This window comes from Lolium rigidum, chromosome 6 (genome assembly GCF_022539505.1).
Source record: "Lolium rigidum isolate FL_2022 chromosome 6, APGP_CSIRO_Lrig_0.1, whole genome shotgun sequence".
NCBI lineage: Eukaryota > Viridiplantae > Streptophyta > Magnoliopsida > Poales > Poaceae > Lolium > Lolium rigidum.
Genome location: NC_061513.1, coordinates 93832872 through 93903663, shown reverse-complemented (window position 1 = coordinate 93903663; position 70792 = coordinate 93832872). Strand labels below are relative to the sequence as shown.

Sequence of the window (70792 nt, the reverse complement as noted above, 5' to 3'; positions counted from 1 at the left end):
GAAGAAGAGGAAGGTGAAGATGAAGGTGCCGAGGATGTGCTGCCGGAAGCTCCCGAGGCCAATGCTGCTCCCCCTGAAGCCCCGCTGTTTAAACATTTACTTGCGATAACAAGTTTACCTGCTCTCGCTTGCTTCATAACAAAACTCGTTAAATTCTACCCCGGTATGCCGGGAGTTTATGATGTAAGATAAAACTTATCCTCTTGGTTGTGGTACAACTTTATGCCGGTGTCTTGCATACCGGTAACTTATTAAGCTATGTTGGTTTGCTAACTTAGCACTTTGCTTATCGTTCCGATTTTGTCTTGCACTGCAATGATTCCGAAATTGTTTCCGCATCCAATTCGATGCACACTTGGCTCTTTTGCTTTGGCTCTGCCTACCTTCTCTGGGCGTTTTTGGCGTATGAGCACAAAGTTCTTTTACCAAGCAAGCACTTTCTTGAACTTAGAAATAACTCGAAATTTTTGCAAAAAACCGGTACAACCGGGGTTAGTTAAATTTTTCCGGATTATTCTTTCCCGCTCTCTCTCTCTTCGCAGTTCATGTGCTTATCCCCTACCGGGTTATCTTGCTTGCCATGAAGCCGGGTTGCGGACAGCAGCAGAGTCGAAGACTCCGGTAGGGTTTAGCACACTACTAAACCGGAAAGAAAAACGTTCAATAAGCAACCGGTAAACTGAAAAAATAAACATGTTACATGCAACTTTAGTAGGGGTAGTCCCCGAGACTCATTCGAGGTTCCGACATCTTTTATTCATAGCAAATAAGGTACAAAAAGGAACTTCTTACACCACAACTTCAAGAGTAGAAAGGACGCAATAGAGCTACATTCCACGGACGCTTGGTCTCCTCTCCGGACCTGTCCGCCTTTCCTTTCTTCCATTCCTGTGCATCAATCAGGTAATAGGCATCATTGTGGAGAGCCTTGCTCACAATGAAGGGTCCTTCCCATGGGGGTGGGGGAGTTTGTGCCGGCCTTCAGTGCGCTGCACTAGGCGTAGCACTAGGTCTCCTTCCCGGAACACCCTCGGGTTAACCTTCCAGCTATGATAGCGTCTGAGGTTTTGCTGGTAAATGGCTGTTCTTGCCAAAGCTAACTCTCTTGCTTCTTCTAGCAAGTCCACATCGTTTTCTCGGGCCTCTTTTACCTCTTCTTCGGTATAGAGTTGCACCCTTGGCGAATCATGGAGAATGTCGGTTGGTATGACCGCTTCTGCTCCATAAACCATAAAGAATGGAGTGTATCCAGTAGACCGGTTTGGAGTTGTTCTTATACTCCACAGCACTGACGGTAGCTCATCGAGCCAACACCCCGGCGATTTTTCCACCGCATCGATGAGTCTTGGTTTGATACCGGAAAGTACCAAAGCGTTCATTCTTTCAACTTGGCCATTGCCTTGTGGGTGTGCCACTGAGCACAAATCCAACCGGATGTCGTTGTCCTCACAAAATCTTTTGAACTCACCTTGAGCAAAGTTTGTGCCATTGTCCGTGATAATGCTATGTGGGTAGCCATACCGCAAAATAACATCTTTTAAGAACTTCACCGCTGTGCGCCCATCACATTTTGCAATGGGTTTCACTTCTAGCCACTTGGTGAATTTATCCACCATAACCAAGATGTGGGTCATGTTTCCCCTTGCGGTTTTGAATGGGCCAACCATGTCTAGGCACCAAACGGCAAACGGCCAAGTTAGCGGTATGGTCTTTAAACCGGATGCTGGGGTATGATTTTGCTTGGCGTACCTCTGGCACCCATTGCATTTTCTTACCAGATCCTCTGCGTTTTCCAAAGCCTTGGGCCAATAGAACCCATGCCGGAACACTTTTGCCACCAGCGCCCTTGACGAAGCGTGATGCCCACATTCCCCTCGGTGGATCTCCTCAAGCATTTCTTTCCCCTCTTCCGGTTCCACACACCTTTGGAGGACACCGGTAACACTTCTCTTGTACACCTCGCCATTGATGATGGTGTAAGCTTTGGACCTCCTCTGGATTCTTCTGGACTCACTTTCGTCAACCGGCAAGGTGCCGTTGATCAGGAATTCCTTAATAGGTTTAACCCATGATGGTGCCTCCCGAACCAGGAACACCGGTACGTCTATGTCCATGTTATCTACCAACATTGTTTCCTCCGGTACGGACGCAGCAGTCCCCGAGCTTACCGGAACGGTCCCGAGCTTGCCGGAACAGTCCCGGGTTTCCTTCATCAATATCCATTGGTACAACATGCGATTCCGGTACAAAAATTGACTCCGACTCCGGACTCGGTTTGATCGATGGTACTCTTAAGTGTGCCAAGGCTATTCGGGAGGAATTTCTTGCTCGGACGAGCCCAGCTTGGACAAAGCGTCCGCGGCTTCATTTTCTGCACGCGGCACATGGTGAAACTCACACCCTTCGAAGAATCCGGCGATCTTTTGCACGTGAAACCGGTAAGAGGCCATGTTGGCATCTTTTGCGTCCAAATCTCCGGAACATTGTTGTACCACCAGATCTGAGTCTCCGTAGCAAATGATCCGGTGTGCCCCGATTTCTTTTGCGACCTTAAGCCCATGGATCAAAGCCTCGTATTCAGCGACATTGTTTGATGCCACGAAATGTACTTGTAAAACATACGGGAGATGATCTCCCTTGGGTGAGGTTAGCACCACACCGGCACCTAGACCCTCTTTGAGTTTGGATCCGTCAAAGTGCATCTTCCGAGTACTCTATTCTGCAGTGCAGGGGCTTGTACTGCATTTCTGCCCAATCAACTAAGAAATCAGCTAACGCTTGTGATTTTATGGCATCTCTTCTTTCATACACCGGTACATACGGTGATATCTGGATCGCCCATTTTGCAATCCTGCCGCTAGCATCTTTGTTGCACATGATATCGGAGATGGGTGCCTCACTCACCACCTTCATGGGGTGCTCCTCAAAGTAGTGCTTGAGCTTCGTGGCGGCCATGAACACGCCATAAGTCATTTTACGGAAGTGTGGGTAGTTTTGCTTTGAGAGGGAGAGCACCTCGCTCGGGTAATATACCGGCCTCCGGGACGGTTTTCCTTCCTCTTCTCTTTCTACCACCACAACAACACTCACAACCCGGTTAGTTGCTGCTATATATAACAACATGGGCTCTCTTTCCAGTGGTGAAGCCAGTATTGGCGCAGTGGCTAGCATCGTTTTTAGCTCTTTAAACGCCGCGTCTGCCTGAGGGGTCCAGACGAACGTATCGGATTTTTTCATCAGAGCGTAGAGTGGCAAGGCCTTTTCTCCTAACCTGCTTATGAACCGGCTCAACGATGCTAAGCTTCCGGTAAACTTTTGTACATCCTTGAGATCTCGCGGTATTGTCATTCTTTCGATTGCCCGGATCTTTACCGGATTGACCTCAATGCCCCGACTTGATACGAGAAAGCCAAGCAGTTTGCCGGCAGGGACACCGAAAGTGCATTTTGCCGGATTAAGTTTCATCCGGAATCTTCTTAAGTTATCGAATGTTTGCCGGAGATCGTCGATTAAGGTTTCTTTTGCCTTAGTTTTTACCACGACATCGTCCACATAAACTTGCACATTTTTTCTGATTTGATCAAACAAACATTTTTGCATACAGCGCCGGTACGTTGCACCAGCGTTGCGCAAACCAAAAGGCATAGTGACATAGCAATAAGCCCCGTGCGGGATAATGAACGCAGTTTTTATTTGATCTTCCATTTTCAAGGGGATTTGGTGGAAACCGGAATAAGCATCCAGAAACGACAACAACTCACACCCGGCAGTGGAATCAATCACTTGATCGATCCGCGGTAAAGGAAAAGGGTCTTTTGGGCAAGCCTTGTTCAGATTGGTGTAGTCGATGCACATGCGCCACACCTTTGGAGCTTTTGCTTCGAGGTTCTCATCTTTTTTCTTTTCGACTAGCACCGGATTGGCTAGCCACTCACTGTGCAGCACTTCCACGATAAAACGGGCAACCAACAAATTTGTCACTTCTTCTCCAATAATTTTCCTCCTATCCTCAGCAAACCGGCGTAAGGGTTGTCGCACCGGCTTCGCATCTTTCCGGACGTTCAAAGAGTGCTCAGCCAGCTCCCTCGAAACACCTACCAAGTCCTCTGTTGACCAGGAAAAGATATTCCGATTCTCACGGAGGAAGCTGACGAGCGCGCTTTCCTATGCCTCACTGAGGCCGGCACCGATACGAACGGTACGCTCAGGGAAAGCCGGATCCAGCACGATGTCCTTTGTTTCCTTTGTCGGCTTGAACGCTGGAACGCTCAAGCTTGCACTCATTGCCGCTAAGCTCAACTGTGAAGACTGAGCCAGCGCAACTGCAGTTTGCATTCTCCTCTTTTCCTCTGCGATTACCAGTGATTCTGCCAGGTTTGAACCGGCGGAAGCAGTTTCCAGCGAGATCCTGTAATTCCCCACCACGGTTAAGGGTCCACGAGGTGCCGGCATCTTCATCTTGAGATACGCCATGTGGGTTGAGACCATGAAGGCTGCCAATGCCGGTCTCCCCAGTAGTGCATGGTACGGACTATCTAGGTCCACCACCTCGAACTCAATGTTTTCAACCCGGCAATTGTCACGTCCTCCAAACGACACATCCACCCGGACTTTTCCTACCGGTGCGCAAGATAAACCCGGAACGATTCCGTGGAACGTTGTACGAGTTGGCTGAAGCATGTTTTCTGTTATGCCCAGCGTATGCATGGTGTGCCGATACATGATGTTTATGCTGCTCCCATTGTCTATCAGCACTTTGCTGAATTTGACGCGAGTCGTTGGCCCTTTCATGATTGGGTCCACCACGAAAGCGTAACCACCCGGATTAGGCATTACCATGGGGTGATCCTTGAGCGACCGGGAGATTTCCTGATCTGACCACTGCATGTATTTTGGTACTGCTGGCATCACCGCGTTCACTTCCATGGAACGGCGATGTCGGCTCTGCCTGTCTGTCGGCTGAGTGACGAACACGACACAACACATATCTGGATCTTCATAAACATTCCGGCCCAAAGGTGCCGGTGGAGGTGGTTGGCCGTGGCCCTCTCCTACCTGATTGACTTGCTGGTACTGCTGCCTGTTTTGCTGAGGCTGTACCGGTAGCGCATTTGCTCCAGTAAGTGGTGGTGGTGGTAGTTGTTGCTGGCGCAGCATATCTTGTGATGGTGGCAACATTGTGGAGCACCCTTGTGCTTGCGCATCTTTCACGGCTCCCTTGAGCATCAAGTACTTGGTCCAAGAACAATCCTTTGTCAGGTGGTTTGACGGATGAGCCGGGTTCGGCATGTGCCACCGGCAAGGTTGATCCATGGCGGCTTCCATGGTGTATTTCACGGGTTCTTGCCAATTCTTTTTCTGGCCCCAGGGTTTCTTTTCGACCCATTGTTTCTTAGGACCCGCCCATGGCTGCGATCCGGTTTTCTGCCTCTGGCTGCCGCTAGCATCAGAGTTTTCTTGTACAGCAGCAACTTGCTGCGGAGCGTACCTTCGATCCGGGAAATCTTCCCTTCTTTTGTTGTTCCGGTTGTCCCGGTATTGTTCCTGGCGCTGCTGAGGCGGGTTTGATTGTTCCGGCTCAGCTTGTACCGCCGGTTGCATTGGGTCTCCCAACGCATAGTTGTCCGCCACACGTATCATCTCCGCCAAAGTTACCGGCATGTTCCGCTGTAGCTTTTGCCACAAGGGCGAACCTCTGCGGCATCCATTGCAAAACCAAGCTATGGCTTGCGCTTCTATCACCCCTTCACAAGAGTTTCTAATGGAGTTCCACCGGGTCAGGTAATCCCGTTCTGTTTCCTGCGGGCACTGCACGCACAAAGCGAGCTGCTGAGGCCTGTTGGGCCTTCGGTAGGTGCTGCTGAAGTTGCTTACAAAAGCTTCCTCAAAATCCAACCAACCGTTGATACTTCCTGCCGGCAAGTTGTTCAACCAGATTCTTGCCGGTCCCACTAAAAACGTTGGCACAATTCTCACGGCCCAACGCCGGTTTCCTCCTCCGGCTACACATCCTCCGCCGCCAGCGACGTATACCGCGGTCACGTAATCCGCGAGCCAATCTTCTGGCTTAGTGGTGCCGTCATACGTTTTGGTGTCACGGGGCAATTGGAAGTTGCGTACCGGTGGTTGCTCTTTCATGATCCTTGGGCCAAAGCACTTTGGACCCGGAGGACCCTCTGCCTCTATTATTTCAGACAGGTACACTCTATCCATACGGTGCCTCGCATCCCGTTCTGGCAGGTGTCTTTCTCCCACGCGCTCTCCCAACGGGTTCCGGTAAGCGGTGAGTCTTGTCGAGTCAGCTTCATCGTAATGTTTCGGTACCGCGGCCCTTGCCTGCCGGTACCTCGGTGGAGGCATCTCCTCCTCATCATACGCTGCCCTTGCAGCTTGGTAGTTTTGCCCGGTTTCATATCTACCGACATGATTGTTTCCGGCATAGCCTCCTTTGGCGTAGCCTCGATCTGCCCCTTGGCTTTTTCTACCGGCATCGTGTTGCCCGGCTTGTTGTTTTCCGGCAAGGACCGGATCGTACACAGTCATATGATGTGCGTTCATTTCTTTTTCTCTCCTTCTGTCCGGATGGGGGGGCGAGGCCTGCCCATGGGACTTGCTTCCGGCATTCTTTGTTGAAGGCGCGGATTTTGAGGCCGCAGCCTTGTTCAGCTTAGCCAGCTGCTCAACATTCTGCTGCTCGATAGTTTCCAGCAGCTCTCTAACACGCTCTTGCTGTTTTGCCAAAGCATCTCCTGAAAGCAACTCACACAGCTCTACCGCAGCCTTAGCAGCTTTTATAGTTTTATCCGGGCTACTGTACTTAGGTTTTTCTACAATGCTAACAGATGCAGAGGTACTTTTGCCGGCAAGAACTTCCTTACGCAAATCCTGATCTAGATTGCGAGCTTTAAGCCGGTTCTCCGGTATCCTAGCAGCATGAGCGCTAACAGAAGCAAAGCCATGGGCAGCGTTGTACTCACGTAGGGTTAGGTTCAGCTCGCGCTGCGCACGGACTATGTCGGCGCCGTTCGCGAGCAGCTTCTGGCGTTGTGCCTCCAGCTCCGCCTGAGCCGCTGCCGGGTCGATGTTCTGCGCGATGGGCGTTGCCAGCACGTTCATCGCCGCTTGGAGTGGTGTTTCAGGTGGCGCGGAAGATGCTCCCGCAGCGCCAGCGTCGCGCTCCAGCGGTGGCTTGGCCACACGGGTCGAAGCCGCACGACCAGCACCTTCATCGACAGCCTCCTTGCCTGCGCCGACCGCGCCGGTCATCATCACCTCGACGCTGCCGGCGGCGCGGCCAGCACAGAGCCACCTTGGCGGGTCCGGTGCCACCAGCACCGGCGAGAGGCGCTGGCGCACATGGACGGTGCCGAAGTAGATGCGGTGGCTACCGAACTCGATGATGCGGCCGTTCTTGGGGAAGATGCCGCCGTTGGCGAAGCAGCCCGCGTTGTCGTTGATGAAGTCCATGGAGTAGAGGCGCTGGACGAGCGCAGACACCGTCCGCTCGCCGGCGACCTCGAGGATGCCCGCCCGAATATGAACTCCTGCAAGCGCCACTTCATGCCCCACGGTGGGCACCAACTGTCGTCGTGGTGAACAGACAGATGCCATAGGATGGCTTAAGTTGGGGCCGAATGGACGCTAGAGGATTCGGGGGAGGGTTTGTGATTAGATGGGATGAACTTCCGGATGGTTTCCTCAAGAACATAGCCAAGGCTAGAGGTTGAAGAAGAAAGACATAAGGAAGAACTCGCTCTAGATCATCTTCTTTATTGATCTCCACAGGTTACAAGTTTCTGAGTACAAGGGGTCACTTATGCGTACGTGCGTCCGTCTGTCTATGCGTCCCCGAGGAGAGGGCTACTCCCTCTCCTTATATAGGGGAGAGGGTGGCTTACAGGGGAAGAAACCCTAATGGCATCTTTGACTAGACAAACTACTTTACAAAGTTACTTTAATCATAGATGACACCGGGGTCTTCTTTAATCGGGGAGGCTGACGTCCTCCGGCTTCTTTCATCGTCATCCTCTTCTTTATCATCGGGCCTTCGTTTAAAGCTACTTTGCTTAGCTCATCTTTGTCTTCTAGCTCTGGAGAGAATTTTTGACCGATCTCGCCGACGTGCTACGGTGTACTTCTTACCGGTAGCCCGGTGTCTTTTCTATCCGGTTCCGGTATACCCCTTCGGGGATACCGGCTTAGCTTCACTTAGCCAAATTCTTAACTTCGTGCTCCGGTATAAACATTAAACCGGTATCTTGATGGCCTAAACCATCCGGTTTTGGCATGCCTTTGGCATACCGGGGGTCATCCCCCCAACAATAGTCCAGGGGTGAACTACTCACACATCGATCCGGAGGTGATCATGGCGATGAAGAGACCTCCGGGAGATGATTCCCCTCTCCGGCAGGGTGCCGGAGGCGATCTCCTGAATCCCTCGAGATGGGATTGGCGGCGGCGGCGTCTCTGGAAGGTTTTTCGTATCGTGGCTCTCGATGCGGGGGTTTCGCGACGGAGGCTTTAAGTAGGCGGAAGGGCGGAGTCGGGAGAGTCACGGGGCCCCACACGCTAGGGCCGCGCGGGCCCCCTCTAGGCCGCGCCGCCCTAGTGTGGCGGCGCCCGTGGCCCCACTTCGTCTATCCCTCGGTCTTCCGGAAGCTTCGTGCAAAAATAGGACCCTGGGCGTTGATTTCGTCCAATTCCGAGAATATTTCCTTACTAGGATTTCTGAAACCAAAAACAGCAGAAAACAGACAAGCGGCTCTTCGGCATCTCGTCAATAGGTTAGTGCCGGAAAATGCATAATAATGACATATAATGTGTATAAAACATGGGAGTATTATCATAAAAGTAGCATGGAACATAAGAAATTATAGATACGTTTGGGACGTATCAAGCATCCCCAAGCTTAGTTCCTACTCGCCCTCGAGTAGGTAAACGATAACAAAGATAATTTCTGAAGTGACATGCAATCATAATCTTGATCATACTATTGTAAAGCATATGAGATGAATGCAGCGATTCGAAGCAATGATGAAGATAATGAGTAAACTAATGAATCATATAACAAATACTTTTCATGAATAATAATTTAGAGACAAGCATCAATAAGACTTGCATAAGAGTTACTCATAAAGCAATAGATTCAAAGTAAAAGCATTGAAGCAACACAAAGGAGATAAAAGTTTCAGCGGTTGCTTTCAACTTCAACATGTATATCTCATGGATAATTGTCAACATAAAGCAATATAACAAGTGCAATAAGTAAACATGTAAGAATCAATGCACACAGTTGATACAAGTGTTTGCTTCTAAGATAGAAAGAATAGGCAAACCGACTCAACAATAAAGTAAAAGATAGGCCCTTCGCGAGAGGAAGCATTGATTACTATATTTGTGCTAGAGCTTTTCATTTTGAAAACAAGAAACAATTTTGTCAACGGTAGTAATAAAGCATATGAGTTATGTATAAGACATCTTATAAGTTGCAAGCATCATGCATAGTATACCAATAGTGCTCGCACCTTCTCCTAATTAGCTTGGGTTAACACGGATTATCATTGCATAGCATATGTTTCAACCAAGTGTCACAAAGGGGTACCTCTATGCCGCCTGTACAAAGGTCTAAGGAGAAATCTCGCATTGGATTTCTCGCTTTTGATTATTCTCAACTTAGACATCCATACCGGGACAACATAGACAACAGATAATGGACTCCTCTTTAATGCATAAGCATTTAACAACAGTTATTATTCTCATAAGAGATTGAGGATTAGATGTCCAAACTGAAACTTCCACCATGAATCATGGCTTTAGTTAGCGGCCCAATGTTCTTCTCTAACAGTATGCATAATCAAACCATTTGATTGTGAAAACCGCCCTTACTTCAGACAAGACGAACATGCATAGCAACTCACATGATATTCAACAAAGGTAAAAGAGTTGATGGCGTCCCCAGAAAACATGGTTACTGATCAACAAGCAACTTATTAAGAAATAAGACACATAAGTACATATTCTTCACCACGATAGTTTTTAAGCTATTTTATCCCATGAGCTATATATTGTAAAGGTAAAGAATAGAAATTTTAAAGGTAGCACTCAAGTAATGTACTTTGGAATGGCGGAGAAATACCATGTGGTAGGTAGGTATGGTGGACACAAATGGCATGGTTATTGGCTCAAGGATTTGGATGCACGAGAAGAATTCCTCTCAATACAAGGCTAGGCTAGCAAGGTTATTTGAAGCAAACTCAAGTATAAAAGGTGCAGCAAAGCTCACATATGAACATATTGTAGCTATTATAAGACTTTATATTGTCTCCTTGTTGTTCAAACACCTCAACCAGAAAATATCTAGACTCTAGAGATCAATCATGCAAACCAGATTTTACAAGCTCTATGTAGTTATTCATTAATGAGTACAAGGTACATGATGCAAGAGCTTAAACAAGATCTATATGAGCACAACAATTGCCAAGTATCACATTATTCAAGACATTAAACCATTTACCACATGCGGCATTTTCCGTTTCCAACCATATATCAATGAATGAAGTAGTTCAAATTTCGCAATGAACATTAAAGATAAAGCTAAGAACATATGTGTTCATACGAAACAGCGGAGCGTGTCTCTCTCCCAAACAAAGAATGCTAGGATCCGATTTATTCAAACAAAAACAAAAACAAACAGACGCTCCAAGTAAAGCACATAAGATGTGACGGAATAAAAATATAGTTTCACTAGAGGAACTCGATAAGTTGTCGATGAAGAAGGGATGCCTTGGGCATCCCCAAGATTAGACGCTTGAGTCTTCTTAAAATATGCAGGGATGAACCACGGGGGCATCCCCAAGCTTTGACTTTTCACTCTTCTTGATCATATTGTATCATCCTCCTCTCTTGACCCTTGAAAACTTCCTCCACACCAAACTCGAAACAAACTCATTAGAGGGTCAGTGCATAATTCATATATTCAGAGTTGACATAATCATTCTTAACACTTCTGGACATTGCTCAAAGCTACTAAAAGTTAATGGAACAAAGAAATCCATCTAACATAGCAAAACAGGCAATGCGAAATAAAAGGCAGAATCTGTCAAAACAGAACAGTTCGTAAAAACGAATTTTAAAGTGGCACCAGACTTGCTCAGATGAAAATGCCCAAATTGAATGAAAGTTGCGTACATATCTGAGGATCACGCACGTAAATTGGCAGATTTTTCTGAGCTTCCTACAGAGAGGCAGGTCGAAATTTGTGACAGCAAGAAATCTGTTTCTGCGCAGCAATCCAAATCTAGTATTGGCTTTACTATCAAAGAATTTACTTGGCACAACAATGCAATAAAATAAAGATAAGGAGAGGTTGCTACAGTAGTAAACAACTTCCAAGACTCAAATATAAAATAAAGTGCAGAAGTAAAATAATGGGTTGTCTCCCATAAGCGCTTTTCTTTAACGTCTTTCAGCTAGGCGCAGAAAGTGAGAATCAAGTATTGTCGAGAGATGGAGCATCAACATAGGTGTTGGGAGTTTTCTCAACTATGCATTTTATCTTATCTATGTGAGTTTCAGAGGCTCACTTTTCATTATTCTTAGGTTTGCTATCCTCGTCAAACAAATTTTCAGGGACAAGCCAACCATAGTTATTTTCTAGAGCGTCATTCATTCCCGAGGAGCTTACAAGGTATTGTTGTCTTAATCTCCCCACCATCATTAATATTATTAGTGTACCTTACTCTCTCCATGTCCATCTTTTCAAGGATACTAACACAATTGGTATAAGAGCCAAGCATATTGTATTTAGTAAAGACCTTTCTAGCCTCTCTTGCTACACCACCAAATTTTTTAAGAAGGGTTTCTAAAACAAAATCTTTCTTTTCCCCTTCTTCCATATCACCGAGTGTGAGAAACATGTGTTGGATTATAGGATTAAGATTAACAAATTAGTTTCCAACATGTGAACTAAAGAAGCAGCAGCAATTTCATAATTAGGAGCCAGTTCTACCAAGTGTCTATCTTCAAAATCTTCAACGGTACTAACATGAGTGAAAAAATCTTCTATATTATCTCTCCCAATTATAGACCCACGTCCTACCGGTATGTCTTTCAGAGTGAACTTAGGAGGAAACATGATGAAACAAACTAAAGGTAAATAAAGTAAATGCAAGTAACTAATTTTTTTTTGTGTTTTCGATTAGAGAGCAAGACAGTAAATAAAGTAAAGCTAGCAACTAGTTTTTTTGTGTTTTTGATATAAGTGCAGCAAACAAAGTAGTAAATAAAGTAAAGCAAGACAAAAACAAAGTAAAGAGATTGGAAGTGGAGACTCCCCTTGCAGCGTGTCTTGATCTCCCCGGCAACGGCGCCAGAAAAAATGCTTGATGCGTGTAGTTGACACGTCCGTTGGGAACCCCAAGAGGAAGGTGTGATGCGCACGAGTAGCAAGTTTTCCCTCAGAAAGAAACCAAGGTTTATAGAACCAGGAGGAGCCAAGAAGCACGTTGAAGGTTGATGGCGGAGGAGTGTAGTGCGGCGCAACACCAGGGATTCCGGCGCCAACGTGGAACCTGCACAACACAATCACAGAACTTTGCCCCAACGTAACAGCGAGGTTGTCAATCTCACCGGCTTGTTGTAAACAAAGGGTTAGATGTATAGTGTGGATGATGATGGTTGTTTGCGAAGAACAGTAAATAACAATTGCAGCAGTTTGTATTTCAGATGTAAAGAATAGGACCGGGGTCCACAGATCACTAGCGGTGTCTCTCCCATAAGATAGCGGATGTTGGGTGAACAAATTACAGTTGGGCAATTGACAAATAAAGAAGGCATAACAATGCACATACATATATCATGATGAGTACTATGAGATTTAATCAGGGCATTACGACAAAGTACATAGACCGCTATCCAGCATGCATCTATGCCTAAAAAGTCCACCTTCAGGTTACAAATAGATGATCTTGATCATGATAGGCAGCTCACAAGATCTAACATGATAGCACAATGGGGAGAAGACGACCATCTAGCTACTGCTATGGACCCATAGTCCAGGGGTGAACTACTCACACATCGATCCGGAGGTGATCATGGCGATGAAGAGACCTCCGGGAGATGATTCCCCTCTCCAGCAGGGTGCCGGAGGCGATCTCCTGAATCCCCCGAGATGGGATTGGCGGCGGCGTCTCTGGAAGGTTTTCCGTATCGTCGCTCTCGGTACTGGGGGTTTCGCGATGGAGGCTTTAAGTAGGCGGAAGGGCGGAGTCGGGAGAGTCACGGGGGCCTGATACGCCTCCGACGTATCGATAATTTCTTATGTTCCATGCCACATTATTGATGATATCTACATGTTATATGCACATTTTATGTCATATTCGTGCATTTTCTGGACCTAACCTATTGACGAGATGCCGAAGGGCCAGTTCCTGTTTTCTGCTGTTTTTGGTTCCAGAAATCCTAGTAAGGAAATATTCTCGGAATCGGATGAAATCAACGCCCAGGTTCCTATTTTGCCCGGAAGCATCCAGAACACCCGAGAGTCGCCGGAGGGGGCCACACGGGCCCCGGATGATAGGCCGGCGCGGCCCAGGCCCTGGCCGCGCCGCCTTATGGTGTCGTCGCCCCGTTGACCTTCTGACGCCGCCTCTTCGCCTATATAAAGGTCCCAGACCTAAAACACGAGACGGGAAGAGCCACGGTACGAGAAACCTTCCAGAGCCGCCGCCATCGCGAAGCCAAGATCTGGGGGACAGGAGTCTCTGTTCCGGCACGCCGCCGGGACGGGGAAGTGCCCCCGGAAGGCTCCTCCATCGACACCACCGCCATCTCCATCAACGCTGCTTGTCTCCCATGAGGAGGGAGTAGTTCTCCATCGAGGCTCGGGGCTGTACCGGTAGCTATGTGGTTAATCTCTCTCCTATGTACTTCAATACAATAATCTCATGAGCTGCCTTACATGATTGAGATTCATATGATGATGCTTGTAATCTAGATGTCATTATGCTAGTCAAGTGGGTTTTACTTATGTGATCTCCGGAGACTCCTTGTCCCACGTGTGTAAAGGTGACTAGTGTGTGCACCGTGTGGGTCTCTTAGGCTATATTTCACGTAATACTTATTCACCGTTATGAATGGCGTAGTGAAGTGCTTATTTATATCTCTTTATGATTGCAATGTGTTTTGTATCACAATTCATCTATGTGGTACTCTAGTGATGTTATTAAAGTAGTCTATTCCTCCTGCATGGTGTAAAGGTGACTAGTGTGTGCACCGTGTGGTTCTTGTCGTAGGCTATGATCATGATCCCTTGTAGATTGTGAAGTTAACTATTACTGTGATGGTATTGATGTGATCTATTTGGTTGTGTTGATCTTTCATGCACTCTAAGGTTATTTAAATATGAACATTGAATTGTGGAGCTTGTTAACTCCGGCATTGAGGGTTCGTGTAATCCTACGCAATGGTGTTCATCATCCAACAAAAGAGTGTAGAGTATGCATTTATCTATTCCGTTATGTGATCAAAGTTGAGAGTGTCCACTAGTGAAAGTCTAATCCCTAGGCCTTGTTCCTAAATATCGCTATCGCTGCTTGTTTACTTGTTTTATCTGCGTTACTATCGCTACCATATTACCACCATCAACTACACGCCAGCAAGCTATTTTCTGGCGCCGTTACTACTGCTCATATTCATTCATACCACCTATATTTCACTGTCTCTTCGCCGAACTAGTGCACCTATTAGGTGTGTTGGGGACACAAGAGACTTCTTGCTTTGTGGTTGCAGGGTTGCATGAGAGGGATATCTTTGACCTCTTCCTCCCTGAGTTCGATAAACCTTGGGTGATCCACTTAAGGGAAACTTGCTGCTGTTCTACAAACCTCTTCTCTTGGAGGCCCAACACTGTCTACAAGAATAGAAGCACCCGTAGACATCAGGGCCCCACACGCTAGGGCCGCGCGGGCCACCTCTAGGCCGCGCCGCCCTAGTGTGGCGGCGCCCCGTGGCCCCACTTCGTCTATCCCTCGGTCTTCTGGAAGCTTCGTGCAAAAATAGGACCCTGGGCGTTGATTTCGTCCAATTCCGAGAATATTTCCTTACTAGGATTTCTGAAACCAAAAACAGCAGAAAACAGCAACTGGCTCTTCGGCATCTCGTCAATAGGTTAGTGCCGGAAAATGTATAATAATGACATATAATGTGTATAAAACATGTGAGTATCATCACAAAAGTAGCATGGAACATAAGAAATTATAGATACGTTTGGGACGTATCAGTCCCCTCCTTCCCCACCAGCTCCTCAAGATCCAACTCATGGGTCATGGCAACTGATTCCTCTCCGAAGAAGGTTATAATGGTACAATTTTTATGATATATTCTATTGATCAAATTGTTGGTTAATTCTTTTTACTAAAGCTACATGCACGCACACATGCTTAACTATACATGGGGAGTATTTGTAATTATTGTCTCCTAGGAGATCGCCCTAAGACATATAGCTTGGAACATGACTCAAATCTTAGAAGTAAAACAATAATAAAGTCAAATGATGGTTGTGTATACCTAATTAACTTGTCATTATACCCAATTCATAATCAACATACATACTAGTAGTTAGCTAGAAAGATGTATTATTTTATTAATATTTGGCTCTTAAACATCTACACCCCGCTTCTTTTCTCTATTCTCTCCCTCAACAAAATGTGATATTGTATTTAACTTTTATAGGATGCTTACATTACCTTATTATACTTGCTTTTATTGATCTGTTGAACATGTCCCGAGTATCCAACTATAATCAGCTAATGCTCAAACACACTTCTCACTAGTTTGACCACATGGCGTAATTAGAGTAGCTCAGAAAATAAAATAAACTATATATCATGAAATTATCTTGAGCTTATTACAATTCGATGCTCAAATCTATCTAGTGCATATATCACGGAGCGAAAGTAGGCTCTAGGGCATATCACCTGCCACAATGTGTGTTCTTGCGAATCCTCTCTCTAAATTGAGATTGCATGGAAGCATCATCGTAATCGCTCCTAAATGAGCCACCGACTAACTCGGCATCTTAGAAGACCATCGGCAAAACCCTAATTACCAAGCAACGAATAGACCTTGGGAAGGAAACCACGTCACCATCGATGATGCATCTCAGAAGGTAATGTGCTCACATGCGCCACCGACCCCTGCTTCGACATATTGCAAACAAGGTTATCACATGGCATCTTTGTAAACCTCCACCCATTGTAATTTTATTCTTTTTTTTAGAGTTTTGAGTATGTTCAAGCTTTATTTACCGTCTAGTAGTCATAATTTTCTTCATAAATGGGTATACTATGCAAAAAGTCACGTAACCATTTGAATTTGGTTGGGTGGTTGGCCCAATCTAAAGCCTATGTGTCCCCTCCTTTCCCACCAGCTCCTCAAGACCGAACTCATGGGTCATGGGCATCTGATTCCTCTCCAAAGAAGGTTATAATGGTATAATTTTCATGATATATTGTATTGATTAAATAGTTGGTTAATTTTTTTACTTAAGCTACATGCACGCACATGCTAAACTATACATGGGGAGTATTTGTAATTATTGTCTCCTAGGAGATCGCCCTAAGACATATTGCTTGGAACATGACTCAAATCTTAGAGGTAAACAAAAATAAAGTCAAATGATGGTTGTGTATACCTAATTAACTTGTCATTATACCCAATTCATAATCAACATACATACTACTAGTAGTTAGCTATAAAGATGTATTATTTTATTAATATTTGGCTGACTTCACTCTCACAAAGTTCCTTTGAGTTCATGTTGTAGTCGATTCTTAAACATCTACACCCCGCTTCTTTTCTCTCTCATCTCACTCAGCAAAATGTGATATTGTATTTAATTTTTTATAGGATGCTTGCATTACCTTATTATACTTGCTTTTATTGATGTGTTGAACATGTCCATAGTATCCAACTATAATCAGCTAATGCTCAAACGAACTTCTCACTAGTCTGACCACATGGCATAATTAGAGTAGCTCAAAAAAAAAAACTATATATCATGAAATTATCTCGAGCTTATTACAATTAGATGCTAAAATCTACGTAGTGGCATATATCACGGAGCAAAAGTAGGCTCTAGGGCATATCACCCGCCACAATGTGTGTTCCTGTGAATCCTCTCTCTAAGTTGAGATTGCATGGAAGCATCATCGTAATCGCTCCTAAATGAGCCACCGACTAACCCGACATCTTAGACGACCATCGGCAAAAACCCTAATTACCAAGCAACAAATAGACCTTGGGAAGGAAACCACGTCATCATCAACGATGCATCTCAGAAGGTAATGTGCTCACATGCGCCACCAACCCTTGCTCCGACATATTGGAAACAAGGTTCTCACATGGAATCTTTGTAAACCTCCACCCAAGTCCACGTGCCACCTATCTCACACTAGTGGTAGCCTCGAAAATTAGGGGCTTAAAACAAAGGTCAGGACGTCCCCAACAAATAAGCACCACTGAACATAGCGAAAACGCCGTGGCTTGGCATTCTTGACTAGCGGCTCGCACCAAACCAATCTTCAAAATGCTGCAAGTAGTGAAGATCGACGACAAACCGCCTAGCGTTGCATTGAAATACAATTGCCCAACTGTAATTTGTTCACCCAACATGCTATTTATCTTATTGGAGAGACACCACTAGTGAACTGTGGACCCCGGTCCTTTCTTTTACATCTGAAATACAATCTACTGCAATCTCTGTTCTCTGTTGTTCTTTGCAAACAAACATCATTCTCCACGCCATACGTTTAATCCTTTGTTTACAGCAAGCCGGTGAGATTGACAACCTGATGTTAAGTTGGGGCAAAGTATTTTGATTGTGTTGTGCAGGTTCCACGTTGGCGCCGGAATCCCTGGTGTTGCGCCGCACTACACTCCTCCACCAACAACCTTCACGTGACCTTCATCTCCTACTGGTTCGATAACCTTGGTTTCTTACTGAGGGAAAACTTGCTGATGTACGCATCACACCTTCCTCTTGGGGTTCCCAATGGACGTGTGCTTCACGCGTTATCAAGCCACCACAAAGAAGTAGCTCCAACACCAGTGCCCCTACCAACTCAAGCTGAAATTGGTTGCTCGCCTTTCCCAGCAACTTAACCTTTTCGAGTGAATTGTTTGTGTCCATTCAATTCAATATGATAACATCTATATATAGAAGGCCTCGACTTCAATACCTGCACAACCCGTTAGGCTTTCGGGTGAAGTGGTTATGGTGCATGCTATTTGGTAAGCCGCATGCTTGACCCGCTTGAGTGAGACACCATCATCATCGAATACGTCGTTGTGTCGACAAAGATAGATCGTCGCTGATAGAACCGCAACGCCGCTAGCACTAACAAAATGTGAAAGCTAATCCACCACACTCTTGGAAGACGAGAGTCTCGTCTTCCTCTCTTGAAAAGCGAGAATCTCGTCTTCCTCTCTTGGAAGATGAGACTCCACACCGACATATCACACACTAGAGGTGATAACGACATGGTGGTGGAGTCGATCGGCCTCGTCTAGGGTTTCTCCGAGGATTTGCGGTAGGTATTTTTCGTTGTCATCCCACATTCTTATGGACATATGCTCCATCTATGAATGGCACGTGTAATCTTGGTTGTGCCAAAACAAAGGGAAGTCGAGACAAAAAATACACGTGACAGTGATCACGACCAAGAGAGAAGAGACTCTTTCCAAGGCCTGCTCACCAAACTCACTCCGTCTCCTTCCCTACCTACCACACCGCCGTCAACTCTCACGGCGGCGAGGTCCATTCTGCGACGCCCGTTTTCTTATTTAAGCGCACATGGCACGGGATTTCTCTCCAGGACAATTTAACCAACCAACAACCGTTATTACTGAGCGCGCGAAAACGCACAAGGCCACAAGGGACTGAAGAGGCGCCTCTTCTCTTCAGTGGCCGTCGCCATGGATTTCGTCTTCGTGGAGAAGCTCCTGGTCGGCCTCCTGGCGTCCGTGGTGGTGGCGATCGCCGTGTCCAAGATCCGCGGCCGCAAACTGAGGCTGCCGCCGGGGCCCATCCCGGTGCCCATCTTCGGCAACTGGCTGCAGGTCGGGGACGACCTCAACCACCGCAACCTGGCGGCGATGGCCCGCAAGTTCGGCGAGGTGTTCCTCCTCCGCATGGGCATCCGGAACCTGGTGGTGGTGTCGTCCCCGGAGCTGGCCAAGGAGGTGCTCCACACGCAGGGCGTGGAGTTCGGGTCCCGCACACGCAACGTCGTCTTCGACATCTTCACGGGCAAGGGGCAGGACATGGTGTTCACCGTGTACGGCGACCACTGGCGCAAGATGCGGCGGATCATGACGGTGCCCTTCTTCACAAACAAGGTGGTGCAGCAGTACCGGGCCGGGTGGGAGGCGGAGGCGGCCTTCGTGGTGGACAACGTGCGCGCCGACCCCAGGGCCGCCACCGACGGCGTGGTGCTCCGCCGCCACCTGCAGCTGATGATGTACAACAACATGTACCGCATCATGTTCGACCGGCGGTTCGAGAGCATGGACGACCCGCTCTTCCTCCGGCTCAGGGCGCTCAACGGCGAGCGCAGCCGCCTCGCGCAGAGCTTCGAGTACAACTACGGCGACTTCATCCCCGTCCTCCGCCCCTTCCTCCGGGGATACCTCAGGCTGTGCGAGCAGGTCAAGGAGACCCGCCTCAAGCTCTTCAAGGATTACTTCCTGGACGAGAGGAAGTAAGTTCTGAATCTCAATTTCTTTCTTCCGTCTTCGAGCATCTTCCATTGATTAGTTAGGCGCGCGGCCATTGCCTGAAAGTGAGAGGCGAACCAGATTTAGCAGGAATCTTCTAGCACGCTTCATGTTGAATTCTTTTTGCTCATCTTTACTCGAAATCATGGGGATCGCATGCATGATGTGCTCACATGGTGTGTGTGTGTGTGACTGTGTGCAGGAAGCTGGCGAGCACGAAGCCCATGGACAACAACGGCCTCAAGTGCGCCATTGATCACATCCTGGAGGCGCAGCAGAAGGGGGAGATCAACGAGGACAACGTCCTATACATCATTGAGAACATCAACGTCGCCGGTATGCTCAGCTTCTCTTCTTCATCTCTTTTTATGTATTTGTGGCAAAGATTGCGTCCGGCCGCTGTCGGCATTTTCGTTTGCCACGTATTGACACCCTGCCACCGAGTCACATCTGACCTTGGAGTATAGTGCAAGCCTGGAAGCTTGTTGAAGTGTCGAGTTTGTGGCTGCAGTAGTACGGCTAGGAGCGCTTGTCGGTTGGCACTGCACAGTAGTGTAAATCAATGGCGCACCTACTATAAATTAGGTTTTACCACGATTTAGCTCAACTAGGAAGAGTTCAGGGTAGAACTGCGGTTCTTCCAGTGTTTTAATACCAACCTGAAGAGCACTACTGAAGCTTAGGTTACACCAACCTGAAGAGCACTAGTGCCAACCTAGGCTGCCACGAGGTGCACGAGGGCTTGTCTCTTGCGACGGATGGGCCCAAAATCTATGAGCACCACACCACTTGACATCAAAATTTGCGTAAAGATGGGGATCTACTGCATGGGATCGACCAAAATAAAAGGTGTCCGATCAATTTGTCCACTTGAGGACAATTCTGTTCCCGATCGATGGAGACCAAAATTGATGCTACTAGCAGGGCCACTCACGGCAGTGCATCACCATTCCTGTCCTGTGGTCTCTCACTTCGTGTCAGTAGATAGATTGTCGGTGGCAATGCTTTGTTGACAAATTAACTGTAGAATTGTTGATCAGTGATGGCGTTCGATGTTTGTAAATTGCAGCGATCGAGACGACGCTGTGGTCGATCGAGTGGGGGATCGCGGAGCTGGTGAACCACCCGGAGATCCAGCAGAAGCTGCGCGACGAGATGGACGCGGTGCTGGGCGCCGGCCACCAGATCACAGAACCCGACACGCACAAGCTCCCCTACCTGCAAGCCGTGATCAAGGAGACGCTCCGGCTGCGCATGGCCATCCCGCTGCTGGTGCCGCACATGAACCTCCACGACGCCAAGCTCGCCGGCTACAACATCCCCGCCGAGAGCAAGATCCTCGTCAACGCCTGGTTCCTCGCCAACAACCCGGAGCAGTGGAAGAGGCCCGACGAGTTCCGCCCCGAGCGCTTCCTGGAGGAGGAGAAGCACGTCGAGGCCAGCGGCAACGACTTCAGGTTCCTGCCCTTCGGCGTCGGCCGGAGGAGCTGCCCGGGGATCATCCTCGCGCTGCCCATCCTCGGCATCACCATCGGCCGCCTCGTGCAGAACTTCGAGCTCACCACGCCGCCCGGGGTCGACAAGCTCGACACCACCGAGAAGGGTGGCCAGTTCAGCCTCCACATCTTGAAGCACTCCACCATCGTGGCCAAGCCAAGAGTGTTCTGAGCTCTGAGTTGCGTGCAGTTTCTGGTCTGAATGTTGCAGTCTCCTGCGTGCATGTTTGCACCTCCTAAAACCTTAATTATGTATGTCTACTACAGAGTAGATACAAGTTTCGTTAATGTTATCTGCAAGAAACAGAGGATATGAATCAAACGGGGATGGAAGTACGCCAATCCTGAGTTAAACTAATTTCTGAAAGTGAACTGATGATTATTTTTTCTTCTAAAGGACATATCGCACGATGATCTTACCGACAGACTTATGTCTGCAGAAAACTTACCTGCCGTGGTAGATCTAGTGGAAGAGATGCAGTTAGCTTCTTCACATTTATTTCCCTTGCAAATTGCTTCCGATTCAAGAAAAGGTATTTGCGGGCACAGCTCGAACTGGTTGTGATACTTCAGGTTCCCCTAACTCAACTTTTTCCTTCTTCTGGTTGGTGTATTGGTTGTAGCTCCAAACTCTTTGGTGCTTCACGAAGCCAGCTTTCCAAAGATTGGGTGGCATATGAAGTCCAATAATGCCATGACTTCGTCGATCTCAAGATCCGTCAGATCTATTTCTTGGACTCAGTCTTTCGAATGTGCAGAGTAGGAGTGTGTACGTATTTTTATAGGGGTGATTGTATGTACATATTTATGAGCGGTTGTGTCTATTTTTCGATAAAAAAATACTAGACTCACGGGAGGATTTGTCACGGACAAAACTTACAGACATACGTGGCAATCAGTGATCCAATAGTTATACAAATCACACTTCTTCCAAGTCCGTAGATGTAGTATTGGAAAAATTCCATATGTGTAGTATTGAGAGAGCCAAATGGCTCCCGAGCTACATATAGCTCATTTTTGGAGAAATTAGAAAGAGCATTTGAAAGTTTAAAAAAATTGGAACAAAAATTCATGATATAGATAATAATGAAGTCTACTAGTGTGCAAAAAAATCAATCCAAAATTCGTTGTATGTTGGTTCAGCAAAAATGACAAATGTATGGATCTGGATGTGATGAAGGATGCACATTTTGAAAAGTTGAAAATTATTATTTTTGTGTAGCCTAGAATACAACAATTTTTTAATTAAGATTTTTCACAATGGTAGATTTCAACATTGTATGCACCTAGAATTTTGATTCCGATTTTTAAAAACTTACAAATGCCATTTAAAAAAAAGCCACCATGGAGCTCGGGCTCCATTTGTGGTTTTTGTGTAGTATTGTTGTATAAAGTCGATCTACACTAGGTGAATCCAAAAGCACAAGTTTTACCACTTCGTCTGATAAAATTGTAAATACATTAAAATCCAATATTTATACAAATCACATTTCTTCTCATATGACCTAACAACACAAGAGAAATCGGGGAAAAACCTGACAATTATTATATACAGAAATAAGTCTTCATCGCATAATTGACAACAACAACCATCCTCTTAAATCAAAGCTTATAATCATCTCACCATGCAGTTGTTTTCCCAAGAATGTTTATTTTGGTAATTCATTTATATCCCTGGAAAGTTTGTTCTAAAGTACTAGGTGCTCTTGGAGAATGGCATGGAAGCTGAATTTTGAAGACTAGTGCTGGTGGTTCGAGGTTTTGCGTTGGTTGTGAACTTGCTTGGTGTTTCGGGCTTTCTAGCAGCGACATGCGACTGGGGGCGTCAACACAAGAGAAGTTCAATGTTCTACCTTTGCAGGTAAAAAATCCAATGTCTGGCCTTAACTAGTTGTGTCTGCCAATGCATGGCTTTATTGAATGCATTTTTTTAGAACGGGTACTTTCTTAATGGTGAAAACCTAAGATCTTTGATCAAACGACGACGCTTGTGCACTGCTTCCTTTTTGAAGATGTTGTGTTTGAAGAATTTGGATTTCAGATATTGTCATGGTGGTGTTTATGCTGCTAGAAAGACTGAAACACTATAGCCAGACTTTTCCTTTTGTAGCTTATTATTTTTTCAGCTATGTGCATCCGTATTACCATGAGGTTATGACGTTGTTGCAGAAGTAAGAGATAATTAGTATCTTCGTGATATTAATATATTCACTTTATCGAAAAATAGAACCATTTACCCCTCATGTGAAAATCCTCCCAGACATATGACTACTTAGGGTAATAATATAACTAATGGCTGCACGAGGTGTATCACCCGTGGCAATACATACATTTAAATGTTTATGTGGATATATGATGCATATGCTCAAGCATGGAGTTTTGCTTCACTCCAGATGAATAGTAAATTCAAATAAATAGAAAATAAAATAAAATACTTAGAATTTTGTGTATTTGTTTTTGTTACCATGGTTCGTGTTTGTGCAAATTTTCATACAGAAATCTACATGTATGTTTTTCCAGGGGAAAAGACAAAGTTCAGGGCTCTACATAAGCAAAAGAATTGGCACTTAACTTATCTTTTTAGCACACGTCGCAATTCTTGTCTTCTCATTTACAAACAACCAACTAGCACGAATATGTACATGTCCAATTTTTCTTTCATATACTTTCATAAATTATTTTCCACAAGCGGTAGCATATATGTTCTTATAGACCATTGGATTTTGGGCATATGCTATTTCTTTTGCTCTTGATCCTACTTGATACATAAGTAAGAAACTAGTACACCATATCTATATCATTATGATTTCGAATCCTCCAGAGTTTGTAATGAAATTTCGTTTTCTTTTACGTGAATGAAATTTCATTGATTAAAGATGACTAAGAGTATCTCCGGTCGCGTCCCCCAAACCGTCCCCAAACCGATTTGGGGCGCTCCGGACAAAACAACGCTTCCAGCCGCGTCCCCCAAAGCCGTTTTTTGTCCGGCGCGGCTCAATACGGTGTCCGGCGCCCCGAGCCCGTCCCCGTCCCACAGGGGACGCACCGGGGACGCCAGACACACCGAAAAGCGAGGCGAAGCGACGCGAGCCCGACGCGTCAGCAGCACAATAAATTTTAACCTAACCGTCGCCTACCTCGCGACGGAAGTTATTGGCGCGCAGCGACGGTGCAGTTCCCGCAGAGGCGCAGCGAAGTGTCTCGTCGCGCCTAGCTCTGCATGCCGGCGTTAATGAGCGCCACCGCTCCCCCGCCTCCCTCCGGCCTATAAAAAGGTCTGCCTCTCATCGTCTCTCTCACACACAAACCCTAGCGCCTCTCTCCCCAACCCTAGCCGCCACCATCTCAACAAGAGTCGACGCCATGGCTGGGAGAGGCGGAGGCCGAGCTCGCGGTCGTGGTCGTGGTCGCGGCAGAGCTGCACGCTCGCCGTTGCCTACAGCGTCGTCGTCTTCATCATCGGAGATGGACGTGGAGGGGCCCGTGCAGTTCGAGTTCGTCCTCGTCCTCAAGGGCGACCCACGCGGCATCCAGAGGCTGTCTGACTCCTTCGACGTCTACGTCGCCGGCGACGACCGCCCGGGCACGTTGCATCTGCGGGAGGCTGCGTGCGGCTACTACCGGTGGATCGTCGACGTGATCTACGACACGCGCGGCAAGATGTACCTCCACATCGGCTGGGAGAAGTTCGCGCGCCACCACATCCTCGAAGCCGGCTTCGTCCTCCTGTTCTCCTACTTTGGCGACAGGGACATGAGCACCAAAGTCTTCGACGAGACGCGCTGCCACCGGGACTACCACAACGACAACACCGACGAGGAGGACGACCGATGAAGAGTGTTGTTTCTTCGCAGCGAATACGTGCACGGAGGTCTCTGGTTGTTCTTTGTCAGAAGAACCAACAGGGGCACCGTCACCAGCTGAATTTTCCAGTTTGGGTGACTGAGTGTGCCCTCGAGTGTTCTTTCTTAGCAGCGAACACACGAAACCTTCGATGCACGGCCTAGTTAGGTTTAGTTTTTTTGCAATATTTTATATTTGTGTCAACCATGGTTCAAACTATGTATTAGTTTGTGGAAAACCATGTTCCAAATTATGTCTTCGTGTAAACCACGTTCCCAATTATGTAAGGAATATTACTTCTCTTTATTGAAATAAAAATGCAAAAAAATGAAAAAAGAGTATTTTAATGTTTGGAGGCGGCGTTTGGGGGAAGCGGTTGGGGAGCGACGTCGCCAAACACGGCACGAACGAAACACGTTTCCCAAACGCTCAATCCGACGTGGTTTGGGGGACACGAGTGGAGATGCTCTAAGAGCATGTCTAACAGGCCCCTTATAACCCGCCCACCCCGTAAAATTCCGGCGAGATACGGGGCAGGCGCGGTTTGGGCCGTCTAGCAGGCCCCGTATTCGGGCCGGCCCATTTCGGCGGAATACGGGGCCAGGAAATCCGCCCCGCCGCCCCCTACTTATACCGGGCGAACGTGCGAGTGAGGGGTTAACCCCTCACTCGCAACCCTAGCTGCGCCATGCGCCGCCGCCTCCTCCATCCTGCTCCGGCGAGCAATTCCTCACTCCCCCGCGCCGCATTCCACCCCAGCTCCGGCATGGACGCCCGCCGCCGCAGTATCGCCTCGCCGGCGAGCGGATCGAAGCGATCCCGCTCGCCGGACAACGTGGAGGATGCGTGGCGGCTCCAATGCAAGAGATCCGCCGCCGGGAGCCGTCGTGCGGCCTGCAAGTACGACGGCGCCGCGTTCGTCCCGCCGAAGCTCCGTGAGTTCGCGCGGGGCGGCCGCTGGTACAACGAGGACCCGCCGCTCAAGCCGATGAGCGGCCCCAAGTTCGAGGAGTGGCGCGCCGAGTGGGAGCGCCAACGCCGGGTGAAGGAGGCATGGAACGCGAGCATCGGGAGCACCAGCGGCGGAGGTGCTCCGCTCCCCGGCGAGGAGGAGGACCAAGACCAGGACCCCGCCTTCTTGAAGGCGATTCAAGAGTCCCTCAAGGACGCAGCCGAGAGGAAGATGGCGGAGGAGGAAGATAGGGCGGCGGCCATCGCCGCCGTGAAGGAGGCGGAGGCGCGGGAGGTGGAGGCGGAGGCCGACGGGTACATCATCGACCTCTCCGACTAGAAGTCGCGATCCATGATCGCGCATTTTGTATGTATATACGTCGATTCGTATGTATGATCGACGAACTATGAATGAACAAGTTTCCCGGGGTTTTAAATTTACGAATATATGGGGTCAAATACGGGGTCTGCTAGACGGAACGGTGTATCTACGAATATTTTTTTTAATACGGAATGAAAAAGTCGCAAAATACGAGACAGAAAAGTAAGAGACCTGCTAGACATGCTGTAAGGATCTCAAAGCCACGCGACTATCTTGCCCTGCAAACCAAAGTCCGCTTTCGAGTGAAGCTTCTACCGCACGTGCCCTGTTACACCACGATGGGCAAGTGGGAATCACGCAATTTGACGTGGCAAAGAATTACTAATCAGACCTCCTAACTATGAGCTGTCAGCCTGCCTGTCCAGCAACCCCGTTCGAGATTCTCGTACGCAAGGGGGTATATGCAAAAAAGCGACCCATCTTCCTCCTCTTCCAGGTAGGTCAGGTCACCCTCGCCTCGTGCCGGTTTCCCCTCAGCCTCCCTCGTCGTCCTCCTCCCCGGATCTACCTCGCCTCCTCCGCACGAGCCACCCACCGCCGGGGGGAGGCGATCGGGGAAGACCCAAAATTCCGGCACAGAATCGAGGGCGGGGGAGGAGTAGAATAAAATGTTCAAGTTCCTCAAGGATGTGGTCGCGGGATCCGGATCGGGCCTCAAGGACTTCCCCTACACCATTGGCGAGCCCCACGCCTCCGCCTGGGGCTCCTGGGCGCACCACCGCGGCGCCTCCAAGGTAACCCCACCCTCGCTCCCTCCCGATCGGCTGGATCCTCTCACAGGGCACCCCGAGCTTTTCGGTTTCGAGCTGAACTACTAGCTGTTCGGGAGTTGGGAGCTAATTGTACGCGGTTTTCTGTGGGGATTTTAGCTTGTGCTTTCGTTGCTTTGAGGGCCTACGTCTTTGGAGCTCGTGTGTGGGCGGTGCTAGCTTTGGTAACGCTGTAGGAAGTGAAATAGGTGGATGCAGTGCTCTCAGGAAGTGTAATTGGTAGTAGATCCAGTACTTAGTTGGTAATCTGGGTAGGCGGATGGTTCAACTTCAGATGGATCGCAAAGTTTATCTCCACCCAGGTTATTTTCACCATGATTTTGATCTGTAACAATAGCAGGTTTATTTCCCTGGGTTACCACCACCGATATTTTTTTTTTTGTATCTAGTGTACTATATCCTGGTTATTTTCATTACTGGTTGCCACATATGTATGCCATTTACAACGCAATTCTTCCCTTGTCTTTTCCAGGATGATGGATCGCCTGTTTCTATTTTCTCGCTGTCAGGGAACAACCCTCAAGACAGGCACTTGGTCGCTGGCCGAAATGGTGTCAAGAGATTACGGACAGTAAGTTACCCTTTTTGATCTGAGATGTTCTACGTGACTAGATTGCTATGACACCAACAGATTTTAGCAAAGTGAGTGGTGGTAAACAAAATCGTATAAAAAAACCGGCAAAAATTTAAATCGAAAAAACAGCTGTGGAAAGCAGATCTCTCATAATAATGTTGCTATATCTCCCCATTGCACATGATGTTCGAATATACTTTGTTCAGTGTTAATCATTTTGTACTACATTTTTGGATGACTTTCTTCCCATGATCTTCCTACTTAACTACCATTTCTTTTTTTATGGGAATTAATTACCAGTTCTACTGCATTGGAGGATTTATTTCTTGGTTGGACCAGATTATTTTTTTCTCATTAAGACATCTGCTAAGTCAGTTCAGCACTGTTCCTATTGCAGGTGCGCCATCCAAATATATTATCCTTTCTTCACAGTACTGAAGCAGAAGTTCCCGATGGACCTGCTGTAAAACACACAATATATATAGTTACAGAGCCTGTTACACCACTCGCGGAAAGAATCAAGGAACTGAACCTGGGAGGTACACAGAGGTACCATGAGATTCAGTTGTCTTATGTTTTAACAAAACATAATCATATCTGTGCTGAGATTGTATACCCTAATGTTAGTTACAGCTGAGAGATATGATTTGTGCTAACTAGATTATAGCTGTTCAACTCGTACTTACCAAATATAGTGTTTATTCCAATACCAAGCTGAGTTGCGATTCCATAACGCTGAGGATCTTTAAAAATAGTCTGTGTAAAAAGATTTAATAACCTAGCCTGGGATCTGCTGGTAGGCAAACAGTGATATTGTGTCTGAGAAGTCTAGATACATAGTTTCTTACCATGGTATATGTGTTCACTACTTCACTGTGATGCTACCGATAGAACTGGAGGAACTGAGTTCTAAAATTTGGTAACCAATGCTTGTCTCAGATTGGTCACCCACCTAGCAGTTACTACACTACCTTGATCATGTGGCCTTATCGGCAATTATGCGGTAACAGGTGGGGGCACCAATTCCTTGTACAAGAACTTGTATACTTCCAGTAGACATGTTTTTAGCACACTGCGGTGGTAGTTGGCTAGTTGCAGTATATAGGCCATGAGACTACACAAATTCAAGTCAAAGTTATCCCTATGTTGGTTTACTGTGCCATTTTTGCTACCTGTTTATTCAGTTAAATTTTTTGCACTTGGCTACCTTTCTTTCATTCACAATATTTGATTTCTTATTTTTGTGAGTGAAATTTATTCTTACCATGGCTAGTAACTTGTGTTCCAGAGATGAGTATTTTGCTTGGGGTCTTCATCAGATATCAAAAGCTGTGAGCTTTCTCAACAATGATTGCAAGCTCGTAAGTTCCTGCCTCAATAGGAATGTAACCCTATATTTTTTTTTATCCAAGCTGTTCATCATTTTTTGTTGTTGTTGCTATCGTCATTCACTTGTAGATTCAGTTATTTTAAATGGTTGCTGAAATGCTGCTTGCTCTTTGTACAGTTCTATTTTGTAAAAGACACTTGAGCGGATTTCATGTGTATCACTGTATCCTGAATTCCTGATGGACTTGTTGCATCATGCTTGCACTAGCCATTTTCAAAATTTCCTTGTTTTTGGGTTCCATGGCTTTGATAGTTTTTCTAGTTATTTACATGGCTGCCAGCCTGCAACTTTACCATAGAAACCTTTGTCATTAATACCGAAATGATTTTCTGTGAGATCCGTAATCCCTTTATCTTTTCAAATCGTTATAAAATGTTGAATATATGCTAGCATTGGCATTTGATCATGCGGGACAACTAACCACCAAGATCTTTCTGCAAGCTTCACATTCCAAATATCCTTGTCGATGCAGATGGACCCCAAGTATTAAGCTGCAGTCAGTTGGCTTATGTTACTTCATTGATCATTTGGTTTCTGCTTTACCTTACTCCTTCATTGCTTGACACTACCCTTCTGAGAGGTTCTTAGATACCAGACAACCATGTTTTTCTTGCTATACTGCAGTGATACATTTATGTCTATGAGCTGATGTCAAGGCAACCATGTTAGCTGGCATCACTTGTTGATAGATACTTAAAAGATCGATGCAATGCATGTAGTAGACATTACTTGTTGAACAATGATACATATAGATTTATGTGTTTGTGACCTGATATTGCGATATTTTATAACTGCAACAATCACTGCCAGTACTCTGGTCATAAATGAGCTGATTGTTGTCCTTTCATCAATTTCAGGTTCATGGGAACGTATGCTTGGCTAGTGTAGTTGTTACTCAAACTCTTGACTGGAAGCTTCATGCTTTTGATGTTCTCTCAGAATTTGATGCCAATAACGAAGCTGCTGGTAGCCCCATGCTGGTAATGACACTTAATCCACCCCTTTACGACACTAAATATAGTTTCTGTTTCTGATATGCTTTCATGTCAATCTAGAAAAGTTCAGGAAATATTTCTCATTTCCTGTACATGATATGCATATCTGAATCTATGTAAAAGATCTTCTCATATTTATTGTTCTTTCACAGCAATTTGAATGGTTAGTTGGAAATCAGTACAAGCCAATGGAGCTGACAAAGTCAGATTGGGCTTCAATTAGAAAATCACCTCCATGGGCGATTGATTCCTGGGGATTGGGTGAGCTAAACTAACTTACTGCATTCTAATAGGTTTCCTTCTCCTGAATTGGGTTCTCGTGTGGGTTATTCTATTTATTTTTCCTTGTTAGAAACTTAGAAATGGGAAAAAACTATTTTCAAACAGTTCCTTACCAGCTGTGCACAGCGCTGTTCCTTACATAACCCAATGACAGTTGTTCAGTTATTTCATAATGGAGATCTCTCTGTGCGCATAGACATAGTGCTTTAGATCTTTCACGGTAAATGATGTTTCTTTTGTGTTCATGGTAATGCGGCTCAAGGGTAGTCTAAACCAATACACTCAGATCATATTAACTCTTCGGTTGTTTGTCCTTGTTGATACTTTTGATTGGTGCACCATCTCTCTTTTTTCCTTCGACATTGATTCTTAGGTCCTGAATAATGAAATAGTGAGAGCATATGACTCTAGTGAATTTCCGCTAAAAAGATATCACGTGTTACTCATTGCAGGGTGCTTAATTTATGAGCTCTTTTCTGGTGGAAAGTTGACCAGGACAGAGGACCTTCGCAACATCGCTTCAATCCCAAAGGTTAGCTTCCATGGTTGCACAGGTTTTTTGGTTGGTTCTGGATCTATCCCATGAATCTATCATATTCTCCACTGTCTGTATCATATACCATTATTTTGGCATGGTGCTGTGATTGTTAAAAGTAAATAATTTCCGTTTTTTTTGGTTGCAGTCTCTGCTTCCAGATTACCAGAAGCTCTTGAGTTCTACACCTTCTCGTAGAATGAATCCTTCAAAACTTATTGACAACAGTGGTAAGTTCAGTAGTTTTTACTTGTCATGCAGACACTGTCGTTTTATTTTGTGTTCCATTTTCTTTCATTAATGCCTATGTTCTTCAGTATTTGTTCGTAATAATTCTGTTGTTCCTAGTCCCATTCAGATTGTTTGCACTATTTTTCTTAAGTAACGATTTTGAATTTCAATTTCAGAGTTTTTCCAGAACAAGTTGGTAGAGACCATCCAGTTCATGGAAGTTCTCAATTTAAAAGACAGTGTTGAGAAAGATAGCTTTTTCCGGAAACTCCCAAATATAGCAGAACAGCTTCCCCGTGAGATAGTTCTGAAGAAGGTACGTGAAACTGAACCCATGAGGCCACGATCCTGTTGCGTTGGACTTTTGCTATATTCTGTGCAATCAACTGGAGTTACTTGTTTATGTTTATATGTTGTCTACTTTGTGAATAGTTGCTCCCTGTGTTGCAATCTGCTCTTGAATTTGGTTCAGCTGCTGCTCCAGCCTTGACTGTGCTGCTAAAGATGGGTTCCTGGCTTCCAGCTGACCAATTTAGTGCCAAGGTTTGTCTTTATTTTTTTTACTTTCACTCAGTACATGTTAGAGTTGGACATTCATTAAAAAGGTGATTTGAGGGCTTCTTACAAAAGTTGAGAATAATGGCCTTTTTCAGGTTTTGCCGACTATTGTGAAGCTTTTTGCTTCTAATGACCGAGCTATCCGAGTTAGTCTTTTGCAGCACATAGAACAGTTTGGAGAGTCATTGGCAGCACAAACAGTTGATGAACAAGTATGTGATATTTTTGTATATGGATATTTGCATGTGTTTCTCGAATGTTGGCGTTTGACAGGAGTCTCTAATGTATTTGTAGGTTTTTCCTCATGTTGCCACAGGGTTCTCTGATACTTCTTCTTTCCTCCGTGAATTGACATTGAAGTCGATGCTTGTATTGGCACCAAAAGTGAGTTGCATGAACTTTCATGTTTGGCCTATGTTTGAGTTGATTATGTGTGTTTCACTAGGTTTGCATTTCCTGTATTATGTTTTTAAAGAACAAATCCAGGGATTTTAGTTTGTTTCATGGCCCTTTATTTTTCCTGAAAGTTTTTTCTTTGCGCTAATCCACCGATCGTTACTGTAGTTATCTCAGCGTACAATCTCAGGATCTCTCTTGAAGTATCTCTCTAAGCTCCAGGTGGTCTTTCCTTCTAACTGAGCTTTTCTAACCCAGTGATGACTTATTGGGTACGAGAAGGTTTATACTACAGTTGTACTAAAAGCATCGTTGTTTGTCTACAGGTGGATGAAGAACCTGCAATCCGGACAAACACTACCATTCTTCTTGGGAATATATCAAATTATATGAATGATGGGGTTTGTCTCACAGATGCTCTGACCTTTTGTTGTTTGCTTTTATTGCTAGTTTTCTTTTGAAATGTTACTTAGAAATGCTGCACTTGTGATGTTAAGAAATACAAATGTAGCAATTGACACATACATCTAGGGAAATTTTGACCACTATTTTTTTAAAGCCTCTAAATCCCAAATGTTTTTCTAGCCTTTTTTCTCCATGAGCAGGGTTCAATTTTCTGTTGAACTGGCTGGTTACTGGTGGCAAAATAGTTGGTTGGATTTTTTATTCCAGAAAAAACACAATTTGCCCCCAAATAAGAGCATAACTGTCTAGATTGATAGTGCAACTTCTGCATCTCCTTCTGTAGCCTAGATACAGAGTTTATTTACTAGTTTTACAGTTCCATCATATTTAGTCTTTGCTAACATGGGCTTTGTTATTCTTACAGACTAGGAAGCGAGTATTGATCAATGCATTCACAGTTCGTGCCTTACGAGATACCTTCCCTCCTGCTCGAGCAGCTGGTACGTTAACCTGAGCGGATGTGCTGCTGTACAATGATAGAACATTCTTCCATTGATTACTGTGACCAACTATGAATTATTATATTACCCTGCCAGGAATCATGGCGCTGAGTGTCACTAGTTCATACTACGAAATGACAGAGATTGCAACTCGTATACTGCCTAACATTGTTGTACTTACATTTGACCCAGACAGGTAAGTTACAACCTTTAACTGTCACACGAGCGAACAGCATGTGATCTTATCTCACAACTTAGAGACATCCTTTGAGCACTAGATGCACAATTTGTCCGAAAGAAGTTCTGGCACAATTTCACTGTAGAAAAAAGTTGCTATACATTTGAATACAAAAAGTTAATAACCTAGGTGGTCAATGCCAAGATTGCAAAATTTGATGATCATGACAGTACAACCTGTTGTTTTAGTTCTTACTGTACTTGCTTTTTTTTGCAACATCTGGTAATTCAATTAATCCATTCAATGTTTTTTTAGTGACGTGAGGACTAAGGCTTTCCAGGCTACTGACCAATTCTTGCAAATAGCAAAACAGCATCATGAAAAGGTAGCACATCTAGCTTATCTGCTTACTATGTGTCCACTACAACTGTTTTATTACACTATCTGTGGGTTGTGGTGCAATATGCTGGCAGGTAACTTAGTGTCACTACTTACACTCCTTTGATTTTCGTTATTCCAACGACCCGTGTCTCTAAAGCATGCGTTGAAGCAAATTATGACCAATACTTGTAATCCTGACCTAAATTTTGGTCTTTATCGGATAAAAAGATAGAAGTGCCAGGCTCTCACAAACCCATATCTAATTACTAGACTAATTAGCCTGCTGTGTTCATTTACTTCCTCCGTTTTGTTATAACTGTCACAACCGCTAGGTATCTCCGTTCCAAATTAACTGTCTATGGAGAAAATCTAGTGTAGTTAGTGCAAATATGTAATATGTCGTCACCCTACCTTTTAAAGTTTTAATGCTTTGGAAGAGGCTATTAGTTGCAGTGATAACCTGAATCACTTACTCACCTGAACCTGGTGAGAACCTCAAGCACTCCCTCACCTGAACCTACTAAAGAAATAAATTTCCCGTGCTTCTGAAAAACTCACATGAAAATGATTATGTATGTTCTTCTGTTAAGTTGAATGCAAATTTTGTCCCCCAAAAAATAGAGCATATTAAGACTTACCTTTTGAAAACTTTAAAATAAAGAGAGTATTTGTGCTTGGGTGTACAAAACACATGCCATATGCACGTTCATTTATAATTAACTCTTTTCTTATTGCTAGTGTTTCTGTGGTCTGTGAGCATGGTTGGCTAGTAATGAAATGGACCTGGTAAAATAGAGGGAGTAGAACTTTACAATGCTCTAAAATGCATACTACCCTAAAATGCTCTGTATTTTATTGCATACCAGGCTTTAATACTGTACATTTACGATTTATTGCATAGTTGCAGACTAGCCTAAAATGCTCTAAAATACATTCATTTATTTATGGCTAACTTGTTGCTGTGATAAGGTTATTTGCTGCGATGCTAACATAAATACACCCTGCCCTTTATTGATGTTCCTGTTCTGATATTGTGATTTTCTTTGCTGCGCTGTGTGTTATAGCTTAATACGGGAGACAACAGGGCAGCCGAGTCTACTGGTGTTCAGTTGAAGCCTGGAAATACTGGTTTACTTGGGTAAGCTGTCAAATGTTCCAATGTCATATGCAAGATTTACTTATTATGTCTTACAATTCAGGTACATGTATGGTAAACTAGATTTCCCCAACTCGCCTTGTTTTAAAACTTTATCTATCTTTATTAGAATTGCATCTAGTATGTCCTTAAAATTTCAAACATAGAATAAAATTATATGTATCTGTTGGACAAGGCGACGCTTAGGCACCGCTTAAGCACGCTTAGGCACTAGGCGATGGATAAACGCCTCGCCTAGGGCATAAGCGGAAGTCTAGGCAGTGTAACCAAGAAATTGTCTTCCACAATAAGAAATCATGCAATACTTCACGATCGAGTTAGATGGGCATTATTTTCAAGGTAGTTATTAGAAATTTACACATTTACATGCTCTAAATTAATGTTTATTCACATATAATAACCCATATACACACTTGATGGTATAAAATATGGCCGCCTAGGCTTCGCCTAGGCCGCTTAAGCATCGCCTAGGCACTAGGCGAATGGAAATCGCCTCGCTTACGCCTAGCGCTTTTTCCAACCTTTATTTCACAAATAAAATTGTGGACACATTAATAGCAGAGTGAATTTTCGAAAACAAAGGGAACAGGCAAAATAATGATTGTGGGAAATCTTTTGTAAGCTATGTCTACCCCAGCTTCCAAAAAAGAAAAAATTGCTTTAAAAGTTTGGGCTGTCTTGATTGTTTGGAAATCAATTTTGCGCGGGCACTGTTGATGTGTACCTACTGGGACAGCCTAATTAGAAGTTAGGGATAAGAACAGCTATCACCGTTTTCATTTGAACTTATATTGTTCTTGTTAGTTGAACAAGGGATTGTCAAATAATCTAGAAAAAAAGCTTGAGTTAGATTAGATTGCTACAGAAAGAGTTTGCGTTAGATTGGATCGCTAGAGATATAGTTTAGGTTTGTTTGGATTACTAGAGGTAGAGTCCATGTCTTAGGCATCAAGTTGAATCAAGCCTATAAAAGATCATGCTCTCAAATAATCTACTCCACCCGTCCCAAAATAAGTTGCTCAAGTTTGTCTAGATACGGCTGTATCTAGACATGTTTTTATTGTGTAGATACATCCGTATCTAGAAAAAAGTTGAGGAAGTTATTTTGGGACAGAGGGAGTATGTTCTTACTTCGGAATCTCCATTCAAGCTATGGCATTTATCCCATTGTTAATTAATGTTCACAATATAAGTTTCTCACACTATGTATCACTAATGTATCTAGCTGCCCCATATCACAAGTACATATAAGTTAACATAGGAACTCCCGTGTTCCCTTTTGTTGATACAATAATATGGAGCAATTAGCAAGGTTGCCCTCTATTCATAAGTCTTCCCCTGCATTATAGGTTTATGTGCTTAAGTTATACAGTACATCATTTTCTAAAACTTCTCTCAGGCTCAGGGATTTTGAACACTGGCGAATGCAAACCATTATGACATATTAGGTTAGGGAGTGGATACACAAACCAACCACCCAGATCCAAGTCCGTAGGGACTCAAATTTAGGTCTTTGTTCTTCCAAATTTACTGCTGAAGGGGCCTCCCATATCATATTCCTTAAAAAATATGACTACATAGGAACACATGTACTACCTCTGATCCATAATAAGTATTGTGGTTTTAGTTCGAATTTGAACTAAAACCACGACAGTTATTATGGATCGGAGGGAGTAGCATAAACAGTGAATGTGTCCAATGCTACCATGCTTGCTGACTCACCAGCCATGGTTGCTACGAAACAACAACCTGGTCGATATTTTCTTTTGTCAACGACTCTGTCAATATTGTGCTGCATTGTGCTGTGGGATCAAACAACTCGCATCAATCTTTAAAGATTAGGGAAGTCTTTCTTTTTGTGCTCTAACTAATTAGTTATTAGTATATACTAAAGTAGAAAACTATATCTAATTTAATTTTTAGTTAGCTGCCACACTGACAAATGAAGTGATAATGATGTATACTTCTACAGATGCATTGAAGATATTTATATGCTTGTGCACTTTATCTGATAGTCTGGGTTTGTATGCAATTGAATTATTTACTCAAACGAATTCATATTCAGGTGGGCCATGAGTTCTATTACTCAGAAGGGAAGACCTTCTGACCATGGTCCAGTATCTACTGCAAATGCTAGTAACTCTCAAGTTTCAGCATCCCCCAGTGGTACATCAGGTATTAGTCATTTGCTAAATTGCTTTAATCCTTAATAGTTTTGAGTTCAGTTCTCATCACCTGCACACAAATGGAAGGCTTATAATCGTCACAAGATAAGCCGTAATAGTTTGAAACGAGAATTAGGAAAAGTTATACATGTTTTACGGTGCATGAATCCTCATGTTTGGTGACTTTGTTTATATTGTTGCAGATACTCACTCTGCCCCAATAGCATATGCACCATCCACATCCAACTCTCTCGATCAAACTGCACCAGCACTATCAAGCTCCTCCGTAGATGGATGGGGTGAGCTCGAGAATGATAACCAGGGAGAGAATGGTAGCGACAACGAAGGATGGGATGATGTAGATCCATTTGAGGAGAAGTCAGCACCATCTCTTCTGTCCAACATACAGGCTGCTCAGAAACGTCCGGTGGTGCAACCGAAGCAACCAGGTAAGCTATACTTTTTTTTTGTCATGGTTCATTTGTAATACCTCAAGGACGTGCGCATCTCTTCTTAAGCACTTGATGATTAATTTATTTTCTCTATTCATTTTTGTCAACCATAGTTCCAAGTTCATCAAGATCAAATCCACCAATGGCACCAAAAGCAGAAGATGATGCTCTATGGGGTCCTATGGCTGCTCCAGCACCCAAAGGTGCATCAAAGTCTGCAGACACAAAACCCTCAGTACCACACAATGACCCTGATGACCTCTGGGGTTCAATAGCTGCACCTCCGCCAAAATCATCTGGGAGACCTTCAAAGCCGGCAGCATCGAACAGTGATGACCTATGGGGTGCCATCGCGGCACCCCCACCGGCGACCAAAGCTAGGCCTCTAGCATCATCAGGTAGGGGCCGAGGAACGAAGCCAGCACCAAAACTTGGTGCTCAAAGAATAGGAAGGACTTCCTCAACTGGGATGTAGAGTGCCATGATACAGTTGTTGTACAAGGATGTGTTTTCTCCTCTCTTTTTTGCCGTTGCTCTGTCTAGGAGATCCCCCTTTTGTAAAGTAGCCCAATCATTTATATGGTCATGATTTTGCCCACTGTATTACTTCACAATACGACAGGTCAGGAGATTTATGTGTATGACAGGTACAGTGCCTGAACTCTTCCATTAATATATGGCTTTGCCTCATTTTTCTGAGCTTGATTGTTTTCGTGGTGGTTTCTACAGTTTTTTTTAACCATCGCCTGGTCTTAGACTAAGAATCGACCTCAATTTTTAGATTTTATCTTTGCATTGGCCGTGGATAAGGATTTACCAATATGCGCGATCGCATCTGCTTTAGTAGAAACCATTGCTGTGATTCTCAAAAATAAAAATAAAAACCAGTGCTGTGTTGCCAGTTTCATTGATAAACTGGGAATGACATGCGGCGATTTACACAAAAATAACCCTTTGTTGCAACTATAGCACAGATTGACCCTCCGGGCAAACTATTTCACCCATCTAACTCTTTTGTGTGGTGCCCCTCCCATGGGCGCCACACCTTGCAGTGTGGCGCCCGTGCCGGCGGCGCCACTCTCCTAGCCGACGTGGCGCCCTCGACGCTGAGCTGTGCGTCGATCCGACGTGGCAGGATGTGTGGCGCCGCTCCCATCGGCGCTGTGAAACTGTGGTGCCGCTCGGAAGGGCGCCACTCATCCACTTAAGTGTGGCGCCCGCGCCCGCCCCCAGCCTTCTTCTTCTCTCTTCTCTGTTTCTTCAAGACTGAGGGGCGGCCGGCGGTTCCTCCTCCTCCCCCCTCTCCCCCACAACAAATCGGCCACGAATTCGTCAGATCTGACCGGCCAATCTCTTCCCCATCCATTCCTCAAGGTAACCCCCCTTCGAATCCTTCACATTCATCCACTAATTTCATAGATCTTGCTAGATTTGTACATGAACCCTAGACATGGAAACTAGATTTGAAATGTTGGTTGGTGCAATCTAAATTATGTATGTGTTGAATGTGTATGTGTAGGAACCCTAGATATGTATGTATCCTAGATTTGTGGAGGAATCCTAGACATCAAATTTCATGAATGTGTATGTGTAGGAAACCTAGATATGTATGTATCCATATTTGTGTTACATATGACCATTATTTGTGATGGAATAACTCATATTTGTGATTGAATTGCTCATATTTGTTAGGAATGGCTCATAATATGGTTTTTTATCCCTAGATAAGTATGTATATGTATGTATGTGATGTATGTGTGATGGCTTATTTGGATATATTCTCATGTATGTGTTGCTCATATTTGTTAGGAATGGCTCATAATATGGTGTATTTGTGTAAACATGTAGGATGGTGTGGCTCCTAGAGCAAGAGTATGACAGGGATCACCGGGCTTGTCATATGACGGAGAGGAGAACGGATCTTCACCCTTTGAAGATTCGTTACCATGGCACAGTGGATATGGCGTATGACGAGAGGTACACGGAGTTCATCGAGCCTACCGGTCTTCTCCCGTTCATATCGCTTGTAAGCCGTGGGGGGCCAAACATGAACGCCGCGGCACTCACCGCCCTTGTCGACCGGTGGAGGCCGGAGACGCACACCTTCCACTTGAGGGCCGGCGAGATGACCCCTACTCTTTAGGATGTTTCCATGATCCTTGGACTTCCTATTCAGGGCGAGCCACCGTGTATGAACACAGCTTCTGATGGGTGGCGCCGACAGATGGAGGACCTTATTGGCATGGCTCCTCCGCCGCCAGTAGATAAAAAGGATAGAGCTGCCGCTGGCGCACCTTTCTCTTGGATTAGGCTTAACTTTGGACAATGCCCTCAAGGGGCCAACAGGGACACTCTCAGGACGTACACCCGCGTGTACTTATGGTACATGATTTCGAGGACTCTATTTCCTGACAGTGGTGGGAAGCTGGCCCATTGGTGTTGGCTCAAGGCGCTTACGGTATTGGAGCACCGGTGGAGTTGGGGAACAGCGACACTTGCCTACCTCTACCGGCAGGTGATGATTTGTTGTATGTACTATTCTTTTATAGTAGTGTGCTAGACAAAGTACTAACCAAATGTCTTATGTACGCAGTTGGACGAAACTTGTCGCAGGACTGGGAGCGGCGGTATTGGTGGATGCTTGCTCCTACTTTCCGTATGGAGCTGGAACCGCCTATCAGTTGGGCGGCCCAGGATACTCAACGAGAGGCCATGGCCTCATCACCGGAACAACCTTGATCGGGAGCCCACTTGGGCATACCTTTGGGACAATGTCTCCGAGATGACGAGCGATCCAAAGATCATGTACATGCACTACACTGAGGAGTTGGACACTCTTACCGCTGAGCAGGTAACCGATCACTCTTTTGCAATCGAGTTCATAAATTCTACTAGCATGTTGTAAATTCTGAAATATTTGTATGCTGCAGGTGGATTGGGAGCCATATGGTACCTACTACCATATTGGCGCGGGGATGACTGACCTCAACCCCAAGTGCCTTGAGGAGGCGCGGTTCTGGCGTATGCGCTGCCCACTCATATGCATGTGGCTTGTTGAATACCACCAGCCGCACAGAGTGATGAGACAGTTTGGGCTGTATCAGGAGTGCCCACCTCAGTGGCAAGACACGAACCACGCGCTTCATAGGTAAACTTCTGGAATCATGCGATGGAAGATTCTTGATTGAAGAGGTACAATCTAACGGCGATTTGCACAAAAATAACCCAAAAGTGAAAGAAAAGCACAGACAGACCCTCCGGCGAAACTATTTCACTCATCTAACCCTTTTGTGTGGCGCCCCTCTCATGGGCGCCACACATGCCCATGTGGCGCCCCTGCTCCCGGCGCCACAAACCCATCCGACGTGGCTCGTCGACGCTGAGCTGGCCAGCCGATCCGACGTGGCAGGCCGTGTGGCGCCGCTCTCGCCGGCGCCACACATTGAAAGTGTGGCGCCCGTGGCAAGGGCGCCACACATCCACTTAAGTTTCGGCCGCACCTTGTGTGGTGCCTCCCGGCTCATTCACTTGGTAAACCCAGTCAACATTGTCATAACATGTAGCCGTTTGGGAGTCGGCCTTCCTCGCCCGAAAATCCATGAACTCTTGAACCTTCGTTGGGAACTCGCAATTCATAGCAATTTCCTTCTCCGTTTCATCGGTGTAGTTCTGAAAATAGACATTCAACTTCTCGAATGTGTATTGAATGATTGCCGTCACGGGCAATGCACGGACACCCTTCAACACATTGTTGAAGCACTCGGCCATGTTGCTTGTCATTTGGCCATATCTCCTCCCATCCTCATCATAAGCTCTTGCCCACTTTGAGTTAAATACGAGGTGTCTATGAAGAAACTCTTGACCACCCGCGTGTGGATGTGTGGCGCCCTTGCCACGGGCGCCACACTTTCAATGTGTGGCGCCGGCGAGAGCGGCGCCACACGACCTGCCACGTCGGATCGGCTGGCCAGCTCAGCGTCGACGAGCCACGTCGGATGGGTTTGTGGCGCCGGCAGCAGGGGCGCCACATGGGCATGTGTGGCGCCCATGAGAGGGGCGCCACACAAAAGGGTTAGATGAGTGAAATAGTTTCGCCGGAGGGTCAGTCTGTGCTTTTCTTTCACTTTTGGGTTATTTTTGTGCAAATCGCCCAATCTAACTTCTCGATTCTTGCAGGCTTGATAGGCAGCGGCAGAGGAAGATCACAAATTGGCCTGTCCATCATAGCGGCCACGTCACAGCGTTCCAACAATGTTTGGAAGCGATACGGAATGTTGGCCATGTGGAGATTGTGCCTCACGACTTGGACGCTTTCAACAACTATCTCCAATGGTTTCATCAAAGCACGCTTATCGAGTTAGTGAAACCCGCGTATGATGACGACATCTTGGACGACCCCATCGAGTTCGATGAGGTTGCGCAAAGCCAACACGACATCTATGCTCGCAAAGGGAGATCGACTTCTATTGCTTTCGAGCTGAACTTCGTGGTAATGTATTCTCTCATTAGCTAGTACCTCATGTACATTGGCATGTGCTCTCTTAAATTGTGTATAATATGTTTGTCACAGCGGTCCGAGATCCAAAAAACAGCTGAGGAGTGCGAGGTTGTTTGGGATCAGAGCCTTAGAGATGAAAAGCCTGTCGGACCATTGCGGCATTTCATTAAGGTATGATCATCAACTTTGAATGTAAGCTATTATGTTCGGGTGGCTTTGTAACCATGACTTCCATGACGCAGAACACTGCACGAAAGATGCGGCGATTAGCCAACTTGCTAGGTTGCCGCGACGCCGAAATTGCTACATCCTCTTCTGAAGAGCCGGAGGTATGGACTATTTTGTTGCTGTCAAACAAGTGCTTACTAATTTCAACTTATGTAATCTCATGTGTTCATGTTTGTGAAGATTCCTGACGACGACACCATTCTGAGTCAAGGCATTCAGAGTGAAGGCAAGAAGCAAGCCCCACGGTCAGCTTACCAGTTGAAGCCAAGGGGCAAGGCTCCAAACCGGTACACTCCGGAAGATTATGTCAACCGAGGAAAGAAGGTTGTCATTGAGGAGGATGAGGCGCCGCCGCAGAGATCATCTTTGAGGAGGATAAGGAACGATGAGCCGTTATCTTCAGAGGAGGTGGAGCAGGAGGAGCAGGAGGAGCAGCAGCAACAAGAGCCACGGCAGCGGACGAAAAGGATGGCCGTCCGGAAGCAGCCCGTGAGGACGGCACGTCAAGGACGATACTAGGATTTGCTACGTGTTGTTGTGAACTCTATCTTCATAAGTATCGTGTTGTGAACCCTATGTCATTTCGAACCATGTCTCTAATGCTACTTGTTGTTTGAATCTATATGCTACGGTGTGAGCTATGATGTGTTATATGTGTATGTTCTATGTGTATGAAATTGCTACTGTTGTGTTGAAAACTGGTTAACTAAGGAAGAATTTTCATGGTTTTAACACAAGCCAACAAGTGGCGCCCTTCACGCTGGCGCCACACCTCACTATATGGCGCCCACCACATCGGCGCCACATATGTTGTTTATATGTCGAAAACATCCAGGGGCTCCGGACGTCTGGGACTTAGCCGTTTTGGCGAGGCTGTTTGTGTGGCGCCCGTGGCGTCGGCGCCACACTGTGAAGTGTGGCGCCCGTGGCATCGGCGCCACACAAGCAGCGTCGCCAAAACGGCTAAGTCCCAGACGATTTGTCTTACAGTATGTTTTGGGCAATTACAAGGGCATGTGTGACGCCGATGAGAGCAGCGCCACACATCCTGCCACGTCAGATCGGTGCACAGCTCAGCGTCGAGGGCGCCACGTCGGCTGGGAGAGTGGCGCCGCCGGCACGGGCGCCACACTGCAAGGTGTGGCGCCCATGGGAGGGGCGCCACACAAAAGGGTTAGATGGGTGAAACAGTTTGCCCGGAGGGTCAGTCTGTGCTATAGTTGCAACAAAGGGTTATTTTTGTGCATGCACGGAAAACCATGCAGACGCCATCTGGTACTTAAGCAAACATAGTCCCTCCATACCGGTTTATCAGGCTCTTAGTAAATTTGAACAAATGCTGAAAAATTAGGCTCAACTTAGCGTCAGTAAACGGGATGGCAGCACAGCTCGTGACGAAGGCAATACAGTTGCGGGCGGTCCAGCATTTGTGGCCTTGCTGACCTGCTTTCGCAACAAACCATAAGCGTGGCGGCCTGGTCCTGCTATCCCGGTAACTGTAATTGTAGTAGCAGGGCACAAGTTGTTAGTAGCTCAGCAAATATGCAACGTTTACAATGACTGTATTGCTTTTATCTATTGTCCATACCAGACATCTTCACTGTAAGAAAAAAAAAAACGAAATTCACTGTCAGCTAGCATTGGTTCACACCGCCGGATTGAATAAAAGGGGAACAAGCATGCAGCTCCACATATTTATACTATCAAATTTTTTGCCTTTCCTTTTCGATAAGAAAATCTCCCTTTCTCAAACACATTCAGTCATTCAGATGCAAAGGACTGTAGTATATTTTTTGATTTATCTGTCAACAATACAGCGGGCTAACCAGCAGACCAAACGTTGTCAACTAGCCAGAGAACTCGCAGACTATTTGCTAGTGTACTCCGAACCACCTTTGGTCAAAGATCTGGCGTCGCCAGGCCATTGTCTCAAATAGGGGTCCTTGACAATTTGTCATCCATCAGTTTAAGGACCAAAGGCGAAGCAATATCAGAGGGAGTGCCGAACTGCCGGTTGATCCGGAGCAGAGTGCAGCCCTCAAGGAAGTTTGCAGTTTGGTCTGTTGGCTGTCTAGCCTCGGTATAGCCGCCCCTGAACATTGGGTTCTGCAGAACATATAGGAGCCTGATCTTGAGGCAGTCGAGCATCTCGTTTTTAGAGAGTTGGTCATCTAAATGCGCGCCCATTTTCTCCTCTGTTGATCCAACCTTGTACTTTTTTCATGCCTGCAGTGGAGTATTCACCAAGCCTGTACCAATGAGTATTGAAGATCTGGAGCGAAATCTTCCTTGCAGGCTTACATCTTCAATTTCTGGGGCAACCAAAAGAATTTCTTCCCCTCACAGAGCACAGTGAGCACCAGACTCTTCACCAGTAATCTTTGCAGGAGCACGCTCCACCCTCGAAGCGATGAAAGCGGCTCGCATCCCTGACAAGAAATGCCCGGTTCGCAATTGCAGAGACAGTCTTCAGGAACGTGTGGCAGTCTCCGCATACCCTTAGGTTCTTGATCACTACAATCTCACTGTCATCAGTGTTCAGCATACCAAAGGCCACGGCAAGCTTCTCGCTGTGAAAGCCGATCAACGGCACAACCGCCTTCTGTGAGTGGCCCTCCACCACCCTGCCTTCCTCCGTTCCTGCAGTGCCATCTGTCTTCTCCTTCACCATCTGTTCAAGCTTAATCACGAGCTCGTAAATCCTCTTAGCCTGCGGATGCGAGTGGTCGTCAGCCATGAACAGGTGAACTCTCCCCTTGTGTTCAATGTAGCTGCACCCAGGCTCCTTCTTGAGCCCGCGCTCCCTCATCATCGACCGTATCCTCACCACACCGTCCAGTTGTCCTGTGTCAGTGTATATGTTTGCCATGAGCACGTAGTAGCCCGCGTTGCTTGGCTCGAGCTTGATGACATGCTCAAAAGCCTCCTCCCCTACCTCCACATTCTTATGTATCTTGCACGCCCCAAGAAGGGCACCCCACACGGCACCATCAGCCGGCATGGGCATCGACGAGATCAGTTCTCGTGCCTCCTCGAGACGTCCTGCCCGTCCAAGAAGGTCCACCATGCACGTATAGTGCTCCAGTGTAGGCCGCAGATGGTAGGCGCTCTCCATTGCTGAGAAATACTTGCGCCCCTCATCATACAGCCCGGCATGGCTGCACGCCGACAAGAGGCCAACCATCGCAACATTATCTGGCCGGATGCCTTCTGACACCATCGTCTGGAAGAGATTGACGGCAACATCGCCATGCCCGTGCATGCCGTGCCCAGTGATCAGCGCCGTCCAGGACACGATGCTCTTCCTAGGCATTTCGTTGAACAGCTGCTGCGCCTGGGGCAAGCTGCCGCAGCGCGCATGGAAGTTGATGAGGGAGTTGCAAAGCTGCAAGTTGGCGCGGAAGCCCGGCAGCCTCTCCTGCATGTACCGTTGAACGCCCAGGCCTACACTGCGCGCGCCGAGGTGGGCGCAGGAGGAGAGCACGCCGACGAGCGTCACGGCGTCTGGCTCCACGCCATCACCGTCGTGGCCACGCATGCGGTTGTAGAGGTCGAGGGCGTCCACCGCAAGGCCGTTCTGGGCGTGGGCTGAGATCACGGCGTTCCAGGAGACGAGGTCGCGGGAGGCCACCGGCATCTCGTCGAACACCTGCCGGGCGAGGGCGGCGCCGCGGCGCGCGTAGACGGATATGAGGCAGTTGGCAACGGTTGTCTCGGCGGCGAGCCCGGTTTTCGCCGCGAGGGCATGGAGCTGCGGCACGACGGTATGAGGAGCGGCCGGGACCAGCGCCATGAGCGTGACGGCGTCGAAGGGGGCGCCGGCCGCGCGCATGCGGCGGAAGATGGCGAAGCAGGCGGCCGGGAGCGCGTGCATGGCGCACCCGGAGATGAGGGAGTTGAAGGCGGTGCGGAGCGTGGTGGGGGGCGTGGACGCGAGGGGCATTTCGTCGAGGAGCTGGTGGGCGCGCCGGAGGTGGCCGAGGCGGGAGTGGGAGGAGAGCAGCGCGGAGAGGAGGTAGGCGTCGGAGGAAGGGAGCAGGCCGCGCTTGTAGCCGAGCGCCTGTATCTGGGCGACGCCGGAGGGGAGGGATAGCGCCGTGCAGGAGATGACCGCTGCTGGTAGCGCCAGAGCGTGCGGCGGCGGGTAGTGGTCGCCGTCCCGGAGGAGGGCCAGGGCCTCCCGGTGCCGGCCGAGGCGTGTTAGGGAGCGCACCCGGGCGCTCCATGACTCGGTGGAATTAGCGTCGCTCGCGAAGGCGGCGGCGGTGGAGGTGGAGGTGAAAGGATCGGCGGCCATCAGCCTCTGGTCAGGTCCGGAGGGTGTTTAATCATAGGATTTGCTAGAACTAACTTCACCGTCAGTCAAATTTTACACCATTTAATTTGCATCGTAATTTATGTTAATTATGAGTTGCAACATAACTTGTAACTAAAATTTGATGCTACTGAGAAATAGTCACTTCCTTAATTATATGAACTTCTCGCTGGCATACGGGCCCCGCTGTGAGAGACCGGCTAAACATCAATATGTTCTTGATCTATGCTTATGGATTGAAAAGGATATGGCAAAATCTTATTTCAAAAAAAAAGGTATGACAAAATCTAATTAGCACACCATGTATCAATTAGATGAAACCATATCATAGTTGACATCATCATATGAATTGCTAAATTCAAAACTTTAAACCATTTATTTTCTAAACAAGATCCGTTTACAACGCGATGGTGTCTTTATAAGTACCAATCTTGAAGGTGACGGTGACGGTGTGTTAGATCTTCATATTGCCCTTATCACTCAACCATTGGACATGGTATGGATGTGGATGCTTGCGGAGTGTGAGGTTGAGCTTCTCACACAACTCGATGCTTGCTAAGTTGTGGCAACTTCCTCCATCAATGATGACTTTGATGGATTTTCCTCAAATGTCGGCACGGGTTTGGAAGATGTTGCACCTTTCTGGTCTTCTATGGCTTGTTGAGTAGTCAACACCCTTGTGATCACAAGTGAAGGACTTGGATCATGCACATGAAGGAGGGAGTCTTCTCCGCTTTCTTTATCATATTCTTCTTCATTAGCTACGACGGCTTGAACAAGAGCTTCATATTCTCCTTCACTTAAGATCTCTATGTCACATTCTTCAATGTGATCATGACCTTTTGTGACCTTGTGTTCCATACTTGAAGCATGTGACATTGCTAGGCCCCGTTGATGCTTTTGAGGAGGCGGTTGAAGGTGTCGGTTGCTTCATGTGACTTTGGATGGTCGGATGCTTGGATGGCGTTGAGGAAGATGATGGCTTCACACTTGTTGTACGAGTACTTGGGTTGAGCTTTGAGGAGAAGTAGGTATTGGTCTTGTTGTACTTGATGTCCTCATTCACTTGTCGCTCGGCCTTGGAAACTTGGTGAACCAACTCAACAATGGTTGAATATTGTTGGAACTCGACAATCCTCTTGATTGGATAGTTGAGACCATTGAAGTATCTAGCAATTGTTTGATTCTCGGACTCTTGGATGTTGGCTCACATCATAGTCAACTCCATCTCCTTATAGAATTCCTCAACGGTCTTGGTGCCTTGCTTCAATTTTTGTAGCTTGTTGAAGAGGTCGGTCATATAGTAAGAAGGCACAAAGCGAGCATGCATCTCTTCCTTCATCTCTTACCAAGTATCAAGGAGGGGTTCACCCTTTTCTCCCCTTAGAGTGACCACTTTCTCCCACCAAGTGTTTGCATAATCTTCAAATTCAAGTGATGCCATGGCCACCTTCTTCGCATCGGAGTAGTTGTGGATGCGGAAGATCTTATCAACCTTGAGCGCCCATGAGAGGTAAGCTTCGGCGTCATCTTCGCCTTTGAACTTGGGCATGTTGAACTTGAACTTGCCATACATGTTCTCTTCATCCTCTAAGTTCCTTCGGCGAGGTCGCATGCCTTCTTCTCTCGCAACTTGTTGTGGGTGAGGAGGTCTTCCGCGGCCAACCATATCATTGGGTTGGCGTTGCACTTGAACGCTTGCTTCAATTGGTGTGCGATGATGGTGTTGGCGGCGATCTTGACGAGGTTGTTGAAGTTCTTGATGATGTCCATGATTACTTGAAAGATCGGAGATGTCGCCTAGAGGGGGGGGGGGGGGGGAATAGGCAATTACAAACTCTTGCGGATTTGTCTTGTATGAATGCGGAATTAAACTATCGTTTAGTTTACAAGCACAAACCCTAAATATGCTAAGCTCAACTAAGTGTAACAATAGCAACTAGAGCTAAGCAAGATAGGCACAAGATATATGTAGCACAAGTGATAGCAAGATATATGTACTTCAAGCACGATGGCTATCACAAGGAAAGAGAGCTCGGGTATAGAAATAACCGAGGCACGCGGAGACGAGGATGTATTCCCGTGTTCCCTTGCTTTGCAACAAGGTACGTCACGTTTGGAGGAGTGGAGGTCCCACGAAGGATTCCCGCGCCACGAAGGCTCACCCTATTCTCCGAACCACACCCACGAAGGATAATGGCCCTTTCCTTATGGTTAGCTTTTCCTCCGCTCCGGAGATGGCAAGCTCCACAACCACTTCACAAGCTCCACGAAGGAGAAGCCCGGGCCTGTTCACAATCTTCTTGAAGAGATCACTGGAGCACTAATCACCAAGCCAACTAGGAGGTCACCCTCCAAGAGTAACAAGCTCACGGTCTCTCACTCGAACAAATCGTGGTGGAGAGCTCAACACTATGCAATGATGCAAAGCAAGAACACCGGAGGTGTTCAAGTCCTTCACACTCAAATCCCACCAAAGCAACGAATGCTAGGATGAGATTGGAGAGGAAGAACAAGGGGGAAAGTCAACCAAAGACTCCAAGATCTAGATCCCAAGAGATTCCCTCACTTAGAGAAGAAACGGTTTGGTGGAAGTGTAGATCTAGATCCCCTCTCTCAAATCCTCAAATATGAGCAAGAATGGTTGGAGGATTCAAGGGGAAGAGCAAGTTCTTCAAATAGTAGCAATGGAGGAGAGAGAATAGGAAGAACTACTTGCTCAAGGTGGAAGAAGGGCTATTTATAGTCTAGGGAGAAAAATAACCGTTGGGGAAGAAACGGGGTGTAAAACGCATAAAAAACGCCCTGAAAAAGAGCCCAGCCGGTTGCCAGGCCGGCCGACCGGCCTGGGCACTGAGGAGCCCGGTCGGTGGCCCGGTCCGACCGGCCCAGCAACCGGGCGGGCCAACCTGCGCTCACAGGCGGCGGATAGGCTGCGGCCGCGCGGGGGAGAGGCAGGCAGTGGCTGGGCCGGCGGGGCAGTGAGGCCCGGCACCGGCCAGGAGGCCAGACAGGCCAGGGCGCGCGGGTGGGCCGGCGGAGCCGACGGCCCAGTTGCGCACGGGCGGCGCGGATCAAGGCAGCGCGGGGGAAGGTGGGCCGCGCGGGCGCTAAGGCCCGGCCGGCGTGGAGGCCGGTCCGGCCGGAGCTGGCACCGGGCGGGCCGGTCGGTGACCGGGCCAGCCGCCGGACGTGGGCCGAAAGCCCCCGGGAAGCAGCCCGGATGGCACCAGCCACCAGGCCGGTCGGTGACCGGGTGGGCCGGCGCGCGGCCCGGCTGACCGGGCGGCCGGCTGCCACGCCTCTCTTTTTTTCTTTTCTTTTCTTTTTATCCTTTTCTCTTTTTTTCTTTTTCTTTAATAACAAATGCTCCCGAACTCCGAATCGCATGAAACCAATTTTGTTTGGAAGATAACAACAAATGCTATCTTATGGAAAGTGAAAACCCAAGAATCTGTAGGAGGGGATTTTATCATGAATATAAAAGGTAGAACCTTATATCATGAATAACCGGTAAAATCACCCAACCTCGAAAACGCAATAGAAGATGCATGTGAACTCCGTTTTCGATGAACTTGGGCTTGTTGTAAAGCTAGCAACAAGCTCAAGAACCTCACACAGAGAAACACCAAGAAGCAATAGGGATATGCAAAGTATGCAAAGGATTGAGCTCCCTAAGACGATGTGATCAAGTTACCCAACCGAAAGCCCCTCTTAATAGTGCGGCTATCTATCCTATAATCCGGTCTCCCATCAACCACCTCGAGACCGGTAAAAGGAAAACCTATCAAGGTCATACCTTTGCCTTGCGCATCCCATCACTTGATCATTGTCGCTTCGTGTATACTCACAAATTCTCCCCCATACACTATGATGGGAAAGCTCCATTGATGCACATCTTCACATGTCCATTATCACCAAATGGACGGCAAGCTTCAAGCATGTGATCCACTCAAGATGCTCATCTTGAACTTGCCCAACTCACTCCTTGTATCTTCTCATACTCACATAAGATAGAGCATGGCTAATATTGAGTTCCACATAAGAACTCCATCTTCATTTCTTCTTCTTGATCATATCACAAATATATCTTCATACCGATGATCTTGATGCCAAATCACAAGGTATATCTTTATCTTCATGGCATCCATACTTGAATCCAACACATGGAGAGCAAGTAGATCCTATGGAATATTCCTTCATATAAACTCAATGAAAACATTAGTCCATAGGGGTTGTCATTAATTACCAAAACCACACATAGGGGCAATGTACCCTTACATTACTTTCTTCGTCATGATCACGTTCCATATTTCCTCTTACATGATGGTTGGATGTGGGTGGTTTCGAAGATCACGCCTAGGTTGTTCTTGGTGACCTTGATCATGAGCATCAATATGTGGTTCGCGATGAGGCTTCAGGTCCATGTGGATGATGACGTTGTCTTGGGGTTGGTTGTCACACCCATGATGGGCGTGGCGATCATGTTGATGGCGGTCATGGAGTTGTGCTTCTTCTTGTTGATGACGCTCATGTGGTTGAACATGTCGATGAGGTTCTCCTCGCCTTGAGTTGGAGCGTGATGACTCGTGACGGTCATGGGAAGTAGTCTTGTGAAGAGCTTGATGATGCGGTAGAGCGGTGTCGATGGCGGTGACCCAAGTTGTTGATGGCGTGCTCGAGGCTCTCCATGCGCCGCTCCATGTTCGCATCGTTGACCGTCATTTGGCGATCCAAGTTGTCCATGCCTTCGCAAAGGAGGGTCATGTCTTGGTTCAGGACGGCGAAGTTGTGTGCTACTTCTTCATATAGCTCATCTATGCGAGTCTAGAACAATGCGAGGCGCTCGTTGAACTCTTGGCATTGTGCCCATAGATTGTGTTGGGTAGCCAACCGCTCTTTGTCGTGGAGGATTGCATCCTCCCTTGCTTCTTCTTCATTCCTAGGCATGTTGCCAAAACAAGAGCTCGGTTGAGGATGTTAGTGGAAGAACACTACCTCGCAACCTTACCTTGGTATGATAGTATTGGGGCAACCAACCAAGCCCAAAGCAAAACCAATTTGTAACGGGTTCCACACACAAGAGCACACGCAAAAAACTAGCAAAGATATGGTGGTAGGATGGATTGTGGAAAGGCCCCCAATGAAATCAACGACAAAGCTTATTGTAAAAGGTGGAAAAATTCAAAATTCAAGCGTCCAAATGGTGATCACCAAAACACGAAAATATGTGGAACACACACATGAGATGAACGGGGTTAGTGCGACCAAAGAAAGAGCGGAAAAACTAGATGGCCTACAAAGACCGGCTCGGTGTCACACTAACACAAGGAGAGGCAAAGCTTTGGTTGCTTCTAAATGAGAGACATCAAGATCCACACTTGGCCTCTCTTCTTGTCTCTCTCTTTTCCTATTAAAAGCCTTTGACTCTTTTGTATTTGGTGGCACTTGCACTCGTTTTCTCTTTTTGGATTCTTTTTGCACTATGGAAAAGTGAGCCTCACTTTTGCTATTTTCCCGCACGAGTTTTGCTTGTAAGCTTTATTCCACACTACACACACCCTCACAAGAGGGGCCACATGCAATGTCTCGCAACACTCGAAAAGCAATGCTCGATGGGATAGATCGCAAAAGGAGATAGTGGGCGACAAGGTGAAAGGCAAGTTATACCTAGTTGGGTCGTAGGCGGTGATGAACAACAAACTTACGATGGTAGTGGTGGATGAAAAAGTACGTTTTGAGATTCGGGGTGCCGAGGCCGTCTTCGCGTTTGCGTCTTTGCTGCGGTGTTTGTGGTTACAACTAAGGCACTCAAAACCGGAAAACAAACACAAGGGTTAAAGAGGGATCAAAATTTGGAGCTGAAGGAGCAGTTTTGGCCCCCGGTGGCAGTGCCGGCCTTGGGATGGCGGCAATGCCAGCCACGGCGGCAGTGCCGGCCTGTAAGGGGTGGTAGTGCCGATCCCTGATGAACAACACGAACTTGTTCTTCGCGAAAAGCTCTCAAAATCGACCCAAACGATGAAATCGAAGAAATTAAAGGCTAGAAACGCAAGGGAAAGGTAGATCAACCATAGGGACACGAAATCAATGGAACAAAACCACCAAAAACTCAACCAAATAGCAGATCCATCAAGATGCCAAATTAGGGTTATTTTTTGAGAATTTTCTGAAACTTTTCTAGATTCGAAATTGGGTGTGTGGGGGTCAAAATCGTGGTAACCAAGAGCTCTGATACCATATGATGCTAGGGTTAAGGAGTTGGCCCAATCTCGCGAATTTGACCCAAAGAGGAGGAGGGCAAAGAGGAAAACACGAAGAACACGACGAACTCGATGAACACAACGAACACAAACACACACCAACCCGATACAAATCGATTTCACTCCCTTGGCTCGATTGACCACGCCGATAGAATCAGCCGAAAGAGACCACGAAGTAGAATTCTGGTTGAGTGATCGGTGAGGTAATTGAACACAGATGTGTGAGAGAGTGGGTTGCACTAGAATCTCACACCCAAGTATCCAAATATCAACAAGAGGTACCTTGATAACATAGGAGTGATTATCCCAGAGGTTTGTGGAGCTAAGCCCAAGAGGAATAAACCAAAACTATGTCTAACCCTAGAAAGATGCTAGGGTAGCCATACATATAGGCCAGATTCGTAACAAGGGTAAATTAGTACTTTTGCGAGGAATAAACATAGCCACACGATGGGCATTGATGGTTCAGATGAAGTCAACATCGACAGGCCGGCAATGCCAGCGTGCGCAGGCAGGCAGTGCCGGTCAAGTGTTGTTTGGGGCTTCTGGCGATTCAGGCGGCAGTGCCGGGGTGCGTTCGATGGCAGTGCCGAGGTGTGTTCGGCGGCAGTGCCGGGTGCATCCAGCGACACTGCCGGCTTGTTCCTGGCTGAAGCTATTCTCCTTCTCCTTCCTTGTCCGGTGTTGGATCACCCTTGGCGTACTCCTCTCGATGCTCATATCTGATCACATAAAGGGTCTCAGAATGAAGTAGAAAACCATACAAGGGTGTATCGAGGTTGATTATAGAGAGGATATAATTCACCTTAACTTGTAGTGCTTTCACCCGGGATAGTGTCATTGGTCCACCTGGGGGATTACTTGGCCTTGATGTAGTGTCGACCTTTAGAGGGGCTACATCATCAATGATGACTTCAAAACTAAATCTCATATTGTTATGTTCGACGATATTTGTATGGCCTCGATTGCAAGGTTATATTATCATGGTTGCCAAATTATTCGCACAGTTGCCACAATAATTATGCATACTAGATAACCTTTTACATTTTTGTAGACATTGCAATGACCCGCAGAATTAGAGATATCATTTCAAATATTTCCAACAACTAAGAGAACGTATCATTCCACAAAGTGTAGTATCATACAAACATTGCATCGACTTAAAATGATATATAGAAAAATGACAACCAAGTTATTTTAATCTCACAACTCAGTAATGCATAGTTTGGGAAGTATGTGAAACTAATCTAGAAATTATCAAAGAAAAAATGATGAAACATGCATGTTAATATGGGATACAGTTTTGGAGATTTAGTTCGTGACTATGCCAAAGATCGATGGAAATAGAACCTTAATTGGGTTAACAGTTAAAGACATAAATTTTCTTGAAATATGAAATAAAGAAAACTTTCGATGATGTCATGGTTCCATGCATGTAGAACAATGTGCTGTTGCCCGCTAGTAGATCCCACTTAAAAGTGAAATCTGCACCATCCAACCACTGCAACATAACCCCCACACATGCAATAGTTTTTTTTGTATGTTTCTAACATCATCACATCATTACAAGTACGATAGAGAGACTATAAGATATTAAATAATATATTTTAGATGAGTTGGAGGAGAGAGAAGTGATGTGCTACTATGCAATAGCTAGCTCTTGCATGTGCTCCTATGCACTTTGTGAGAGTGAAAGGTGGACCATATGTTCGTAAAGTACTTCATTCTTATAGTCAACTATTATACATGTTAGATACTATAAATATGTTAACTACAAATGACATGCCATCTTGTTATAGCCAACAATTGACTATACTATTGGAATTGCTCTGCGGCTAAGGTTTCTGTCCAAACCACACCTCATGAATGTATCCGAAAAATTGAGTTCAAATGTATCAATTTTGTGAAGTAAGAACAATCTAACATTGAACTACTCCAATACTATCAAAGAAAGAAAAGTATTGGACTGTTCATGTTCACTTTTGTTTGTACACTAAATAAAAAAGGCAATGTACAGCATTTTGATGAATGAAATAGGTATTCATCTCCAGCAAACCCCCAAAAAATCACATTTCGTACACAATAAAAAATGAAGAATGGTTGTGAATCACAAATTCAATTGCATCTTTCCGCGCCATGGGAAGGAGAGAGCAAATGGGTGCTCAGATGTCCTCGTCGTACCGCCGGCTCCGGAGAACCGAGCTGACCGAGCTGTACCCGAGCATGCGGTGGAGCGGCCCTTCGACGGGCCCCTGCCGCAGCTGCTCGCCGCTCAGGCGGCTCCTCGCAGCCGCGCGCGTCTGCTGCTCCTCCGCATCGTCCGGGCCGAAACCCGCAGGCTGCGGCGCGGAAAATATCTTCCTCGGCCGGTCCGTCGAGCTGCCGGCTTGTCTCGCCGGCAGCGTCACCGCGAGCGTTTCTCCGCAGCCGCCGCACTGTACCCTGGCGAGCCTGTCCACGGACAGCGCCGCCGGCAGCTGCAGCATCTCCTCGCACGTGTCGCAGGCGACGAACGGCGTGCCGCCCAGAATCGGGCGGCAGATCAGCTGCCTCGACGACGCCCCGCGTCGGCTGCTCGATGCTGATGACGCCGATGCCGACGGCATTAATGAAGGGGAACTGACGGCCTTGTCGTGGCGCCGGACCTTGTCCTCCTCGGGCAACGCGTGCGCGAGCTGCGACTCGAGGCGGCGCAGGATGCGGGAGTCGCGCCGCGTGACCTTCTGCGGGGCGCCGTTGCTGTAAGGCGCGGTCTTGGGAGGAGGCGCGCCGGCGTCGACCCTGAGCGGCTCCTCGACGGCGACGATGAGCTTGCGGAGGCTCTCCAGCGCCTGCAGGAGGTCCTGCTGGAACGCGGGGTCGCCCAGCGGCGATCTGGCAGCAGCAGCGGCGGCGGCGGCGGCGGAGGCCGGTCCGTTTCCGCGCGCATCGCCCGGCAAATCCATCATAGCCGCGTCGAGTTCTTGCGAGCTCAGCGGCGACGCCCGGCGCCCGTAGCACGAGGCGGACTTGGTCCTCGGCACGTCGAGCTCTCCGCCGGATCCGTGGTCGTCGAGGTCGGCGCTGGCGGGCCGCCTGGTCCTCCGCGAGGCCGGCCGGAGCTCGCTGACGCGGCTGTGCATCGGGGATGATCCTGCGGGTTCGCCGTACCGGTCGAGATCGCCGCTTCGTGGACCGGTTCTGATCCCGCTGTAGGGCCTGTACGCGGCGGACGAGGAGGAGGCGGCGACCCCGTTGTCCCGGGTGGTGGTCGGGACGTCGAGCTCGGCGGTGGAGCTGGTGAGGTCCGTCTCGTCGGAGAAGGTGGACATGGTGTCGAAGGAGAGGATCTCGAGCTGCGCGAGCGCGTAGTCGGTGTCGTCGGCGGGCTCCGGGTTCTTGCCCCGGATGGGCGTGCGGCACTTGCTGCAGTAGTAGATGACGGCGCTGGGGTCCTGGTAGATCATGGCGCGGCAGTAGGGGCACCGCCCGAACCGCATCTTCACCTGCTCGCTCTGCATCGTCGCCGAGGAGCTGCAGGGAACGAGCTGGGTTAGCGACGCTCTCTTCTCCTTGTTGGATTGCAGAGACCATGATCCCATATCGGTAGATGATCGACGCCTCGTAATCTCCTCTGCTATCCAAGAAGAGGGCGAGACGTACTTCCAAACGAGAGCTGGTAGCAGGCTTACGTACGTACCTCGACGCCTCCTAATGTTCTCAGAACGGGCCGAAGCTTCCTCGTCTCTCCATCTACTCCTCGCAAAGCACAAGCTGACCAGATCAGACTCACTCGGGTTCTATGTTTTCTTCGGAGACGCGGATCCAGAGCAAGAAGCTGGACCGAGGAGGAAGACGAAGAAAAGTCTGCGGTGACAGCGAGCAAGGATGGAAAGATGTGGAGTAGGAGGCTACCACAGGATGACAATTCTGTCGACGATATACTGTAATTAAGAGGAGGCCACACCACACAATTAGGTGTGCTGCTGGAGCGCGGAATGCTGGTTTTCCCGTTGACGTGCGCGTGAGACCGAATTTCTCATTGGTAGGTACCCTGGAGCTGAAAGCGAAGAACAGCCAGCACGAGACCCGGTCTCTGTCCTGCGAGCACTCCCTGGAGAACGTTTCCCTCGCCGGGTAGGGTTGAGAACTTGAGATGTTCTAGATCAAACTGAGAAACCAAAGAAAAATATATAGACTAGCAAATTTTTTTTTGGAAAATAAAAAATTGTTTGCGTCATAAAGATTAAGGAGGATTTACGATTCATGAGTCAAGAAGAGAAGTCCTACTTGGCAAATGGCTATTCAAGATTCTTACTGAAGATGGACGTGGTAAACCATTCATAAGAGGAAGATGGATTTACTATTTTGTTTCTGGAATCCAAGGGGGATCCAGCCCCAGAGAGGAAAAGTGCTTTACTTGACCTTTTCCAAAAAACACAAACCAAATATTGTAGGTTTCCAGGAAACAAAAAAAAAGTCATTTCTGACAATTATCTTAACTCTCTAGTAGGTAACAAAATGTTTTCTTGGAACTCCCTACCAGCCATTGGCTCTGCAGGAGGCATTTGTGTTGGAGTGGATTATGATCTTTTTGATGTTATTAGTTGGGATATTAGATGTTTTTCAGTTTCAGTTGTGCTTAAAATTAAAGCCTCTAGTATTATCTTTAGAGTTGTCACTGTATATGGCTCCTCCTATGAGGACAAAAAAGAGGCTTTTATTTCTGAATTACATAGCCTCTGTTTAGATTTTAATGGGCACTCTATCATTGGTGGTGATTTTAACCTGGTTAGATTTCAGGGAGATAAAAGTAATGGAGTCATTGATCATAGGTGGAGTGATAAATTTAATGCTTGGGTGGAGATTTGGAGTCTCATGGAAGTTAAGCTAGGAAATAGAAAATTTACTTGAGCCAATAATCAGGAAAATCTGATCATGTCCAATATAGATAGAGTTTTCTGTAACACTGAACTTGATCAGATTTTCCCTTTAGCTTCCATTAGAGCTCTCCCAAGAGTGGGGAGTGATCACACACCAATTCTGTGGGAATCTGGTGATGGTAGTGCCCCAAGAGCCCCTCTTTACAGATTTGAGAAATGGTGGCTCATGAGGGATGAGTTTAAAACTCTAGCTAGACAAAATTGGACCCTTCCTGTTAGGGGGAGAACTTCAATTGATGTCTGGCAAGAGAAAGTTAGAAGGTTTAGGAAATGGTCTAAGGGCTGGAGCAAAAATATAGAATCTGAGCTCAGAACCCTGAAAAAAGATCTGATGGAAGAATATGACTTCCTAGATATAAAGTCTGAATCTGAGGAGCTGTCACATGAAGAGCTTCTTAGGTTAAAAAGCATTTATGCTGAGATGCACAACCTTTGGTTGAAGGAAGAAATTAAAGCTAAACAAAGATCTAGAGATAGGGATATCAAGGAAGGACATAGGAATACAACTTACTTTCATGCTGTTGCCAATCAAAGGAGGAGGAAAATGTTAGTTCATTCCCTGGATGGTCCTGATGGGCCCATCACAGAGGAGGCAGATATGCTTGAACTAGCTACCTCCTTCTACAAGGGCCTTTTTAAAAAAGAAGTGCCTTCTGGTTATAGGTTAGCTGAGGATTTCTACTCCTCTGAGGAATGTGTTACTGATGAACAGAATAGAGGTCTAGAGGCTCCTTTTTCAGAGGAGGAGATCAAGAAAGCTATTTTTGATTCTTACTCTGATGGAGCCCCTGGTCCAGATGGTTTGCCTTTTGTTTTCTATCAACATTTTTGGGACATGCTAAAGGATGACCTCATGGCTATGTTTAAAGATTTTCATGAGGGTAAATTGGATTTATTTAGGCTAAATTTTGCCATTTTAACTTTGATTCCAAAAGAACCTGAAGCCAGTAGCATGAAGAAGTTCAGGCCTATTAGTCTCTTGAATTGTTGTTTTAAAATCTTTACTAAGGTTTTAACCAATAGGCTTGCTCTTATCATGGGCATCATTACATCCATTAACCAATCTGCATTCATCAAAGGCAGGTTTATTCTGGAAAGTGTAGTGACTGCCCATGAAGTCCTTCACTCTATAGTACATGAAAAAAAAAAGGGTTGGTCCTTAAGCTAGATTATGAAAAAGCTTTTGATAAAGTTGACATTGATTTTCTTTTAGATGTTCTTTGTAAGAGAGCCTTCTGCCCTAAAGTCCTAGCCTGGATTAAAGCTATTACTACTCAAGGCTCTGTTGGAGTCAAGTTAAATAATGCTGTTGGAAATTTCTTTATCACAGGCAAAGGGCTGAGACAGGGGGATCCCCTCCCTCCCCTTCTCTTTAATCTAGTAGTAGATGTTTTAACTAGGATGCTGATTAAAGCATCCAATGCTAACCTCATTAGAGGTCTTTGTTCAAATCTCTGCCCTGGAGGAATCATTTGCCTCCAGTATGCAGATGATACCATTCTTTTCTCTGAAAAAAATCATGTTCTTGCATCAAACCTTAAGGTGGTGCTTACTTGTTTTGAACAAGTATCGGGGATGAGGATAAACTATGAGAAGAGTGAGCTTATACCTCTGGGTGTTAGTGAAGAAGAAGTAAATTCTTACATTGACATACTGGGATGTGCCTTAGGTAAATTCCCTATCAAATACCTAGGTATACCTTTGAACTATAGTAAACTTAGAAGAGAGGATATCCAGCCACTGATAGATAAAATCCTAAAAAGGATTGCTGGCTGGAGAGGAAAATTACTCTCTTATGCTGCCAGACTAACCCTTATTAAGGCATGTCTGGCTAGCATCCCCATTTATCTTCTCTCCTTTTTTAAATTTCCCAAATGGGCCCTGGATCTTATTAATACCCAGATGGCAAATTGTTTGTGGAATGATTTTAAGGGCCACAGGAAGCTTCATCTAGCTAACTGGAAATTAGTCTGCAAAAAGAAAGAATTTGGTGGGTTAGGGATCCCTGACTTGGCCAATGTTAATCTTTGTCTCCTTGGTTCCTGGATTAAAAGATATTCTCTAGATGATGGGAACATTTGGAAGTCCTTAGTAGATGCCAAGTATGACACGCATAACCCCAACATCTTCTGTAGCTCTACATCTGGTATCTCCCAATTTTGGAAGGGGGTGATGTGGGCTGCAGAGAGTGTCAAGTTTGGTTGCAGATGGAAAGTTGGAGATGGGACCAAAATTAGGTTCTGGGAAGATACCTGGTTTGGTACCTCCCCTCTGGCTGTTCAATTCTTTGACCTTTTTGTAGTTTGTAATGAACAAAATAAAACCATCTCCCAGGTCTGGGATGGAAATACACTTATGCTTACATTTAGAAGGAATTTTCCTCCTGCTCTTATGCAAAAATGGCAGGAACTTGAAGAAATTGCTTTGAGCATTACCCTCTCAGCTGAATGTGACTCCTTGATCTGGAAATATGAATCTTCTGGGGTTTATTCTTCCAGTTCTTTGTATGCTATCATTAATTTTGGGGATGTGATGCCAATTTACATTCCTGCTGTTTGGAAATTAATAGTGCCTCCTAGAGTTCATATTTTTCTGTGGCTCCTTTCTCATAACAAGCTTATGACTAGGGATAATCTGCTTAAAAGAAATTTGAATAAACCTGTATGTTGTGTTTTCTGCTCTGAAAATGAAAGCATTGATCATCTCTTTTTCCAATGCATTGTGGCAAAGCAAATTTGGAAATTCATAACCAGCGTTTTCAATATACAAGTTGGTCAAGATTATATTTCTATTGCTAGATTTTGGGTGGCAAACAAGAAACACCCAGCTTTAAATTCTATCTGTGCTGCCACTCTTTGGTGCATTTGGAAATTCCGTAATGATATAATCTTTAATGGGCAAACATGGCTTAATTTGCACCGAATTCTTCGGATGATCTTGTTGTCAGTCAGACGATGGAAGATTATCTTCAAGGACCCCATGCTTCCCCTCGTCGACCACTTCTGCGACCTGGCACTGAAGGAGACTTCGGCGAACTTCTGCATCGAGGGTGGCTAACTGATGCCCGCTCCCGCCAAAGTCCCTCCCCTCCTTCAGCCAAGAAGAAGGCGCTTCCTGGCACCTGGTCTACCCCTACCTCGACCTTGGAGGCAGCCTCATGCATCTCGCCAAAGTTTGCTGAAGCGTGAAGCCTGATCGCTGGTGTCCCTCTTTTGGATGCAGTACTTTAGCTCTCCTTTGTAGTCGGGAAGACTAGTCTTTGTTAAACTGTTTAAAAGTTCCCTTTTCATTTGCTGTTTTTCAGCTTCCTTTTCGTTTTGAACTTCTAGTCTTTTGGATCTGTAATGAACCTCGGGACCTGTTGGTTTCGTTGATTTTATCAATGGAACTGGGGAGGGGGTCCTCCCTGTTGATCTAAAAAAAAAGTAGGCAGGCTCATGTGTTTTGTCTCATGTTTATTAAAAACTAGAGGGTCAGTGGCGGAGTCAGCGTATAAAGAATGGGTGTATAGAGCAGACTAAAAGTTATAGTTTTACTTATATGTCTCCTAATTTACTTGATGTTTATTGCTCTACATGTGAACTATAGATATAGACATACAAGCTTTGGCTAAAAATAATGGATGTACATTTGTACACCCATGTACTGATCTCCTTCCGCCTATGTGGAGGGTTCATACTTTTGGGCTGGCCTAATGGCAACAAAGAAACACTTATTATATGATTCGTTTTCTGTTAAGGATGCTCTCTCCCACTACAGTAGAAAGAGGCGTTTTTTCACCTCGCCCGCAGATCCACCTCCGCACTGCAGTTTCGCCGGCTGCTCCGGCGGCGGGAGGGCGGGGATCCCCGCTTCTCGGTTGTAGATATTGTAGGATGTGTGAGCTCTTCAGCCGACGGAGCCATGGAGGAGGTTGGGTCGCCGGTGGTGCTTTTGGTGCAGGTACATGATTCCTTCGGCGGTGGAGCTCGGTGGAGGTCCGCGGTGGTGTGCTGGCCCCCTCCGCTTCCCCGGATCAGGAGATCTGGTGGGAGCGCCATCCCCCTCCCAGGGTTCGTGTGGCGGCGGATCTGGGTTGACGATTTCGAAGTCGGTGATGTTGAAGGAAGACGAAGATGCAGCTGGAGTTGGGTAGAGGCTCCATGGAGTTCGAGGTCCAGCGACTTCCCGTCCGCCAAGGGACATCTTCTGATCCAAGGCTTGAAGGAAGACGCGGTGGCGGCGCGCCACCGGCACGTCCTGATCCATGTCGGCGTCCTTGTGTTGCAAAAGGACTGGATTGTAATTTTCATCTTTGTTGGGTTCCTTTCTGTAAGGTTCTTCCTTTAATATTATCATGGTTTCCTCGTAAAAAAAGGATGGCTTGGAGATTGGGGTCTAAAGGATAAGTGGCTATGTAATGCTACTCCTCAAAACAATATCCCGCGATGCACAATATTGTGCGTCACAAATGCGATACAACTGCCAGGCGTTGGAAAGTTCACCACCAAATGTGACGCTTGTAAGGGATCATTTTGGTCTCAGGCTAGCATCCTAGAGTGAGTTGCTACAATCGCCTGGCTTTGGTCCAATTGACGCAAGGGACTGACGAGTTTCGATGGAATTTACACAGTCTGGGAAGTTATCCCCGAATTCCATGTACAAGGCTTCAATTGCGCCGGTTGATAATAACAAAAAAAAATGGAAAATGAAGATTTCGCTAAAGATTAAGTTCTTCGCGTGGTATCTTCGTATAGGTGTAATCCTCAGCAAATACAACCTTGCAATACGCAATTAGCATGGGAGTCTAAAGTGCATTTTTTTATCGTCACGACGAGACTATAAAACACATATTTTCTAGTGCAATTTTTGCTAGATCTATATGATCAATCATCCAAATAGGTTCTAAATTATACCCGCCCGATAGTGTTGCTAACATTTTTGTCAACTGCCTAAATGATGTGGATAATAGGTTTAAAATACTTATTAGGGTGAGATATCTTGATGTTATTTGGTATCTCTGCTATGTAAAAATTACAAGGTTTTTAATAATAAAAATATGTCTCGCATGCAGGTTATCTACTCTTGATGTTGGTCTCTCTGGCTATGTAAAAGTTACAAGGTTTTTAATGATAGAAATATGTCTCGCATGCAGGTTATCTATATATGCACAACTTTGCTTTCTACAATATGTGAGGTTTTATGATCTATTTGTGGAGGTGTCAACACGATTGAAAGACACAACAAGAAATTGTTTTACCTAACATGGATGACTGTGTATCTAACAATTGGACCTCCGTCTCCGTAGGTGTCTTTGTAATTTCTCAGTTGATGACTTGTACTTTTTGTAGTCTTAACGCATTAGATTTAAGCGACAGTGTGCATCTTAATTATGCGAAAGCAAAATGTGATGTTTAAATTTTAAGTAATATAAAACGTTATTTATTAAAAAAAATACTGGTTGTTCACCCGTAGTGTCCGTACGTGTTGGCAGCTATAGAGTGATGGCAAAGGGAGGACCAGGACAAGGATCAGGGTAGCTGTCTCGGCTTAATTAGTCACTAATCGGGCTCGTGCGCAATCCTGCTCGACGCGTTTCCCACACGGTTCCGCCGTTCCGACGCTTGTGGTTCAAACAAGAGGAATTTCAGTCGCCGGTGCCGCAACTGACGAGATATAAAATGGCCAATGTCTATGCTGCGTCCAGGTCAATTCGGAACACATGATTTATGCGGATTCTTCTTTCATGCGTCGTAGATTCGTAGGTTCTTCTTGTCGCCTAATATGTACGTTTCTGTTCATAGTAAACCTGATCAAATAGTGGCTTCTACTCTGCAGAAGTCAAGTTTGCCAAGGTATTCCTATATTGATGCGTACGGTACGGGTGGTTTTGGGATAAATGTTGTATTGCCGAATGCCTCAGAGTACAACATTGGCCGGTCGACCACTAACCCGCCTTCCATACACATCATCGAGGTCGATTACAACGTACAAACGTGATTTTCTTTTGCTTTTCACACAAAAACTCGCCAGCTGTTCCTTGAGAAAAAAAGAAGGGGTAAGCCGATCAGATAGACACACGTAAACAAGTTAAAAACACCAACAAGAAGATACCGGAAAGCACATCTCAGGTAGACTGCTTCCTCGTATCTAGTATTATCTAGAGAAGACAGCAACATCTGCTATACAATAAGCTAGATTTCTCTGTTAAGTCAAACAAGACCAAATCCAATCGAGCTAAACTAGAGAACGATTTTCACAGCTTTCTACCGTCTGTACTCCATAAGTAATGGTTTAGTTTTTTGCCAATTGTCATTCTTTGTAGTAGAGGGGGTTCAGAGACGGAACTGATCGAGCTGAAGAAAGGCATTGGCTGAACCTCTCAAATGCAAACAGTTCGGCTTATGCTTCTTCCTCGTGAGCCTCTATGTTGGGAGGCTGAACAGAGCAAGGTATACCTGCAGACTTTATGATCACTGAGGTTGCAATGTTGGCAGCTATACGTTGACGTCAAAGGGAGGACCAGGATCAGGCACCTCTCACGGCTTAATTTAATCGCTAATCCAGCTCGTGCGCAGTCCTGCTCTACGTGTCCCAACACGGTTCAGACGATTTCGCCTGCCCTACTTAGACGCGTGGTTCAAACAACAATAAAGCGAATTTCAGTCGCAGGTAACGAGATATATGGCAAATGTCTATGCTTCGTCGAGGTCAATTCCATGATCTGTATGGATTCTTCTGTAGTGCATCTTGGATTCTTAGCTTCTTCTTGTCGCCTATATGTTGTGTACGTTTCTGTTCTGTCACTGCTGAGTAGAACTGAGAAAATTTTGTGGCTTGTGATCAGCGGATATCAAGCTTGTTGCGACGGAAGAAAAAGAAGTGCCATGGTATTGCGCTGCTGCTAGTCTCTTCAGCCTCAAGATACCAAAACAAAATTTCAGCCTCAACATACCGGAAAGCTTATATCTCAGATTACACTGCTCCCTCCTATGCCGCCCGTAGTATTATCGAGAGAAGACGGCAACATTTATACAAGGAGCTAGAATTATGTTAAGTCAAACAAGACCAAATCCGCACGAGCTAAACTAGAGAACGATTTCCATAGCTTTCTATCGTGTGTACTCCATAAGTAATAGTTTATCTTTTGCCAATTGTCATTCTTTGTAGTAGAGCCGTAGAGGGGATTCGGACACGGAACTGATCGAGCTGAAGAAAGGCATTGGCTGAACCTGTCAAACGCAAACAGTTCGGCTTATGCTTCTTGATGTTCCTCGCGAGCGTTGGGCATCAAATGATGCGGGACGCACCAGGGAAGCTCTATGTAGCTCCGCCCCTGGGACGCACGGTTCATTTTTCAAGGTTGATTATCATGGGTTAAAATTGATCGACTAACAATAAAGTGTAGAAAAGCTGCCCAATTGGGACAGCAGTGAAATGGCTCCCAAGCTACGTGCTATCGTCCTAAAAGAGCAAAGCAAGCAAAGTATATTTTGCAGATTAAAACTCACATGGAAGCCAACAATAAGAAAACATTAATTCACGTATACGAAAACAAAAAATATTGGCCCATACAGGTCTCGAACCTGTGACCTTCGCGTTATTAGCACGACGCTCTAACCATCTTGGCATACTATTTCCTAGAAATATATTAATAATAATAGTATGTCTAGCGATTCTAACACTAGTAGACAGGATGGATTCATGGTCTATGTTTGGATAGTTGCCAACCTTTTGACATGTAAATACTGCTTCACCATCTTTGTTCATTCATCTGCCGATATTGGACAGATCATGGGGAAGAAAAAACCTAGACCCGAGTTTTGGGAAGCCAAACAAAAAAAAAACACATGATACCTATTTATCCATTAATATCATACTTACATATTCGAGTAAAAGAGGTGCAATGTCTGGGAGAGGATCATCTGGCTTGCCAAATCTTCAGTACAGAACCCTGGGCAAAAACTAAACACACCCTTGATTTGGAACTTGCGGTGATACCCTGTGAGCCTATCACAAGTGCGTGCATCAGACATTTTTTTTTTGCTTAACTGTTAGTAAGGGTGTATCGGCATTTGGTAAGAAGAATGAGATCTCATTTTCGGGTTAACTGTTAGTAAGGGTGTACCGTCATTTGGCAAGAACGAGATTTCAAGATGCGTCAGCAGAGCGCATGGTCCAGCGATGTGAACTTTGCAGGAACTGGCTGCACATCACAGCTTAAGAAATTCCGGCCATGCCAGCCTAGATATAAGCATGCTATACGTTCAAAAAGCACAACTAGTCCAGCCTCAACAGAGACAAACGAATGGCCAGGCACAGAGCAAACATCTCCAGTCACCAGATGCTGAAAGATAACATCAACACTAACATATAGTTATCACGAGAAGCATATGTCAATTTCATTATCGACTTTGGCAATGATAGGTTGATGTTTGACTACGACACGATCCTACATGGATCGGGGAGACACACACGACCAACAAGGAAATCAAAGAAAATAATGGCCCAGAAATAGTTTCTCGGGACAGCGACACAATCTTCTGCATGCAAGCAAGCAAGCAGCAGATACGAGCACGGGGCTTTGGATCATCCCATGGCATACTTCTGCGTCCAGCTGCGGGCTGTCGTCTCATACTTAGACCGGTCCGTCTTGTACATGTGGGCAATCTCAGGGACAAGAGGATCGTCCGGGTTGGGGTCGGTAAGCAGCGAGCAGATTGAAAGCAAAACCTGGTGAACATAACAAAACAGGGAATTAGCGATGGAGCTACATGGGATGCAACTTGCAAGGCACCCAACGGTAATCATAGATTATATGTGAAAAGAGGAATCATTTAATCCTTATATCCCAACTGAAAACTAGTTTGGTGAAATGCACAATAATTAGGACGATTTAAACAGATTTAAGCCTCCATGTCTGCATTGTTCTAGCGTCTAAATGGCTGGACTTGGATAAACGGTTAAGACTCTCAGCAAAAGATTATACGAAAAAATGAACACACCAGCCAGAGCCAGATGGCAAACTGCAGAACTTCTAAAGTGTGCTCATCAAGTACCATCAACCAAACAGGCAAGCTTGTAAACTAATATAATGAAGCACTGCAATGAGTGGGCAGCTCATCACTCATCAAGAATATATATGAGTATCAGGTATTTGACTCATTCACTTTTTATGCATACATCACATTAATAGGAACAAGGGAATGATTTGTTATGACAGTACCTTAGAGATTGTCAAAGCAGGACTCCATTGCTCCTTCAGAATGTCGAGGCATATGCTTCCATTGCTATTGATGTTCGGATGGAAGACTTTTGTCTTGAAAGATACCTGATAAAAAGAGGAGCCAGCTTAGAACCAAAGAACATAGGAACAAGCTCAAGACTCGCTACCATTAAAAAGAACATGATGCGTTTTTTTTTTTTTGACAAGCAACAGAAAAAAGAAAAGATAAGTGACCATCAGCCTGTCATAAGAATTTCCTTTTAAAGATATCAAAATATTTTAGTTATCCATATAATATCAAAATGTCGGGATGAACATAAATCGCATGAAAGAACAGATACATCTATGAAACATACAAGGGAGAGACATCCTAACACAATCTTTTGATAAAGATGAGAAACATGCAAGGAGATTTTCTTCTCTGAGACATGTTTAACCACTAACCTTCGGAGGCTTGAAGGGGTAGTCCGGGGGGAAATGGATATTCACTAGGAAAACACCTCCAGCATACGGACTATCAGGCGGACCCATAATGGTTGCCTGCCAATGGAACATATCCTCACCAGCGGGACCTGTATAAATAGAAACCTATAAATTCATAATCAATGATTCTAGAAGATCTGACGATCACTTGCTGTGGTTGTTAACGATTATTCGTAACTTGTTAAGTTAGAATTTACTTTGAAACACACTAACTGCATGTTAGATACATTTCTTGAAAACCAAACAACAAATTTAGCTAGTCAACCACACCAGGACACCAACAAAACGGCAACTGGTATGGTGATACATTCACATGCCGCAAGAGTAGTGAATAAAACTGTGTACATCAAGACACATGTCATATTAAATTTTGATGATAAGGAACAGAACAAAATGGAACACACCCTAAAATAGCACAATTATCAAAGGGACAGCACACGACAATAATTGACCAGTACCATTACAGATGTGGAGACCGAAGTTACAAAAATATTTGGCTGCAAATGTATTTACAAACATAAATAAGTGCATACAGCAAAAATGTCCAACTGCATGCTAAAGGGTACACATTATGAAGATTACCCTGTAGTTCCACCAAAGAACATGACCAAAAAAATTCACACAGCCACATCGTATATCAATGCTAAGATACATTCATTGTGGCAATTGGTCAAAGCTGGAAGAATAAATCTGGCTGATACCTGCACTGCATGATGTCGGAGGATCTTTCTGCAAGTCCTTTAGCTCCTTGAGGATACGTTTTGAAGCCATGATAAGCTCCTGCTTTGATTACATTTACACATTATGAGAACTGTTAAAATTAATTAATTCTAGAGTTTAAGACATGATTTTATTATTAGTACACACACCAAATTGGTAGCATGACAAACAACATGCAATACAGTACGCCATTTTAATTCTTCAAAGTATTATGTTAAGGTCATCACTGAACCGAAATAGTGCGTACTGACTCGTCCGAAGTAACATATAGACCCTAAAGTTACAACTTCTCTGGACCGACAATGTTCAAACAAATCTTGACCTCCTCTTTCAAATAAAAATGACAAAATATTGGTGTCCTGGAATACAGAATCAATTCGAAGGCAGAAGTTCACACTAAGTAATTATGCAGTAATTCCTATCATGTCCGTTTCATTATAGCCACGCAACCAAGCAATTCTCAGGCTGACGAAATCAAACAAACCAGCATAAAGCCCATCCAAAGAAAAATAACTTAATACAACCAGTCATATCATCGAATTCTATTGACCATATATATGATAGCACAGCAACATGTCATGGTCCGTGAACATCGTGTCACACTATCAACCCCTAGTACCGCTGCTAAACCAGATCAACAACAAATTTAACAACAAAATACGCAGCCCCAACAGCCCGCATCCGAATGATTCTACCGAATCACAACATCCCACAACAGATCGACGCCAACGATCCGAGGGGCGCAGAACAAAACACGCATCAAATCGAGACGGCGACGCGCGAATCGCCGCCGGCGCACGTCAAATCGACGCGCCACGGGCCCTACCACGACCAGACCACGGATCTAACCGGAGCGGGCAACACCAACATCAGATCAATCGAGGCACAGCCAACAAAATTGGGTGAAATTTACGGGAGCGTCGGGACGGATCCAGATCGGGGCAGGGCCGGGGCGTACTCGCGCCGATCTGAGGGAAATCGGAGGAGGGGAAAGGCGATGGGGGATCGGGGCTACCTGTTTTTTTCTTGAGAGCCAGGAGACGAGAGGTCCGGGTGGAGAGAGCCCTCGCTCCTTTTTCCGCCCCGGGGTGTCTGTTTTGTGTGCGCTAGCGCTAGGTACAAGGCGTTATTGGGCGAGGGTGTTATGATTTTTCTCTTGTGAATTAAGGAATGGATTTTTGGGAATAAACGCGCTGGGATACGGCTCTGTGTAAAGGCAAATGTCGACACAGTGAGGACCGGATGGAGAATCTCGGTGGTCCATTAGGCGTGTCAAGTAAAAAAAAAATTCCTAATTTTATCTATACTGGCAATTATCTGAGCATCAAAACTTGTCTAGATATACGCATGTCCTACCCCTATGAAAACTTTCGAAAATCTTTGACTCCGAGAGACCGAGCCGACATATCTTGAGATTGACGAATACAACACAGGCGTCTATCGACGAGAACATCGTTTCCCACTGAAATAATATTTAGTTTTTTATGACACGCCAAAGTGTGAACTCTAAGGTTTTTATCCCTGGCGGATTAAGGGTGACACTACCCTCCTAACCATCCAAATACCATTTTTTTTTCACTTCATCCTCATCTCGTGACTGGCATGTATGTGTCAATCGTGTAGCTTGTACATGTGCCTCGAACCACCATGGATGCTCCCGCTGCCCGCACACAACCACGCGTCGTAGCCATGGATGCCCGCCTAGGCTCGCGCGACTTACTCACCCATTCGCTCGCGGAGATGTGTTCAACCCTAACCTAATTGCCCCGCACAGGCGGCCTTCGCCTCGTCTTGTGGAGGTGCTCCCATGGAGGTTGCTCGCCACGGAGCTCCCATGGAGGTGCTCATGTGGACGAACTCAAAATTGACCGGAATATGATCCAATTTTGTTTGAATCGGTCGAAATTGGGGTGGCTCGCCGGACATCGGCAGATATTCGACCAAAATACAGGTGACGTGGTGGAATCTAGCCCGATTATGGTGAGTCGCAGGCTGATCAAGCTATGGTTGAGCTGAAATTTCCCTCCGGCCAACCATCATGTTGTTTACAGTTTGCTATGAAAGAAATCTACCTTATACTACATACAAGAGTAACGAGCGTCTTTTACAATTTATCGTGAAAAAATAGGGGTTAGCTAAATTTGCAAGATTCGAAGTGATTATTTTTACCAAACCGTAAATAGCTATTATTTTTGCGGTTTTGCGTATTTATGGAACATGTTAGAGACTATCTTACTGGTCCCTGTGAGATAAATATGGTTAGATTCATCTAAAAAATTACCGAAAAGAAGATAATGATATCGAATGATGCGCATAACCACATATAGTATTTTAAAGTCAAGCAAATTGGAACAAGTAGATCCAAAAAGAAAGCAAAAAAAAAACCTAAGATTGTATACCTCCTGACATAAATCCACCAGGTTACAACTAATCCTATAATAAAAGACCAAAACAAATAGAAACTACACAATTTGTAGGGATAAACCTTCAAGAAGGAGTCACCACGATTGTCCCGATGATGATTAGTCCAACTGTAGATCAATCTTGAGATTTTCTTCTCTAAAAATGTGCATCGATATTGAATGATCATTAATCTTGTGTTTTCACCGGAGTGCACATACTCATCGTTGACATTGTCTCTGCCATCATCACTTGACCGACTAGCAACACATCGCTAGCCACATATCGTTATTAGAACAACTGGAAGCCAGGGACACCTCAAACCCGCTTTGCTTCGAGTCACAC

General features: G+C 46.0%; 5 protein-coding genes and 1 pseudogene across 5 annotated transcripts; 3 read left to right on the top strand and 3 right to left on the bottom strand.

Moving 5' to 3' along the window:
- The first annotated feature begins 18933 nt into the window (after positions 1 to 18933).
- LOC124665217 (trans-cinnamate 4-monooxygenase-like) lies at positions 18934 to 21611 on the top strand. The gene is made up of 3 exons (XM_047202633.1): positions 18934 to 19757; positions 19976 to 20109; positions 20843 to 21611. Exons 1-3 carry the CDS (start codon positions 18973 to 18975, stop codon positions 21439 to 21441), a joined length of 1518 nt encoding a protein of 505 aa, XP_047058589.1. The 5' UTR covers positions 18934 to 18972; the 3' UTR covers positions 21442 to 21611.
- Positions 21612 to 26896: 5285 nt separating this feature from the next.
- On the top strand, positions 26897 to 38112 carry LOC124660039 (N-terminal kinase-like protein). Its single transcript, XM_047197838.1, has 21 exons — positions 26897 to 27179; positions 27688 to 27786; positions 28187 to 28338; positions 29078 to 29150; positions 30037 to 30159; positions 30327 to 30435; positions 30909 to 30988; positions 31140 to 31221; positions 31399 to 31538; positions 31655 to 31765; positions 31876 to 31992; positions 32075 to 32164; positions 32345 to 32398; positions 32503 to 32577; positions 33006 to 33081; positions 33178 to 33277; positions 33575 to 33644; positions 34705 to 34778; positions 36862 to 36971; positions 37165 to 37410; positions 37527 to 38112. The coding sequence occupies exons 1-21, from the start codon at positions 27054 to 27056 to the stop codon at positions 37886 to 37888; spliced, it is 2469 nt and encodes an 822-aa protein (XP_047053794.1). The 5' UTR covers positions 26897 to 27053; the 3' UTR covers positions 37889 to 38112.
- Positions 38113 to 39262: 1150 nt separating this feature from the next.
- LOC124662969 lies at positions 39263 to 39973 on the top strand (annotated as a pseudogene).
- Positions 39974 to 44008: 4035 nt separating this feature from the next.
- On the bottom strand, positions 44009 to 46436 carry LOC124662968 (putative pentatricopeptide repeat-containing protein At3g11460, mitochondrial). Its single transcript, XM_047200738.1, has one exon. It carries the CDS (start codon positions 46434 to 46436, stop codon positions 44508 to 44510), a length of 1929 nt encoding a protein of 642 aa, XP_047056694.1. The 3' UTR covers positions 44009 to 44507.
- An 8231-nt stretch (positions 46437 to 54667) lies between these two features.
- Positions 54668 to 56601, bottom strand: LOC124667703. Its single transcript, XM_047204957.1, has 2 exons — positions 56397 to 56601; positions 54668 to 56230 (listed from the first exon to the last, which is right to left on the bottom strand). The coding sequence occupies exon 2, from the start codon at positions 56215 to 56217 to the stop codon at positions 54880 to 54882; it is 1338 nt and encodes a 445-aa protein (XP_047060913.1). The 5' UTR covers positions 56218 to 56230; positions 56397 to 56601; the 3' UTR covers positions 54668 to 54879.
- A 9394-nt stretch (positions 56602 to 65995) lies between these two features.
- Positions 65996 to 69151, bottom strand: LOC124660123 (ubiquitin-conjugating enzyme E2-17 kDa-like). The gene is made up of 5 exons (XM_047197913.1): positions 69063 to 69151; positions 68029 to 68107; positions 67289 to 67416; positions 66845 to 66949; positions 65996 to 66351 (listed from the first exon to the last, which is right to left on the bottom strand). The coding sequence occupies exons 2-5, from the start codon at positions 68096 to 68098 to the stop codon at positions 66208 to 66210; spliced, it is 447 nt and encodes a 148-aa protein (XP_047053869.1). The 5' UTR covers positions 68099 to 68107; positions 69063 to 69151; the 3' UTR covers positions 65996 to 66207.
- Between the last annotated feature and the right edge of the window lie 1641 nt (positions 69152 to 70792).

Coding starts and splice junctions, on each gene's coding strand:
- LOC124660123 (XM_047197913.1), bottom strand. CDS start 68,098: ATGGCTTCAAAACGTATCCTCAAGGAGCTAAAGGACTTGCAGAAAGAT. Junction 67,417..68,028: donor TCCGACATCATGCAGTGCAG/GTATCAGCCAGA, acceptor CTATTTATACAG/GTCCCGCTGGTGAGGATATG. Junction 66,352..66,844: donor CTGCTTTGACAATCTCTAAG/GTACTGTCATAA, acceptor TATGTTCACCAG/GTTTTGCTTTCAATCTGCTC.
- LOC124665217 (XM_047202633.1), top strand. CDS start 18,973: ATGGATTTCGTCTTCGTGGAGAAGCTCCTGGTCGGCCTCCTGGCGTCC. Junction 19,758..19,975: donor TACTTCCTGGACGAGAGGAA/GTAAGTTCTGAA, acceptor GACTGTGTGCAG/GAAGCTGGCGAGCACGAAGC. Junction 20,110..20,842: donor TGAGAACATCAACGTCGCCG/GTATGCTCAGCT, acceptor TGTAAATTGCAG/CGATCGAGACGACGCTGTGG.
- LOC124667703 (XM_047204957.1), bottom strand. CDS start 56,217: ATGCAGAGCGAGCAGGTGAAGATGCGGTTCGGGCGGTGCCCCTACTGC.
- LOC124660039 (XM_047197838.1), top strand. CDS start 27,054: ATGTTCAAGTTCCTCAAGGATGTGGTCGCGGGATCCGGATCGGGCCTC. Junction 27,180..27,687: donor ACCACCGCGGCGCCTCCAAG/GTAACCCCACCC, acceptor TGTCTTTTCCAG/GATGATGGATCGCCTGTTTC. Junction 32,165..32,344: donor TGCTTGTATTGGCACCAAAA/GTGAGTTGCATG, acceptor TCGTTACTGTAG/TTATCTCAGCGTACAATCTC.
- LOC124662968 (XM_047200738.1), bottom strand. CDS start 46,436: ATGGCCGCCGATCCTTTCACCTCCACCTCCACCGCCGCCGCCTTCGCG.